Source organism: Erpetoichthys calabaricus, chromosome 15, assembly GCF_900747795.2.
Source record: "Erpetoichthys calabaricus chromosome 15, fErpCal1.3, whole genome shotgun sequence".
Lineage (NCBI taxonomy): Eukaryota > Metazoa > Chordata > Cladistia > Polypteriformes > Polypteridae > Erpetoichthys > Erpetoichthys calabaricus.
The window spans coordinates 4,009,143-4,081,231 of record NC_041408.2 but is presented as its reverse complement, the minus strand read 5'-3'; the positions used below and the strand labels follow the sequence as shown (position 1 = coordinate 4,081,231).

The window sequence follows — 72,089 nt, the reverse complement described above, 5'->3', positions numbered from 1 at the left end:
TCTCGCCTGCAGCAATGGAGTGGCAGCACACAAAGGAACATCATTTCTGCCGCTTGTCCTTGTAATCTCATTTTTTTTTTGATCATGACCAGAGTCGAAAACCTGGATGACGATCCACCAGTAAACTGAGAGCTTTGTCTTTAGGCTGTGTGGCCATTTTGCCACCATGCAGTACTGCAGATCACGTCCACTTTCTCCATCACTCGTGCACAAGATCTCGAGATACTCAAACTCCTCTACTAAGGGTAGTTGTCCCCATGTTAGCTGAAGAGAACAAATCACACTTTTCAAACAGTGCGATAGTTTAAAGGTCCTTAGTTTAATTAGACTGAGAAAACACACAGATAGATAAACATGAAAGGCACTATATAATATGAAGAGATACATGAAAGGCACTATATAAGAGGAAGACATAGTGGATAGACTGCAGTGAAATTCTTACTTGCATGTCCTCATCAACATAAAAGACGTTGGCACTCTATGGTGCCATGATTAGTGATTAGAACTAAATTTTTATTAATAACTGGGGTGCTGTGGCTCTACAGCCCTTACGTCTGCTGCTTAAAAGGATGAAAATTAGAAACACTAGAGAGCCATTACATTATTAAATGCGCAAACAGCTCATGTATGTAAGACACCTCAACTCCAGTGCATGAATCTGTCGAGCTGATGTTAATTTAATTATCTGAAAGGTGCCAGTGTGAGAGTGTGCCCAGAGATGGACTGACATCCATACGGGACTCCGTTCCTGCTTTGTGTCTAAAATGACGTCCGGGTTGGCTTCAGCTGCCTATGAACCCTAGAAGTGCCAGTCAGGTAATACAAGGACTTAAAAAAAAATTTTAAGAACAAAGTAATTTACAAAACATGTCTGTCTGTCAAAAGGATGTCCACAGATGGTTCCCTGTACACTGACCAAGGTGCCAGTGAATGAGAGAGTGCCCTGTGACTGAAGGGCATCCCACCTGGGCTTGGGTCTCCAAGGATCAGCTCTGGCTTATTATACCACAAGAAGTACCGGTAAGTGAATTTGGAAAATATGTATGGGCCATAATGGCAAATGTATCAGTTTAAAATTAAATGTATGGCATAATAAAGTGTGCAGTAATAGAAGGGTTCCGAATCATTTCTGAATTTAATGCATATAATCGGAAACGTTGCTAAAATGAAGGTATGAAAAAGCCGAATTTAAGAAAAGAGATTTTTAAGAGTTAAAAAAAAAAAAGTCCACAGTATATTAGTCTGGCTATTCAGATATACGGTGCATAACAGCAGCAGGCCACCTCGCCAGATCTTTTATTCTTAGATGTTGCAATATGTGAGATTGTGACTGGAATATAAGGGGACAGCCACTCCGCAATATAATATAATATAAAATATATATATATATATTTGTTTGGTTTTAATGTTTAGATTTTCTGATGTTTTAAGTTATTTATAATTGTGTCTTTATTTATTGTTCTCTGAAAGGCGCCTTGTATAAATAAAAGGTATTATTATAAGAAGGAGCAAAATGAATTCCGAGCTATGCTGGGTGTTAATTAGCTCATGTAAATGAGAATTTCGCTGCTCACTCTACATGTGGCAATACTGACCCTGTGAACCCTCCATGAACTTGTCAGGCGTGAGGTTAGAGTTGCGCAATTTTGCGGCTCAATTGGCCGGTTGCAGATTTAATGAACCGTTATAGGGCCTGTTCTTCTTCTGGTGTGAAGAATATGTGAAAGCAAAAGAGAAAAATCGCGACATTATTGGGATAATTAATAAACAGAGCTTAAACGGAACTGTCAAAAAGTGTGCGCTTTCTTTGAAGGGATCGGTCAGTTCAGCCCCGTTTCGCGTCACCTACGCTCTTTTCATTATGGGCTCTCTGACGAAGCTCGAGGAAGCGGACATAGAAGGAATTCAAAGTGCGGGGATGTTAAAAAAATATCAAGACACAACGAAATGTATTACAGTTTATAAAACGACCCTTTACAACATTGTACGTGTTGCACAAACGCGTTAACTGAACTGCTTGCGTAAATTCGGGCAGAACACATTCGGCTGTTCATTGATGGTCATAACCTGCTGACCGCAGCGCAAGTCAACGATGAGTCGGCCGCGCTTTATCACCGATTTCGTATCATGTATGTCACGCTTTGAAGAAATGCTGCTGCTCAACTTTTTTAATGTAGCGTGTCGTCCCCCATTTTTTGGGGGATCGAAGACATTTCATCAGAGCGGGTGGGGTCCCCCTTAGTGATTCGAATACGGGAAGGGGGTATCCCCTATCCTCCTGGGTGAATTGCTGGCAGCGAAAATGTATCGTGGGGGGTGATGCCGATCGCCTAGCCCACCCGACGCACTTCGCGAGCCACACAGTTCTTTAATGGTGGTTCTCTGTTGGGTTATGTGGTTCCTTAAGTACTGCTTAACCAAACCTCATTCTATTCTGGAAAGGGCTGTCTGCATATGAAGTTGTTTCTTTGTGCTTTGAAAAGCCTCCTGCAGAAAACTTGAAATCCTTAATGTATATTAGGGTACCAGGCAGGACATTAACAGATTCAGAAAACCTGAACTTAGCCTGCATTATTGTATACATGAAGGTGTCCTTATTATTATTTACTGCTGCGGTTCTCAAACTGTGGGGCGCGCCCCCCTAACAAAAATAGGGCGCGAATGTTGCCATATGTGGCGTAATTTCGCCATTCGTAGGGAAACTTTAAACTTGTAGCGGTGTATCGGCAGCACAAAATATCCATTCATCCATCCATTATCCAACCCGCTATATCCTAACTACAAGGTCACGAGGGTCTGCTGGAGCCAATCCCAGCCAACACAGGGCGCAAGGCAGGAAACAGACCCCTGACAGGGCGCCAGCCCACCGCAGGCAAAAAATATAGGAATACATTTTATTAGGGTTTCCAAAAAAACGGTAGGGGAGCGCGATTAAAACTGTTATGAAAACTCGGGTGGCAAATACTTAAAAGGTTGAGAAACACTGAATTACTGTGTGGATGCTGTTACCGATCTAAATAAATACAAGTTACTTCTGGAACCTTCATGTTGATGGAGCTCTACGGCATCGCTCTGCAGAGACGCCTCCATTTCTAAGAGCGCTACCAGTATAAAGAATAGGAACTCGCGATCCACTGGCGGCAGACCCAAGAATGGATCGTGAGCAAGTGCTTGAGAAACAGTCATTTAAAGTATGCATTGTTCCTCCGGGCGCTCCGGTTTCCTCCCACAGTCCAAAGTCATGCAGGTTAGGTGGATTGGCGATTCTAAATTGGCCCTAATGTGTGCTTGGTGTGTGGGTGTGTTTGTGTGTGTCCTGTGGTGGATTGGCACCCTGCCCGGGATTGGTTCCTGCCTTGTGCCCTGTGTTGGCTGGGATTGGCTCCAGCAGACCCCCGTGACCCTGTGTTCGGATTCAGCGGGTTGGAAAATGGATGGTTGGATGGATTGTTCTCCCGCTCATTTTCTGTAAGTAAAGTTAGCAGTTTCCATTAAATGATCAAATTATGTCTACATAATTGAAACTCCGGAGCTGCCACACCGGGACAGGTTAGTAGTTCATTCCAGTCTCGCAGCCATTCGTGTCTAAAATAAGATGATGGTGTTTCCCCAACCTCGAGAAGAGTCCCGCTGGCGAGTACTGTTTGCCCCTAGCGGTTCATTTCCACTTTCTTCAATCCCAGCTCATCTGGACTCCTTCGCCCAGTCCAAACAACTTCCTTCCTCCGCGGGCGCTGCTGAGCCGCAGCTCTTCTATAAAGCTCGGGTCACTCGGACTCGCGAGCGCTCAGCGACAGCAGCTCCTCTTAAGTGGCTCGACCTTCTCCTTTCTCTCCTTCTCGTTTGTTCTTCTGTCATCAAAGATGCGCAGAGCCTTACTGGCGCTGTTTGTCGCTTTAACGGGTTTCTCCTCACAAGCCGCCGCGCAGCCTCCCAAAGCGGGCTTGTGTAATCTCGACGAGTGCTACGCGATCCACCGGGGCGCTGCAGACTTTGAAACGGCGAGCGACGTGTGCAGAAGTCGAGGGGGCCACCTGATGACAGTCCGATCGACGGTACACAGCGACATCATTTCCATCCTAAAAGAGAACCTGCAGGGTCGCTTGTGGATTGGACTTGAGCTGCCCGCTGGACGCTGCAGCGACCCTTCAAAAGCACTACGTGGATACCGATGGGTAACCGGAGAAGAAGCTACGGACTTCACGCAGTGGAGCGCGCAGGACTCAAGTGAATGTGGTCGGCGGTGTGTTTCTATTTCTATCGGTCAGCTGTGGGAAGAAAGTTCCTGTCTGGAGGCGGCTGATGGGTTTCTCTGCGAATATAACTTTAACGAAACCTGCCAAGCCCCCGAGCTCAAGGGGATCTCGCTTACCTACCGCACACCTTTTGGTTTTCAAACGACAGAAACAACTCGCCTGCCACCTGGGACCATAGCAACTGTCTCGTCCTCGGGTGTCAAACGCTACTGCGGCATTGATGGTACGTGGGCACTCGGACCCTGGGATTGCCAATCTGAAAACGGAGGGTGCAGCCACAAGTGCGAAATGGAGCGAACTAAAGCGAAGTGCTTCTGTCCTGAAGGGTTACAGCTAGAGGAGAACCAAGTGACATGTGAGACCCCAGATCCATGCAGGGACCACCCCTGTGAGCACCTGTGTCTACCCCAGATGGACCGTTACCTCTGCACGTGTCGAGAGGGCTACAGACTGGGCGATGATGGCTCCACATGCCTGGACGTGGATGAGTGCCAACTGGCCCGAGTCTGCGAAGCCGGCCAGGTCTGCGCCAACACGCCGGGCAGCTTTCAGTGCGCCTGCCCAGCGGGGTACCGAATGGTCAGCGGGAGGTGCGAAGGCTACACGCCGAGTCTCAAAGTGGTAAAGAGAGCGGGGTGCCCACCGGGCTTCGAAATGGTGAACGGGATGTGTGAAGACCGAGACGAGTGCGAGGCGGCCCCTTGCGAACACGAGTGCGCCAACACGCCGGGGAGTTTCGACTGCTACTGTCTCGAGGGGTTTCGCCAAAATAAGTTTGAACCCACCAAATGTGACGAGGTCTGTCAGAGCGAAATGTGCACGGCGACATGCGACCCGAACAACGAGGACACGTGTGACTGTCCAGAGGGGTACGTGCTCGACAACGAGGGGACCAATCAAGTCTGCGTGGACATCGACGAGTGCGACAGCGGCACGTTTTGTGAGCAGCTGTGTGACAATTCGTTTGGAAGTTACACCTGCCACTGTAAAGGCGGATACGAGCTTCAAGACGACGGCTATTCGTGCACACCGTTCAACGTGACGAGCGTCACTCCTGTAGAACCTGTCACCCCGACTGCCAACGTCACTGTCATCGAGCCGTCGGCGATGTTACCCGGGGTGCTCCTTGGGGTCCTCATCTGCGTCCTCGCCATCGTCATCTTAGTGTGCTGTGTGTACCGAGCGTTCAGACAGCGGGCAAAGTGGCAGGCGGCCGCGGCGACAGAGTCCAAGACCACCGATCTGGACCGGGACGGTGGGCTTCAGCAAGTCACCACTGACAAATGCGTCAAGAAATATTCACTTGTGAGCAAAGATTTAAAGGCGCACACGTGACACGCTCTTATTGATGCGGTACTAACTTTATCGATTGTTTTCTTTGAAAACGATGGCAGTTACAGGTAGACACAAGAAAATGGACACCTTTATATATCTGTGCAAATGTAGGCATAATACTGGGCGGTGAAACGCATCCTTAAATATTTATAACGCGACACTTGTGCCTTTTGAGAAATACAATTTATGACACTTTACCGAGTCATAACTCGCTTAATCCACACTAGGGTCTCGGCTTGGGCCTGGGGTGCTGCAGCCAATCTCAGATAGCATCGGTCGCAAGGCAGGAACATATCACCCAGGACGGGGCGGCAGTCCATCGCAGGACGAAACGCACACCCTGGGGCGCCAGTCCACCTGACCTGCATGTCTTTGGACTGTGGGAGGAAACCGGAGCACCGGGAGGGAGCCCTGGACCTAAAGAGCATGCAAACTCCACACAGGGCGGCCCCGGGACGAGGCGGCAGAGATATCGCTGCGCCACCGTGCCGCCCAGTCCTAAACGTGATAAGCTTTAACGGGAAAGTTTAGTGAAAGAGAAAATGTGAAAGTGTTACTCATCAGCACGGATACATTGTCACGGACCTTTTATGTTTGCAACATTAGAAATCATTATTTCACAATAAATAAAAAATAATAACTTGAATTTCCACAGCTCTGTGCAGGTGTTCAATTCTTCAAGCCCGGAGATTCCGTCCTTGAAGCTGACAAATCGGTTTGATGCTTTTTGATTTATTATGTGAAATGGTTTTGTAAACTGTGTATTGTAAACTTCACTTTAACGATCGACGTTTTATTATATTTTATTTTTTATGCCATTGCCCCAACCTTTTGTTGCAAGAAACGGACTCCTGGTTGTGTCTTAGGTGCGCTGTTCACATAAACGGGTCTTTAACGGCATTTTACGTCATTGCTTCTTCAGTTCGATGTAAGCTACTCTTATCAACACTAATAATAATAATTCAAATATTGGAATTACTCAATTATTTTGCATTATTTGTTTATATACTTGTTGTGTTCTACATATATGTCTGCACTGAAGGAGCTGCTTTTAATCTCATTGTACATGTGTATAGTGACAATAAAAGGCATTCTATTCTATTCTATTCTATTCTAAATAGCATAATTAATTTGTAAGCAGCAGTTTATTGCAGTTTTAGACACACACGTCAGTTTCTGTTGTTGTGCAGCTACAACGTGATTTGATTTACTCAAACCTGTAAGAATTATTTTGTAATAACTGAATATGTTCATACTAACTATTTAAACGGATCCGTTAAAAACAGGACACGTGCATTTGATTTAGATACAACTTTATTGGTTCTCAGCGGGAAATGTTGGCTTTTTGTAGAAGCTCTTTAAATAAATAAAGAGAAAACAAGTTCACCAATACAAAGAATAAAGCATCTGTAAGTTTAAATTAAACAGTCCAATGGTTCTCGCATTAATGCGCGAGGTTACCACGATTTAAATGCTTGGTTTTCTTTGTAATTCTACGTGTTGTACTCAGAAAGAAGAAAAGTTTGTCATAAAGGCTGCGCAAAGTTACACAGTAAACGTTAACATTATTCAAAGTTATTGTTTGTCTGTATACCTGTATTGTTATCACTCTTTAATATTTTCTTTATCAGTATGCTGCTGCTGGAGTATGTGAATTTCCCCTTAGATAGATACTTTATTAGTCCTATCTATCTATCTATCTATCTATCTATCTATCTATCTATCTATCTATCTATCTATCTATCTATCTATCTATCTAATGATTTTTTTTTATAGATAGATAGATAATGAACTTCCATAAGCATAGAAAATCCTCGCCGTGCAGTTAAAAATCCGTTTATTAAAAGCTTCTGTCCAGCTGTGCAAAGACAGTGGGCCGCCGAAGGGGCGTGTCTTTATGCAAACGATCTTTCAATATGCAAATGTCGGACAATCGTGTAAACAGAACTTGTTTATTTGCCGCACTTGATGTAACTGTGTGCAGTGAACGTGGACATGCCGAGCTTTCAGTAAAAAAAAGTGTTAACAAGAATGACATAAAACAAGCGAGCAAAGGCAGCAGTCCCTGAGACGGATTATTCCTCTGATTAAAAGAAAGAGAGAAACAAAATGCAGCAAGCAGAACTCATTGTTTTAAACACTAAGATAATTGAATTCACACATTTTAAAGAAAGATACACAAATAAGGATAATAACATGTGAGTGCAAATAAATCGAACCGCAAAGTTTTATAAAAATTGGGCAATAAACATAAAACAAATCTAAAGTTTTGTTTCGGAGTCAATTGCGTTAATGTGACACTTAGGAGATCTGTATCAATGTAACGACAACTACGTAGCACCAGAAAATAACATCATTTGATGTTAACATTAACTAAAATACATCACGTACACATCCATATTTGTTCTTTTTTTCAAGTGAATAGTTTCTACTTGGCAGGGTGACCCTGCTTCAGTGCCTCGTATCTTTAAAAATAATTTAATTACATCCTGCAAATCCCTCCGCCATGAGACCCCTCTTAAAACCGGCGGCTATGTCACGGCGCTCCCGTCACTTGGGCTCTTCACGTTATTTAAGTGACAGCACATCAAATAATCACGTCTGTTGATTTTATGTAGCTTTGTCTAGTTATGCTGACTTTATTCTATAGACGTCACCATGACCCATTATGCATTATACTGAGAAAAAGTCAATGAATTATTTTCTTTTAACTAAAGTGTAACCAGCCTCGGGGATTTTTGTTTTTATTCACCAGTTTTACGTTGGTTTTACTCAAAATTAACACATTTTAAATAATCCAAACACGGGATGTCTATTTTCACCAAACACAGCTGAATTACGTTGGTTGCGCTTAAATTAAAGCCGTTTTATGCACGTGGCTCTTCAATATTTGCATAAAGAGACGCTCCTTTTGTTGCGTTGTGGTCCAAGGGAACCCCTCACACCTTTTTTCTTTTCCGAAGACCGTGGGATTTGTGTGGTCGTGGATTTCTGACTTACGATGCTACAGATTTGTGGCCCACCCGACATCTTTTCTTTGCCTCCAATATTACTGAGGAGTAACTTGAGATCGCAATCATCCAAAACAGACGCAAAATGGACTTGTCTTCCAGACTTTTTAATCTAGAATAATAATTATATAAATATTATTGATTGTATGAAAATGTGGGGTATGATTGATATTAGCTAAGTGCTTTAAGCATGGGAAAGGTGGTATATAAAAATTGAAATGTGTTAAATTTTACACTGTTCATTAAATGTTTCGAGTCTAATAAATCTTTTCTTCAACATTTTAAGAATTTCAGTTGTAAAAATTAGAATAACAAAACAATACATTTTAAAATTTCACGATGCATTTTAATGTCAATTTGTCATACAATTGAATGTAAATCTTACAAAATGGACCCCCACGTATTGTTTAAATGCAGGGATAGCAATAAATGGGAACCTTTTAAAGTTAATGAAAACAAATCGCAATAAATACATCCTGATTTTACTCGGGTGTTTTGCTTCATATGACCATTTTTGTTAAACTTTTGCATCTAAATCTCTTCAATTCTATGAATCTAAGAAAAAATAAAAAGTTATTTTAAGGTTATATGATTTCAGTTTCATGGGAATTTGTCATACAAGAGAAATGTGTAAATCCTAAAAATTGGACCCAAATATCTTTTTTCAGTGTAAAGTCCAATATGTGTGGATTAATTCACTTATTCAAGTTCAAATCAATTAAATAAGAGGTACAACAACAACATTTATTTATATAGCACATTTTCATACAAAAAGCTCAAAGTGCTTTACATAATGAAGAAAAGAAAAATAAAGGACAAAATAAGAAATTAAAATAAGACATTAGTTAACATAGAAAAAGAGTAAGGTCCGATGGCCAGGGTGGACAGAAAAAAAAAAAAAAAAAAAACTCCAGAAAGTTGGAGAAAAAAATAAAATCTGTAGGGGTTCCAGGCCACGAGACCACCAAGTCCCCTCTGTGCATTCTACCTAACATAAATGAAATAGTCCTCTTTGTAGTTAGGGTTCTCACGGAGTCACTTGATGCTGATGGTCATACAAACTTCTGGCTTTTAATCCATCCATCCATCCTTTTAGTCAGCTTTTCACGCCAGAGAGACAAGACGTTCCATGCACCCACCTGGATGAGCCCCCTCACATTGGGACCTGAGTGCTGCTGTGGGGTGGGTGACGTCTCCGCACCACACCAGTTCTGATCCCCAAAACAGGCCTGACCCCACATGGTTTTGAGACGTGGACGCTCTCCAGTGACCTGAGATGAAGACTGGACTCCTTTGGTATCTCTTCAGAGAATCCTTGGGTGCCTCTGGTTTGACTTTCTGCTGCTCACGGAGTCCCAAATGAGGCACATGACCTGTGTCAGTTACGGCCATGTAACGCGATTACCCAAGGGTGATCCGGCTCACAGGACCCTCATTGCTGAGGACCAGGCTGAGGGGACACTCACATAACACCTGGCTGTGGCAGACAGAGGGTCATTTCCGGGAGGTGGGACTGGACCACGTGTTTCCTTTCCTACCAGAACCCTGAGCTGTTTTCGTCGTGCACTAAAAATAAAGTATAACATTGATGTTGTTCATTCAACGTAAATTTTCTCTTTCAATCAACTTAAGATTATTCATTTAGTGTTGTAGCTTGAAATATTTGGTTTCATATCTCAATCAAAGTAAAAAAAAATTGTTTGTACCAAAATTATGGTGGAGGGAATAAACATGCAAATCCTATTTCAGTTGACCTAATACTTTAGGTTGTTCATGTGCTGTGTGTGAGGGCCGTTTGTATTTTCTTCTGGTCAAACTTTCCAGTGTGCTGACTTTCCAACTGCCAAAGAAGAAGACTTTCCCGAGTGGAGTGGACGTGGCTATACAGGTCTGGTCATTTTCAGCAGCAGCCTTTTATAACGGAGGATTTCTGGTAAGTAACCCTGTTTCTCAACTGTTAATTTTAAGTATAAGACCTCGTAATAAAACATACTTTCAAGAAGGCTGTAGAAACGGTTAACAATTTTTCGTTGTATATTTAAGATTTACGCTGCACAATGCTTGTGTATTTGCACTAGATTTTTAAATAAATCTAAAAAGTACAGCACTGGAATGTGTTATGTTCATAACATTTCTAATAGCATAAAAACAGGTTACGACCAATAAACATTTTAAATTGTAACAACTTAAAAAACAGATTTACTTCAGTGTAAAACAAGTGAATTACATCCAATCACTCGAAATGATTTGCCTCAACTTAAAAATTGTGGGTTCAATAAGATAAAAAGAATTATATTGGTTCCAATTGAAAATATGAAGTGTGAACCATTACCTTAATTATTTTAAGTTGAATGTGTGGTGGGTGGGCTGCTCCCCAACCTGACCTGACCTGAAGTCGGCTTTAATCAATAAGAGCCGCAAAGCTGAGTGGAGTCGTTGGAACTCAGTTTCTGCTGACGTTTCTGGAGGTTTGATACGGTCAGAGTCTAACATGGGAAAGGCGCTATATAAATAAAATGTATTATTATGATTCATTTCAGTTTGTGTTGATATTGTGGTACAGGGCACAAATATAAAATGAATGCCTGGTTTCGTCTTAAAATAATGAAGAAAACGCATCAGGCAGAATTTACAATTTGTAACATCAAGTCCAGTTTATTCGCCACTTGGTGTTCTGCCCCAGCTGATTGAATGCCAGTGTGTGTCACAACTGGTAGAAGTTCAAGCAAAGTGAGGACCCCTGCCTCTTAAGAGCCGTTTCATTCTGTGAAGGGTCCACTGCATCTTCATTTGATTCTTTGGGCTTTGATAAAGATTTCCAATTTGTGGACAAAGCCAACAACTTAAACGTTTAGTAGGTGACCAGCAGGATGCAACAGATGAAGGCAACCTGAGCTGAGCGCGCGTGACCACATACAGCGAGGGTCTGTTTCAAACGATGAACCCTTTGGGATTTTACAAATCTTTTTGGCCACTATTCATGGCTATTTATGGAAGCTGGTATAGGGCTCCAAATAAATAAAGTGCCTTTCTGGAACCTTCTCTTGGATGGTTCTCTTGGGATCTTAAAATGGCTCCCCTATGGCATCTCTTTGAAGAAGCACAATGGTGGATGTGATCATTAAGAGGGACCGGCAGGACTCAGACTCCTTTCCCTGTCTGAATGTTTTGCAGCTGCACTCTGATTCTCAAACGCAGGATGTCTGGAGGTCTCACAATGACCCACTTTGACCCCAGACTGGATGATGACCCTGATTGATTTTCTATGCAGTATGAACGCTTAAGTTGAAGACCCTCTTTTTCTGTGAATTTCTCTCTGAATGGTGATGTCTTTCTTTGGAGGGTCTGCAGGTTTGAAGATGGATGGATGGTTCTTTCTGTAGCTAAGTCTCATCTTGTGGTGTTCTGTTTGGGTCTAAGCTCTCCACTTGTCGTGATCACTTTTGTCCACTTGTCCTGTCACACTTGTTCCCAAAAACTCCCCATGACTGACGCTGATGCTATGGATGAAAGTGTCTGCTAAGTTATTAAATGCACATCAGGCCTAATGTGAATATATATTGATGTGTTTTTATTCATTCGACTTCCTTCTAACTGTCACTGCACAGGGGACACGTCTGGTGCTGCAATCAGGAGAACGTTCTTCAAGAGACTCGTTTCACAGGTGTGTGCACAAGGGTGGCCGTGAGCGAGGGGGGCCCTGGTGTCCCATCCAGGGATGGTCCCGAATGTTGTGCCCAAAACTGTGGTCCAAGGCCCTTGACCTCTTCTACTATAAGGCTTTGCTGTGACACTGAACTGATGAGTGTGTTTGAGAACAATAGCTTAGGCCAAAGTTAATCTCTTTAAATGTACGGAATTACAGGCCCGTGGTGATGCTGCAAGTGATGGTATCCTTCCAAACGCCTGCTTGTAAATGTTATTGCTACAAATGGAAAGTTAGCAAAAGTTTCAGAAATAAAATTGTCCATAAAGTACTGAAACTCAGCAAAGCAAATAGATGATAGGCACTAGGCAAGATATCTAAATATAAAAGGCGCTATATTAGACCTAGATAGATTAGAATGGCACTATACAAGGTACATCATTATAAAGACACTATTTTAGATATACAGAGAGATCTGAAAGGCACTATACACAATAAATTATATACAAGGCATTATATTAAATAGAAGAATAGATAGAAAATGGGCTACATATATATGAAAGGCACTATACTAGATAAGTAAATAGATGGAGGGGTTCATTTCTTGGGTTCGCTTCCCGGGTCCTCCCTGCGTGGAGTTTGCATGTTCTCTCCGTGTCTGCGTGGGTTTCCTCCCACAGTCCAAAGACATGCAGGTTAGGTGCATTGGCGATCCTAAATTGTCCTTAGTTTGTGTGTGCTTGGTGTGTGTGCGCGCCCTGTGGTGGGCTGGCGCCCTGCCCGGCGTTTGTTTCCTGCCTTGCACCCTGTGTTGGCTGGGATTGGCTCTAGTAGACCTCCGTGACCCTGTAGTTAGGATATAGTGGGCTGAATAATGGATGGATGGATGGTTCATGTCTCGTGTGGTTGTCGAGTCTCCCTCTTCTGGCCGCTAGTGGAATAACAGCAGATTTCTTAGCCACTTTCGCCACAAATTCGGGTGTACAGCGCAAGTGCTGATCTTGACACGGACTGCGCTTTCATTCTGCCTTGAACTCGCACGTTATAAAGTCGATTCCCGGCATTAAACTGTAATCTTGTGCTCTTTTCTTTGGTTTCAAACTCTCTGCTTGTGAAGATTAATGTTTGTCACGCTTGTTTTTCCCTAACTGTCCCCCAGACTGATGTTTATTCGATTATGTTGACCTCCTTTGTAAGTCGCTTTGGATAAAATGGTCCGTCAAATGAGTAAATGTACATTTGAGCAACGAAGTATGAAACTGAGTGAATGTATTTAAAAATGCTTTTTTTATTTGTCACACATTTTACAGGGAATTTATTTATTCTCTGTATATAAAATCCTAAGTCTAAAAGTACAACGATTTTATGTCACGTTTTTTGTCATCCTTTAAATCAGGTTTATTTTAAAACCTACATATATATGTTTGGTATCATTCTTTTTAGAATTTATCAAACTTTAATGTGATGTTGTTAGATTTTCAGATTTGTATTCCATATTTAAATTATGAATTAAAAAATATCAAGAACTCAAGTCCTGCGAGACAAGGCTTTGTGCCAACAGATTTAACCAGGCCCGGAGCTGGAAATAAAAGAGAAAGAGTAGGACAGCTGATGTACAGGCTTTTAAATGCAAAGTGCCATACGAGATGAAGATCACATGGCACAGCAGCAGCAGCAGCTGATCGAGCAAAGAGGAGGTAAAAAATAAAACAAACCGTATTTGTTTTCCATTATATCACCGTTTAAGAGGGGGTTTCGGAGGAGCGACCGGGTCTCCATGGGGTTCATTCAGCCCTGCTCTTCACAACGCGACCGGCACAGACACGAAGTGGCTGGCACGTAACACATGCCAGGGGGGTTGGTGAGCGATGGCGCATGGGGGGAAGCCCCCTAGTTTCTTTAATAAAATTAGTAATTCTAAACTGACTTTGTTTTCAGTTATTTTAGCAGTGTTTGATAAAAGCAATGAGGGCGGCTCAGTGGATACATACAGTAAGTCAAAGGGTAAATAGCTGGAAACTGCGCTGTGGAAAGAATTCTCAAAATCTGTAAATATTAAAGCGCTATATTAGATACAAAGACAGATGTGAAAGGCACTGTATTATAAATAGATAGGTAAGACCTTATACAAAGACACCAATATAAAAACACTGTAATATTTATATAGTAATAAAAGGTGCTATAGACCGTGTATATAATATAAAAGGCACTATAACAGCTAAAATAGATCAAGGGGTTCATCTCCTGTCGTTGTTATCTGATCGCCCTCTGCTGGCCACAAGTGGTATAAAAGCAAACTTCAGCCACTTTCGTCACAAATTCGGGTTTACAGCACAACTGCAGATCCTGAAACAGACTGCGCTTTATTTCTGCCTCGCCACACAATGAGACATACACGAGATTAAATTACAAGACTCATGTTATAAGAATAAGAATATCTTTGTTGTAAGCGAAATACGGAAATTTACTTGCAAAAATATTTTAATTATAGTATTGAGATTTATAAATAATAATAATAATACATTTAATTTATATAGCGCATTTCTCATTCTCAAAGCGCTTTCGTTTTTCCCGGTGAGCTCTTCAATTTGTGGAAAGCCAAAAATGGGAAATGCGTGCTGTTTAGTTCAATAGAAACAGATCATCTAAAGCCAAGGGGCTCAATTCTGGCGCCGAAATGACAAGTCGCCCTCTGCTGGCCGTTTGTTGGATAGAAAAACAGATTGTTCAGCTACTTTACCCACTGAAAATCGACTTTTCGGGGTTTTGATCATAAGCGCCGAATTTGAAACAGATTTGTATTTACTTTCGACCCACGGTTCTTAAATTTAATTATTAATCGTACTTTAAACCAGAGCCTAATTATATCATCTTGCGATGTGTCATAGAGATCGTTTTTCACATTTATTAATACACAGTACCTGTTCTAGAAGAGAGCGAATAAAAACTCTTTGCTCTGCAAGAAATAAAGAAGGGGCTCGCAAAAGAATTGTGTCTAATAAATTCTTCGATTTGTGGAACACAAAGAATAATACTTACATTGGAATTAATTGGAAATATTAGACAGATTCTTTATCTCCATCTATTCGAATAAAAAGCAGTAATTAAACGTTGTTGCTCCATCATCTATACACTACTTGTCCCAAAGTGTCCTTAAAAGAGCGAGTGTGCCTGCTCTCTGACGGACTTGAGCCCCCCAAGTGGTGGTCCCCGCCTATGTCCTGTGTTGCTTCCATGGTTACAGTGTGGTGGTGTCGGTGGACTGTGACCTGCTCCGTCTTATGCCACTTTACTTATACCGGCAAACTCGGGTTCCCCTCGCAGCACATTTCCACTGGGTTCCCAGAACTCAAACACTGACTGCCAGAGTCCATTCCACCTGAGTCAAATGCGGTAATGCTGATAAATTAGCCATGTCAGATCCTAATATTGTTAGATGACTTTATTATTGCAGTCCGTGGGTGGGGGGTAGCAGACTGGGGGTCCCCCTAAGAGTTTTTACCGTACATTATAACGACATCTTTCTGTTCACCTTGCAGTGGTCGAGGAGGACTGCGTGTTTTACCAACTAGACCAGGGGTCGGCAACGTCGGTCCTGGTGAGCCGCAGTGGCTACAGGTTTTCATTCAACCCAATTGCTTAATTAGAAACCAATCATTGCCAATCTCAGACCTTATTTAATTTCATGGCTTGTTAGTCTGTGCAATGTAAGGCTTTTATATCGTAGATTTTTTTCCTTTCCAAGGATATCATCCAAATAATATGAAGCCTAAAACAGATCATTTTCAGTCTGTCACATTTTTCTATTAAGTGTTTTATTAAATCAAACAGTGCATGATGAACACACACAGATGTAATTGGAAAAAAGCTAGCTGGAGAACTGCTAGCTGCTTTGTCTTTTACATCTTATTGCTAATAAGGAGCAATTAAAACACTGAATGCAGCAGTTTAAGATTGAAATAAGCAATTAAGGTTGGAGAACCTTAACAAGCGAGACCACTAAAATGAAGCATTAAAATGTCACTTAAGCAATATGTGCTTCATCAGCAATAATTGAGTTCTCGTTAAGGAACTGGGTTGGAACAAAAACCTGCACATACTGTGGCTCACCAGGACTGACTTGCCTACACCTGAACTAGACTGTTGAAGTTAAAAGGCACAAACACTTGCAGTACTCAGAGACGCCTGTAGAGGTCAGTGGTGCATTACAAATAACTTGAAAGAGTCCGTGCGGTCTTAATGAGGAGAAGCAAAGCTGGAGACGAGCGCGCATTTGGCAGTTCAAAAAAGAAGGAAAAAAATCTGTTTCCAGTGACGCTCAGAGATAAACGTTCATTCTCTGTTTATTTATTTGTAATCTTGTTTTAAACGTGTCCTAAGCAGTTCTTCATTGTCTGGCGCGGCCATCTCGTGTTTAGCTTGACTTATGTCGGTTTAGAGACCACTCGGACCCCCGAAACGGCCAGCGACGACCGTGGGAGAGTCGGGGCGCGCGTGACGACGGTGATCGCCTTTAGGGGGCGCTAAGCAGCACGAGGGCCATTGCGTGTATGGGGACAGACTACTTACGGCAAATGGCAGACAAACGCTCGCTTTCTTTCTTTCTTTCTTTCTTTCTTTCTTTCTTTCTTTAAACACACATTTACAGTGTTTGAACACTCCTCAGTTTCTTTATTATACTATTCATCTGCGGTGGGCTGGCGTCCTGCCCAGGATTTGTTCCCTGCCTTGTGCCCTCTGTTGACTGGGATTGGCTCCAGCAGACCCCCGTGACCCTGTACTGTAGTTAGGATATAGTGGGTTGGAAAATGGATGGATACTATTTATGTAGTGCCATACATGATGCTCGTTTGCAAAGTGCTCGAAAACGTTTATACTTCTAATGTGCATATTATAATGTAGACACTAATTTGAATATCTGAACTCTGTCTAATTTCTCTGTTTTAATAGTTATGTTTATAGGGTGTTTTTCATAACGTACTTCATTATAAAGTGCTGGAATACCATTCACAATCTCTTTCTTTCTTTCTTTCTTTCTTTCTTTCTTTCTTTCTTTGTATTTTTATTGTGTTTTATTTTATTAAACAAACAGCATTCCAAGCAATCAAGCGAAACTTAAATATTTTATATAGTGCATTTCATGATTATATATTACTAAATGATTGCTTAGTTTTTTTCTTTTTATATATGTTTAAGTGCCTTTAAAATACCACTGAATCTTTTTAGTGTAAGATTACATTTTTATAGTACCATACAAAATGTATACTATTTTAAAGCGCTTGAGAAGTCTTTCTTTCTTTCTTTCTTTCTTTCTTGTAAAACTGGCTAAATGCTTGGACACTGCTCTTTTTATGTACTTTTATATAGTCCCTCCCATAATTTAAACTATTACTAAGTGCTTGAACTCTCTTTCTTTCTTTCTTTCTTTCTTTCTTTCTTTCTTTCTTTCTTTCTTTCTTCTCTTTCTTTCTTTCTTTCTTTCTTTCTTCTTTCTTTCTTCTTCTTTCTTTCTTTCACTATGTACACAAACATGTGCCTTTACCAACACACACTTTTACCTGCAGCTTGAACATTATTGAGACGTTTTAGTGTACAATTGACATTTTATAGGACCTTACAAAATATACACTATTTCAAAGTGTTTGGATGGTTTTCTTTCTTTCTTTCATAATGTAAAACTGGCTCATTAACTGACAGAAAAGTCTGGCTGATGTAATGGGATTCCACAAAGACCCCCTTTCGACCCCAAACCCACCCCATAAGTAACTGAATCGAAATTCCTGATTTTTAACAGGACCCTCACTTTATGTGACCATCGAGGCTTCATAGTAACCGACCGTAAAAGTGCTGCCAATGTCACTCTAACAATCTGACTGTTCTGCCTGCGTACTTAATAAATCTTACCAGACTTAACTGACAGATTAGAAAATGCCGTTTCTATGTAGTCTTCTGCCTGAAGGTGACATGAAAAAGTTTTCTTGACGAGACTTCTCCGAGTACCATGAGAGTTCTGCAGTTTACACTTCCACTCGAAGCAGCTAAGCTGTGCCTTACGCATCCCGATGCCTGCACAACACCTCAGACAATCGTTTCCTTCAGCTCTAAATGTCTGTTTTCCTCCCATTGTTGTCAACTTTCCAAAGCTTATCCAACCAAAACTTAGTAGACACGATCATCATGAAGTGCCTTAGCAGTTTAGAACAGCGAGAAAACGCAAATTCACAGGTGGGAATGAAAGGCACGATATGATCTCTAGGTAGATGTAAAAACAAACTTTATAAAGATACAAAGACAGGCAAGGCACTATATGAGAGAGAGAGAACCATGTCAGAGACAGATATGGAGGGCACAGTGAAATAAATGGATAGACAGATGTGGAAGGTACTGTATAATATCAAGCTTGATAGATTGATACGTGTGAAAGACAGATTACTATATGCGTAATAATAAAGGTGTAATACTAGTATGAATAATAATAATATAGATTGCTATTTGTATAATAATAAAGCTATAATAATATTATGAATAATAATAATTGCTGTATGTGAAAGACACTATGTAATATTTACCTCAATAGACAGACACAAGTGAAAGGGGCTATATAACATAAGTAGTATTTTTTTTTTTTTTTGCTTAAATAAATTATAATATTGAGTAATTTTCCCCATTCAATAAGAAAACCAAAATGACATTTAACAGTTGGCAACTGCAGTAAATACAAGTAGCTGCTCCTTTTGACAGAAGTTGCTGTGAGGGATGTGCATTGACGCTAACGACAGATAACGAGGCGCACATTTCAGTAGCGATGTACTTCGAGTGGCCGCTAGGTGGCGCCGTTCATCATAGAGCGCCCTGAAGGCGCCGTCACAAAACGCTTTTACATCAGAGGTTGCCAGACTCCGATCCTGTGGCCACAGGTTTTCATTCTAACCCTTTGCTTAATTAGTGACCAGTTTTTGCTCCGATTTAATTTCATTTGATTGATTTTTCTTTTTAAAACTCGGACCCTTTAAAACAGGGAGGAAAAATGGTGGTCCTTGAGGGGCATAATGGCTACAGGGTTTTGCTCCAGTTAACCCAGTTGCTTCATAAGTCATTTATTGCTGGCGAAGCGCTTATTGCTCAAGTGTGCTTTTTTGTGGTCACACTTGTTAAGATTTCGAACCCTTAAATGCTTATTTTAGTCATGAATTGCCTCATTGCCTGATTTTAATGGCTCCCTAAAAGCAATAAGACGTAAATGACAAAGGAGCCAAGAGTTCTTCATCCAGATTGTTTCCTTTTACACCCGCGAGGATTTATCGTGCATTATTTGGTTTAATAAAATAATTATGAGGACTTTGAAGAGAAAAAAAATGAAAGGCTGAAAAGTACTCATCCTCTTTAGGCTTCAATCATTTCGACAACATCATTAGAACCTACGATTTAAGAATAACCTGACACTGCAGAGTTAACAAGGCATGATATTAAATCAGACTTATTATCGGTCAAAAATGTGATCAAAACTCTGCAGCCACTGCTGTCCCCCAGCAACGACTCTGGTCACCCCTGCATTAAATAAATCCAAAGTGTAAAGTTGCCAGCCTCCCGCACGTGTTCTGCAAGTGAACAGATTCCGTCTAACACAGCGGTTCTCAGACTTTCGTATTTCGAACAAACCCCCCCCCCCCCCCCCCCCCCCCCGATTTTTCTAACCTAGAATAATTCTACACCCCGGGCATAATATACTGTAAAATAGATGAGAATAACCCATGAGACAACTAACAAAGGTATGATACTCGTGCGGTGTCCTATCATTTTTACTTCCATAAGATTTGCATGTTCGGCTAACTTCGATGAAATATTTGCAATTTATTTTTTTTAAGTGCTTTAATAACTGTTAAAATGCCTTGTGTGGTTTTTGGTAGTAATTCTAATCCCAAAAACAAAGAATAAACTATTTATTCTTATTAAATTGTTTTTTTATTTAAAGAAATGAATAGATATGTTTTAATTTTTAAAAATCTCGTAAACGAGGACACCGATGAAGTCAATCTGCGCGAGACGAACGTATTTTCGTCCGACAAATATTATACCGCTGTTAGTTGTATCATGAAAATCACCCAATACGCAGTAAATTATTTAACTCAATGTGGCAATATTGGCTACGCTGCCAATGTGGTGCAGTCGTGCCGCATTATCACCTGATCTGCTGTTACCCGAATGTTCGCGACAGATACCGATACATCTCGAACTTTCTGGATTGAAAATACGCGACTATAAAAGCTGCCGCTAGTCAGTTAGTAATCATTAGATCTATGCCTTAGAAATGTTTTATTTTAATTTTAGTTATAATGCATTCGTTGTGATTATATGCTTGTAACTTTCAATTTGAAATATCCATCCATCCATCCATCCATTTTCCAACCCACTGAATCCGAACACAGGGTCACGGGGGTCTGCTGGAGCCAATCCCAGCCAACACAGGGCACAAGGCAGGAACCTATCCCGGGCAGGGTGCCAACCCACCGCAGTAAATTTGAAATAAAAATGTAACAAATTAATTTTGATGTCTTGTTCATTTGTTCAACGCCCCCCTTGTACTGCTGGGGGGTGGGGGGGGGGGGCACAGTTTGAGAACCGCTGGTCTAATACACCGATCAGTGGTCGACAGGCATCAATTCCCAGCCTCGCTGGTATTCCGGGTGCTGTCGGCAGGCACCTTTCAAGACGGCAGCCCCGATGAATTTCTTATGTAATTCGAATCCCAACCGTGAGCCCCGTGGGAATTGAAGCACTCAGGTAGGCGGATTCCAAATCCCTTGGCGCTCGATGCCCCGCCCACGCACTCGATTGGTTGCTTCCTGCCCCCCCGGGACGCGCGTTCTGATTTCTTATTCCTGGCAGCTGACCAAACAAATCTGGCGTCCTTCGCCCAGCCCCGCTCGAAACTTCCTTCCTTCCTCTGCAGGCGCTGATGGGACGGGGCTTTGGTGAGTCACAATCACGTAAGGAATGCGGCTTTACCTTTTGCAAAAGTAGTGAGATCTGCTGGGAGGTTCGACGATCTCCTTGTTCTTCTCCTCTTCTTCAGTAACACGCGCTGTCACCAAAGATGCTCAGAGCCTTACTGGCGCTGTTTGTCGCTTTCCCAGTTTTCTCGTTACAAGCCGACAGCGAGTCGCCCAGAGATGGCTTTTGTATTCTCAGTGACTGCTACACGATACACCAGGGGGCTGCAGACTTTGACACGGCGAGCGGCGTGTGCGGGACTAAAGGGGGCCACCTGATGACAGTCCGATCGACGGAGCAGAGCGGCATCATTTCAATCTTTATGGGTGCTCTGCAGGGTCACTTCTGGATTGGACTTGAGCTGCCCGCTGGTCGCTGTGGTGACCCTTCAAAAGCATTACGTGGGTACCGGTGGGTAACCGGAGAGGAAACTACGAACACCACGTCGTGGAAAACGCAGGACTCGACCGAGTGTGGCCAGAGGTGTGTCTCCATCTCCAAAGATCAGCTGTGGGAAGAAAGTTCATGTCTGGAGGCGGCTGATGGGTTTCTCTGTGAATTCAGGTTTAATAAAACCTGTGAGCCAGCTGAGCTGGACGGATTCTCGCTTACCTACTACACACCTTTAGGTTTTCAGACGACATACAGCCAAACTACTTTGCCACCTGGAACAGTAGCAATCATGTCACCCACTGGGTACAAACTGTACTGTGACATCAATGATTGGAAACCAGGTCCCTGGGACTGCCAACATGAAAACGGCGGTTGCAGCCACACGTGTACAATGGAGGGGGGTAATGCGAAGTGCATCTGCCCTGAAGGACTACAGTTAGAGGAGAACCAAGTGACCTGTGAGGCGCCCGATCCATGCAGGAGCCACCACTGTGCACACGTGTGTGTCCCTCAAAAGGACAGTTACAGCTGCCTGTGCCGAGGGGGCTACAAACTGGACCAGGATGGCACGAAATGCGTGGACGTGGATGAATGCAAAGAGGCGCGAGCCTGCAAAGCCGACCAGCTCTGCGTCAACACGCCGGGTAGCTTTCAATGCACTTGCCCACTGGGGTTCGAAATGGTCAGGGGCAAATGTGAAGATTACGCCCCCAGCTCGGATATGGTAAGGGCCAGGGGCTCATCGTGCCCACCGGGCTTGAAAATGGTGAGTGGCACGTGTGAAGACCGAGACGAGTGCGAATCCGCTCCATGTGAACAGGAGTGCACCAACACGCATGGGAGTTTCAGGTGTTCCTGTTCCGAAGGATTTCTTCTTAATAGAAAAGACCCCACGAAATGTGACAAACACTGTCAGTCGGAAAAGTGCCCGGCGATGTGCGATCCGAACGAGGGCAATTTGTGCGAGTGTCCCGATGGGTACATAATAGAGGATGAGGACACCGGCGTGTGTATTGACATCGACGAATGTGACGGCCAGTCGCTCTGTGACCACACCTGCACCAATACATTTGGGAGTTACGTATGTCTCTGCGAACATGGATTCAGGCTGGAAGACGACGGCTTTTCGTGCACAGCGTTACCCTCCACTAGCGTCACTCCTGTCACCGTCCACCAAGTGACCCCGACCACGGACATCCCCGTCAAAGAGCAACCGGTGATCTCACCCGTTGCGCTCCTGGTGACTGTCATCAGTGTCCTCATCCTGGTGGTCTTAATCTTCTGTACGCACCGAGCGTTAAGGCAGAGGGCGAAGTGGGACACCGCGACAGAGTACAAGAGCGCCGAACTGGACCGGGATGGTGGGCTTCAGCAAGTCACCACCGAGAAATACATCAGGAAATATTCGTTCGTCACAAGTGATTTAAAGGCGCATACGTGACGCTCTGGACTACTTCTAACATCTAGGACTCTAATGGCTCGGGCACAGACTGTCGGAAATGATGCCCCCTTGCAACGAGAGGATTATAACGCGTATCATACCTGTATATGTGACCTAAAAAGGCACAAACTCGGGTTTGGAAGCAATTCTGACTAAACTTTACAACATGTGATATCGGAAGTATTTGTATTCTGCTCGGGTTACCGGCACGTTTGGATTGGGGTGCAGTCACCTGGCTCTACGGTTTCACGGGGAAGCCATTGATAGAAAACAAACATCGGGAATATGAATGACAGCAATTTAAAAGTTTCCTCCGAACAGCCCTTTAGAGTTTTAATTCTGAAACCGTTGTGGAGCAAAAAAATAATAATTTCAGGATTTGTGGGACCTGAAAACAGCTTGTGGGGCAAAATCAGGAATCGGCGATGGGCATTGTGCCAGCCTATTGAACACCTGCTTCACTTTGGGGGGGTAGTTTAAAAAAAAGGGAGGGGGGAAGGATGTGTTAAATACTTTAAATCACCTTAAGTAGGACTGGGGGTCTTAAATGCACTCGGGGAGTTGTCCAAACACATGTCTTTATCTTCAGACAATTGTATGAAGCTGCGGTAAAAGCAAATGAATTATAAAAGCTTTAATGACTTTGTTAATGTTTAACATTGTATTATATTGTGTTTATTATCGAGCAAAAATATTATTTATACCGCAATTAACATTTAATAAAGTGAAAGTGAGTGAGCTAAAGAATCCGAGTTTCTAAGTAAATGCAATAAAGCAGTAAATCAACATCTGCATTTAGTGGCCCTACTGAGCAGGAAGACTGCAGTTGAAGCCCACACGGGTCACACAGCCCTCGGTGAGTCCCCTGGCTTTGTGACGCTTTACTCCACATTCCTCCCTGTAAATTACAAAATTATAAACTGATGACTCAAAATTGGTTAAGCATGGATAAGTCTGGGCATGAGAATGCGGGAGTCTTCATCTGCAATAGACTGGCATCCTGTCTAAGGTTGGTTTCTGTCCAAGGTCTTATGGCACCAGGACGGGACTTGGATTGGAATAACACTGTAGGGACGTGTGTGAGGTGCATGTGGGGAGTCTTACCAAACTAACATCTGTCCTTTCATTATCTATCTATCTATCTATCTATCTATCTATCTATCTATCTATCTATCTATCTATCTATCTATCTATCTATCTATCTATCTATCTATCTATCTATCTATCCTTTTGTTTAGTGCTTATACTTATTTGCCTTTTATATGGTGCCTTTCATAGCTTCATATTTAAATTATCCTTTTGAATATTGTCTTTAATACTTATTTATCTATCTGGGTTTCATATAGTTCTTTTCATATGGGTGTCTGTACGTGTAAGTGCAGGACTGTAAGCCGAGTTGAAGCACGGGTAAAACGCCCACCGAAAGAAATCTGTCAATCCAAAAGTTCGTTTTAAAATATTTGGTGAAAATTCAAAGCAAACAATCCACACAAGAATAAAGAAAAAGGTTGTTACACACGTAGAATTAAAGACAAAAAATTAGAAACATTATCTTCTCTAAACTTTTCTTGTCAAACTTTAGTTATTTCTATATTTAAAGATGCTTTACTTCTTCTGTACGCTTTAAACGTACGGCGCTGATACATTCAATAAAGTGCGTTGTCTTTCATGTTACTTGGCACACAAGGCACGTTAGCACAGTTTAAAACCATGTGCCCTCTTCGCCTTACACCTGGCAAGGCAGGTCACGAACTGAATAGACTTTGTAGTCAGAGAGGCTAGAAAGAGTTAGAATATACCAATTCAATTCAACTTATTTATGGGGGTTGTAGGAACCTCCCATAGGCTATGCACTAATATTTAGGCAAACATTTATATAACTTAAATAACTAGCAAATGGCTCTTACAGTACTTGTGTGTGTTTGTGTCCATTATTTAGGTTTATAGGGTTATTACTATCAAGTGTACAGAGTCCAGTGAAATTCATACGTGCATTTGCTAATCACAGTAAATGTTATTTAATTTGATAGCCTATTGTAGCAACCCTGGGTCAAGGCCTGATAGGGTCCTACTCTTCGAGAAGCCACTGACCATCAGGGGACATGGGAATACCCCAGAAAGTGGGCTAAATAAACAGCTACGTGAAAAGCGTAAGTGGGGCTGCAGATATTGTACCCTCATAGAGAGCGGAGAGCGGAGTGAGGCGGATCTGGCTGGTTGGTTGGGGGGATGAAGCTGCTCAGAAGCTGTAGAAATCCTGGTGGAGACGTCACTGAAGAAGCCAATAGTCTTTTTTTTTTTTTAGGGCCACAGCAGCGGTCTGGCATAAGTTGGGTGAATCCGTTCTTCCGTCTCTCGTATCCGACAGGTCATTATAATAATGAAATAAAGTAGCAATATTTGTTTTCTTCTAAAATGCCCCAAAAACACTCCGCTGCAATTCTATCTTTTATAGGCGCCCTTCTGTGTGCGTATTTACGAGTAAAGTGGAGTTGAGCTTTGCCTGAAAAATTCTGCAATTGACGTGCAGTACCACTGGCGACCTGTAGATGTCAGTCGTGTCTCGTCAACCTTTTCAATTGCCGTTTGCCGAAAAAAGTCGAAGCAGTTTTATTATGGAAAGGCGATGACAGCTGAACTGAAAGCTTCTTTCTTTCTTTCTTTCTTTCTTTCTTTCTTTCTTTCTTTCTTTCTTTCTTTCTTTCTATAATAAGGTAGACATTTTTGAAAAAGATTCTTAGAAAGAATTTGCACACTATGAAAGATATTACAGTATCTTTCATAATGTGCAAATTTTCTTTCTTTCTCAAAAATTCAAAAATATCTACCTTATTATGGTATCTTTCATAGTGTGCACATTTTCTTTCTTTCGTTCATTCGTTCGTTCGTTCTTTCTTTCAGTGTGTGAGCTCCCAAACCAAGGAGAAGGCTGGATATTAAAATTTCCTTCCTGAATAGGCAAACGTCGTCTGAGAGGGCATAAATTAAGAGTGTCGTGGCTTCTGAACAATAAAGGTGCAGGAAGGCCATTAAAATATTTCCATCCAGCATTTTCAAGGCACGTAAAAGGAAGCTTAATCATTATACTGAATGATGGCGGCCACCACACTCCAGGCTGCTGGGACTCCCTAGGACATTATATACATAAGGAAGTTGATAGAAATTGGCAATAATATGTTTTAGAAGTTTAGCAGTTTTCATGCAGTAAGCATTTGTCAGTTTGGGGGGGGGGGGGGGGGCATGTCAGAGAGAGAGAGAAAGCGAGCGATTTAGTCCTACAGACACATACTATAACATACATAGACAGGTATGTCAAAAGGTACTTTACAATGGGAAATAATTTGAATCCATGAAAAGACAGACACGTGAAAGGCACTATATAACATAGATAAGAAGATCCTATAAAATACACCTTTTTTAATTTAAAAGTCTGATCTTTCTTCTGAGGCCTAGTCAGGCCTTACACCTCCTCTTTTTCCTGGGGTCAGGCTTGCCTTGAGGTGGGATTTGTTTTTTGGGTAGTTTTGTCGGCCTCACCCCTATTGGTTATTTTGTGCCGCTAGAGCAGTCGCGACATTTGAGAAGTAGGCAAATGAGTGAGCCACGTGGCCCAAGAATGATTGATGATAATAATTTATGGAGGTACACGCGGTGTCTTGGCTTGTTGGGTTCTTACAGACTTTGTTCATCATCTCCTTTTTATTTATCTCTCCAACTTCAGCTTGTCGCAGTCCTGTTTACATTTTTCTGCCTGTGAGGAGCCGCTGTCTGAGAAGGAAATTCCGGGAAAAAGAGAGGAATGTCGTGGAATGAAAGGCAAACCTCCAGCAGCTGCCTTGAGTCATTTAGTGTCGCTTTTGTGAGATACCATCAAGGTCGACATGGCCAGTTAGAGATCAAGGAGGGTTACTTTGGGGGGGGGGTTCGCTGTAGGTTTGCAATTAGTGGCTGCCTAAAACTTAAAACTTAACCCAGGCCGGGTGGCACTGTGATTTTATCCCACGGGCAGACAGATGCCAGGTGAGTGAATGGAAATAAAGCAAAAGTGCATGCCATCTGACAAAGGGTTGATTGTTACACACCCAAATCTCCGCTATGGCAAAGATTCATTTTACATGCAAGGATACCAACACTTTCATTTTACAGTACGTAAATGGCACAATCACATAACATACAAGACTTGTTTGGAATATTATTCCACCTCTGTCAGATCGATATCTATCTTTTAACAGCGTTTCCAAAACATTCCGCTGTTCTGTTGATGCTTGCTGATCTCTGCCTGAGCGCCATCATCTGGCAGCTCTTAGGGAGTGAAGACGGCTCATGAACTCTCCTAGACCCTGCTGAGGTCGGCAGTAGTCTCCTAAATTAGGAAGAAGCTCATCAAATTCTGTTACCCATTTGAAGAGTAGGACAGCATTTGTGTCACTCTGAGATTTTTGAGCCAGTGCTCCATTTAATGAGTGTCACAAAATCCCACCTTTACAGGACCACCATGATGTTATATTAGAAAGAAGAAAAGAGAATTGTATGTTGTGTTGCAAACAAGAAAGAGCCCTCTTTGGGAGAACTTCGTTAAATTAATACACGTCTTTGAACTGGGACTTGTATCTTTCTTTCTTTCTTTCTTTCTTTCTTTCTTTCTTTCTTTCTTTCTTTCTTTCTTTCTTTCTTTCTTTCTTTCTTTCTTTCTTTCTTTCTTTCTTTCTTTCTTTCTTTCTTTCTTTCTACTATGTAAATGTTTAACTCCAAAGTTAGCTGCCTACATTTTTATAACAAACAAATTCAAGGTGGAGTCATTTTCAAAGTTCAGATTGAGGCCAAGCTAGAAGGGAAGTCAGATACACGAGTCCTTGTCAGATTTCATAAATACTGAGAGTCTCAAGTCAACGTTGTTGTTTATTTCTACACAGGATTTATCAGAGTTTCAATCCCTTCTTTATCTTTTTTGCGATGACCTTACTCCATAATTTTGTAGTCCTGGCAGAGCAAACGGATTGGGCGACAATTCTGAATTTTATTCAAATTCTTTTTTCAACTCTGCGGGTTGTCTTTCCATTCCACTACTTCTTGGAGGATTTCCAGTAATCCATATTTAATTGTATCCCAGAATGTGATGTAAAATTCGGTCGGCAATCCATCGAGTCCTGGGGTTTTACTTTTCTGGCGCTCTGTCAGGGCTTCTTCAATTTCCTGTACAGTTTTTGATTGTCCCATTTCTCTTTGGTTTCATTGTCCAATTCTCTCTCGAAATTGCAAAGTATTGGGTCATTGATGTGCATTGATGTCTCCTTCGGGCGTAAAAAGTCCCTGGAAGTATTGCGTTATGACCGTCTTCTTCCTCTTCCTCCGTGTTTTGCAGAATGTCGTCTTGATCGATGAGTTCTTTTATATGTTCTTTCCTTCCCCTCTCTTTAGTATTTTTGGAAGAAGAATGTTGTGCATTTTTTCCCCCTTCGTCTTCTTTTTCTTGGACCCGGCTTTGGAATTTGATCTTCTCTTCTTTTGCCTGGTATATGTTTCCTATCTCTGTGTTTGTCTGTTGTATTTCTTCCTCCATTATAATGCCTTTGCTCTCGAGACCATAGATGATGAAGAGTTTTGTTTTCTTTTCATTTCTATGCCTATCCTTTAGAAGAAGGTTCTTGTCTTCTCTCCTTGATGAGGTCCCACCATTCACTGGTTTGTTTATAAAAATCCTTTAACGTTACCCATTATTTATACTTGTTTTCATATTCTGCCCTGATTTTATTGTCCTCCAGCAGTTTCATGTTTAGCTTCCAAAAACTTTTATTTCTATTCTATTTATTTCTAGACTCCTTTCCGCCATTTCCCCTGTGCTCCTCATGGTTTAATACGCTGAATTGAAGGTGTCATTGGAGTTGAATACATCTGCAATCTCCCATCATGGCAGCATAACGATACCATAGATTTTTTAAGTGAAGTTAACACAACATACTTGGTGCAGTCATTTAGCTTTAGAAGTCCCATCATTAGTTCAGTGGAGGTCATCTGTCTGGGGTTTCACTTTGATTGCATCTGAAAGGTCCAACTTGAGCTGTGTTCAGTCAGTATGGTGGTCTAACCTACACAGTGAAGACACAAGAACACTCCAAGCAACTCCATGAAAACCACAAGTTAGGAGATGGGGAGAAGAAAATCACCAAGTCGATGAATATCCACTTACATCAATCATGGAGAAATGGAAAGACTGCCGCATGGCTGGAAATCTCCTAGAAAAGGCTGTCCAGAAGAAGAGTGAGGGAGGCCACCTAGAAACCTTTGAGAACTCTAAAGAAGTCACAAGCTACAATGGATAAGACTGGAGAAACTGTGTAGACAACTATTGTGTCATCAGTGACAGCTTTATAGGAGAATGGCAAAGAGGAACAACCACACAGGACATCTCAGCAGGAGGCACATAGGAGACTCTGAAGTCAGTTCTGTGGTCTGATGCTAAGCACATTATCAAAAACGAGCTGGATCTAATCATCCGAGATGAATGCGCGCATTTGCACTGACTGAAAAGCCCATATATATTGAGTCTAGAAAACATGATCAGCAAGTCTTTAATAGGCTGTAACAAAATGACAAAAGAACGGGCGCATTTTTTTTTCCACACAAGCGGCGCAAGACCTTTCATTCAAAGGACATGCAAAATTTCAAGATTTAATATGCACAAGGGGTAACACTGCAATAGCAGCCCAAACCAGAAAAGACGGCTGGCAAAAAGTGGCCGACAAATTAAACGCTAAGTAGTGTGCATTGTACTTACTGAATTCAGCGTTTCATTTCCTATGTGTCAGATTAATTATTATTTAATATGTCATAATTCCAGATCAAACATGAGCACAAGGAGAACATGGGAACAGGTTAAAGTGAAGTACAAGAACATACTTCAAACTGGTAAATATTGGTATATATAACTATTTAAAGAATTGTTGACATAAATAATCATATATAATATAAAAAACACTAATTTTTAAAGCTAATAAGAAGGCAGACAAGCAAAAAACAGGTGGAGGTCCACACGGTCCAGACGTAACCCCTGCAGAAGAGTTGGCTCTCCAGCAAAATGCCCATCGCCCTGTTTCTGAGGGTATTCCAGGGGGAAGCTCCTCCTCAGAACCAGTGGCAGAATGCAGTGGTCACTTCATTTCAAGTAAAGGATGGTCATTGGATATATTTGTCCTCCATGTGTGCCATAGGTATATTCCATATAGCCCTCTTTTTTTTTTTTTGAGTCAGTTGCAGGGAATGTCATATCCCTTGAACCTGTGTCTGACCAACGAGATATTGACAAAGGTCAAATATTTGATGAAGACACTGTGTCTGATTATTCATCAGGAGGTGAGGTACATTTTCCAAATAAAGTTTGATCAAACTCCACTCTGATCAGTCCCATGTGCCCGAATCACATTTGGATATCCTGGGTAATGAGAATGTTAGGCTGATTGTGAGATTCTTCATGGAACTGTGGGTGTTTTAGCCTGTGTATTACCTACCTGCAATGGCATGAAACGCCTCTTTTATTGTCTGCACATGCAGGTGTCCAGGAAACACTATGAAAACCCGAAGGAAATATTTCAGAACCAGACTTTACGAATTGTCTGACAAACTGCACTTTTAGATAAATGTTCTGCATCGCCTACAGTATATAAAAAAGTGTCGCTTGCAAAAAACCTCAAAGCAATGCTTACTGTCTGTGTGGTTGTGAGAGCCCGACTTCACTGAGTTTGACTTCGAATATAAGGTGCTAGTAAATCTTTGAAGTACAATATTCCTCCTCGGCTAAAGCGGTATCTTTCGAAAAGAATTTCCTCCCGGAGCAATAAAGGATCTTTCCAATCGCGCAAAACCCTCTCTATATGAAATTCTCTTCTTATAATTTGCGCACCGATATCAATTGGTCGCTCATTCATGAACGGCAAAGCCATGACTGAGCGAATTCCACGCATGGACACTGATTAAGTGTGTGAGCTAATCCTTGTTTACATCGAACAAACCTGCTCCGAGCAGCTTTGAGGATTTGGATGTGTTGCTATGACAACACATCCAGCAAGAGTTTCGAAAAGCCAACAGATCCAGGATCAGGCCAAATCATCAACAATTACATCCGGCTAAACGAGTAATCCACGTACGAAAAATACCCCCCAGAACACAACTAATCCTCAACACAGCATAAAAATGAAAATATTACAAGTACGGAGCAGAATTTAACAGAAGATGATATCACATTCTGGTTTCCTCCCACAGTCCAAAGACATGCAGGTTAGGTGCATTGGTGATCCTAAATTGTCCCTAGTGTGTGCTTGGTGTGTGGGTGTGTGTGTGTGCCCTGCGATGAGTTGGCGCCCTGCCCGGGGTTTGTTCCCTGCCTTGCACCCTGTGTTGGCTGGGATTGGCTCCAGCAGACCCCCGTGACCTTGTAGTCAGGATATAGCGGGTTGGATAATGGATGGATGGATGATATTCCATAATATGATTAGGATTTGTTTAGACTCCTGGAGACCTCAGCCATCAAGCTGCCTCCCCCAATTGGCCATCCCACAGCTAAGACAGTTCTGGGCCAGCCAATCCAATAAAAGGACCCCTCCACCCGAAGATTCCTGCGATCCTCCATCAGGGATGACTTTACCTTAGGCAGGCAAAACAACTTGGCAATTGGGCCATGGCACCAAGTGGCACATTTGAGTACCGAGAAGATAAATGGAATAGGTGAGGGTTAGTATCCAATTCTAACTATCATGTTACTTATGTTTTAGTGCTAATGACTAACAACAGAGATGCAGTCTGTACAGTTAATCAGCAGCTCTAGTCAGGGTGTGCTAAACTGAGGTAGTGAGTCTTCAGCCAGGACTTAAAAGCTGAGACCGAAGGGGCATCTCTTATAGTAGCAGGCAGACCACTCCACAGTTTAGGGGCCCTGTAACTAAAAGCTCGACCTCCCAATGTTATTTTATTAATTCTTGGAATCATAAGCAGACCGGCATCTTGAGACGTTAATGTGCGCTCAGGTTTGTAAGTCATGATAAGATCAGACAAGTAAGCCGGATCTCCGCCATTTAAGGCTTTCTATGTTAAAAGGAGGATTTTGAAATCTGCCCTAAACTTAACCGGGAGCCAATGTAAGGATTTAAGAACTGGAGTTATGTGTTCATATTGTCTTGCTCTTGTAATAATTCTTACAGCCGCATTTTGGATTAACTGGAGGCTGTATAGAGAACAGTTTGAACATCCAGTGAACACCACATTGCAGTAGTCAATCCTACTAGAGATAAATGCAGGAATTATTTTCTCAGACTCCTGTTTATTAAGAAAGTGCCTTAATTTCCCAACATTTTTAAGATGGAAGAAACAAGATTTGGACAACTTTGTAATGTGTGCTTTAAATGACATGCTACAGCCTAAGATAACTCCTAGATTGAGAGCTGATTCAGTAAAATTAACAGGGATTCCAACTGAGTTAAATGATGACCAAATATTGTTGTGATCAGTGTCATTCCCTCCAACAATTAACATCTGTTTTATCTGTATTTAAAGACAAGTAGTTCTCATCCATCCACTCCTTTAATTCACTAACTAATTAAAGACAACATTGGAGAAACTTCATTTGATCTAAAAGAAAAGGTATAACTGGGTGTCATCTGCATACGAGTGAAAATTAACATTATGTTTCCTAATGAGAGATCCCAGTGGAAGCATGTAAAGTGAAAACAGTAAAGGTCCCAGTACTGAGCCCTGCGGGACACCATATTGAACTTCTGTGTATAATGATGGAGTCCTGTCAGCACATTTTGGTACCTATTGGAATTGATTTGATAAATAAGAACTAAACCAAGTGAGCACGGTGCCTGTAAGCCCAACATCATTTTCTAGCCTGTGCAGTAAAATAGAACAGTCAATGGTGTCAAATGTGCACTTAAGTCTAACAACATAATTACAGTTAAGTTTCCTTCAACAGAGGATATCAGAATGTCATTTACAACCCACGTTAGTGCCGTTTCTGTTCTATGACCAGTGCAGAAACCAGACTGGAATTTCTCAAATAAACTGTAATGCGTAAGCTGTGACTGAAGCGGATTGGCGACTACTTTTTCTAGTATTTTAGAGAGAAAGATTACATTTGAAATGGGTCTATAATTATTAAGTATGTGTGGGTCTAGGTCTGACTTTTTAAGTAATGGTTTAATGACTGACACTTAGTGCATCAGATACTGTGCCATGCAATAATAAACTATTGATAATGTTTAGAATAGGAGCTGATGATATGCAGACTTTTCACACGTCCATCAAAGACAAATGGCGCTTCTTCTTTTTTCGGCTGCTCCCGTTAGGGGTTGCCACAGCGGATCATCTTTTTCCATATCTTCCTGTCCTCGTCATCTCGCTCTGTTACACCCATCACCTGCATGTCTTCTCTCACCACATCCAAAACCTTCTCTTAGACCTTCCTCTTCTCCTTTTCCCTGGCAGCTCTATCCTTAGCACCCTTCTCCCAATATACCCCTCATCTCTCCTCTGCACATGTCCAAACCAACGCAATCTCGCCTCTCTGACTTTGTCTCCCAACCGTCCCACCTGAGCTGACCCTCTAATGTCCTCATTTCTAATCCTGTCCATCCTCATCACACCCAATGCAAATCTTAGCATCTTTAACTCTGTCACCTCCAGCTCTGTCTCCTGTGCCACTGTTTCCAGCCCATAAAACATAGCTGGTCTCAGTACCGTCCTGTTGACCTTCACTGTCACTCTTGCTGATGCCCGTCTGTCACAAATCACTCCTGACACTCTTCTCCACCCACTCCACCCTGCCTGCACTCTCTTCTTCACCTCTCCTCCACAATCCCCGTTACTCTGTACTGTTGATCCCAAGTATTTCAACTCATCCACCTTCACCAACTCTACTGCTTGCATCCTCACCATTCCACTGACCTCCCTCTCATTCACACACATGTATTCTGTCCTGGTGGTCCTACTGACCGTCATTCCTCTCCTCTCTAGAACATATCTCCACCTCTCCAGGGTCTCTATATACAGATAATCAAAAGGATATTCCTATTAGGTCCTGCGGTGGGTTGGCACCCTGCCCGGGATTGGTTCCTGCCTGGTGCCCTGTGTTGTCTGGGATTGGCTCCAGCAGACCCCCGTGACCCTGTGTTCGGATTCAGCGGGTTGGAAAATGGATGGATGGCTGGATATTCCTATTAGAGTGTCTGGTGAGTGCCTGTGGAATGAATTCGTTCGGACAGCTTTTCCAGGCTATGCAGAACATTGAAAGATCATTAAAAAGAAAAATATTAACGGGACTCCCTTTCTAATCGGCAGCATCCAGACATTCGGGTTTGGTGATCGGCCCGCAGCTTTTCAACAAGGTGCCCTCACTTGCACTTTCTTTGTGTGACTTACTGGCCTCCAATTTAAAACAGAGCCACAAAAGGCTTACTTTGCGTGTGTGAAAGAAAAAAAAGATTAACTGCTTGCCAGTTACTAAGGGATAAGAAAACTAACAAGGCTGTTTTGCCGTAATGGCAGGCTATTCATACAGGCGTCTCTCATAAGGCAGGGTGCAGTAAGCTGACCAAGGACAATTTCTTTTTATGGAACTCCTCCGTTAGACACAGGAAAGATGATTTTTCCTTCTTTACAGTCCCATCTGCAATATACACAAAATAGAAACGGTTAGCCGATTCACGCAATGTAAGATGAATTGCTTAGATAAACATAATGTGCTTCTTGATAAGGAAGGGGAAGGGGAGGGAGGAAAGATATTAAAAGCCATTTAAAACGGGGAACTTTGCTCTTCTGCCTTGCAATGCATGAATCCTGTGTACTCACCGGTGCCTGAATAAAGACTGATTGATTGAACTATTCCTGTCTTCCTCAGAGATCTCCTTCCACATGCATCATGGATTTTAGAAGAGTCCTGTTCTTGTTGCTTTCCTTTCAAGTTTCAGGAGTTGACAGCGAGTCGTCCACAGCAGGCTTGTGTATCCTCAGTGACTGCTACACGATACGCCAGGGGGCGGCAGACTTCGACACGGCGAGCGGCGTGTGCGGCGCTAAAGGGGGCCACCTGATGACAGTCCGATCGACGGTGCAGAGAGACATCATTTCAATCCTAAAGGACAACCTGCAGGGTCGCTTCTGGATTGGACTTGAGCTGCCCGCTGGACGCTGTAGCGACCCCTCAAAAGAACTACATGGGTACCGGTGGGTAACCGGAGAGGAAACTACGGACTTCACGGAATGGAGAGCGCAGAACTCGTCAGAATGTGGTCGGCGGTGTGTCTCCGTCTCCAAAGATCAGCTATGGGAAGAAAGTTCATGTCTGGAGGCGGCTGATGGGTTTCTCTGTGAGTACAACTTTAATGAAACCTGCCAGGCCCCTGAGATGGAGGGATTCTCGTTTACCTACCACACACCTTTAGGTTTTCAGGCGACCGACACAGCTCACGTGCCACCTGGAACAGTAGCAATCATGTCACCAGCTGGATACAAATTGTACTGTGACATTAATGAGTGGAAGCCTGGTCCCTGGGACTGCCAACATGAAAACGGCGGATGCAGCCACACGTGTGACATGGAGGGGGGTAATGGGAAGTGCATCTGCCCTGAAGGACTACAGTTAGAGGAGAACCAAGTGACATGTGAGGCGTCCGATCCATGCAGGAGCCACAACTGTGCGCACGTGTGTGTCCCTCAAAAGGACAGTTACAGCTGCCTGTGCCGAGGGGGCTACGACTTGGACCAGGATGGCTCGACATGCGTGGACGTGGATGAATGCAAACAGGAGCGAGCCTGCAAAGCCGACCAGCTCTGCGTCAACACGCCGGGTAGCTTCACCTGTGTCTGCCCATCTGGGTTTGAAATGGTCGACGGTGAGTGTGAAGACACAGACGAGTGCGAGTCCGCCCCGTGTGAACACCACTGCACGAATACGCATGGGGGGTTTGAGTGTTCCTTCTCTGAAGGGTTTCGTCTAAATGAATATGATAAAACGACATGTTACAGCGTCTGTGAAGAAGAGACGTGTGAAGTGATGTGTGATCCGAAAAACAGGGACGTATGTGAATGTCCAGAAGGATACATACTCCATATGGAGGAGGACACTAACGTCTGCATTGACATTGATGAATGCGACCTTGGAATGTTTTGTCAGCAGCTGTGTAAGAATTCATTTGGAAGTTACACCTGTTACTGTGAAGATGGATACAAACTAGAAGCTGACAACTATACATGCACAGAAGTACCAGACACAGAAGATGGCTCCGGATTAACAAGCATCACTCCGTTCACCGAAGACTCGGTGACTCCGACTACTAACATCACCGTCACTGAGGAGTCGGTGATATCAGCCGGGGCACTCCTTGGGATCGTCATTGGTGTCCTCGTCACTGTCATCTTGGGGTTCTGCGTTGTGCACCGGGAGTTCAGATAGCGGGCTAAGTGCGACATGGCAACGGATTGTAAGATCGCCGGTTTGGACAGGGACTACGGGCTTCAGCAAGTCACCACCGAGAAATACGTCAGGAAATACTCGTTTATTACAAACGACTTAAAGGCATATACGTGACACGCCAGGGGAATGCGTCTGCGGGCGCCAGCGGGCTCCAGTGTTTTCTTTGAAAACGATGCCACTTTGAAACGTACGTTTCTGACGGAGAATCTGCTCCTATGTTTCTAGAGATTTGATTTATTTATATTTATATGCGAGTGGCGCAGAGGTAGCACTGCTGCCTCGCAGTTAGGAGACCCGGGTTCACTTCCCAGGTCCTCCCTGCGTGGAGTTTGCATGTTCTCCCCGTGTCTGCGTGGGTTTCCTCCGGGCGCTCCGGTTTCCTTCCAAAGTCATGCAGGTTAGGTGGATTGGTGATTCCAAATTGGCCCTAGTGTGTGCTTGGTGTGTGGGCGTGTTTGTGTGTGTCCTGCGGTGGGTTGGCACCCTGCCCGGGACTGGTTCCTGCCTTGTGCCCTGTGTCTCCAGCAGACCCCCGTGAACCTGTTTTCAGATTCAGCGGGTTGGAAAATGGATGGATGGATATACACACACACACACACATACACACACACACATATGGGTATGTATGTAGATGTATGTGTGTATATATAGATCTTTCTTTCTTTCTTTCTTTCTTTCTACTATGTAAATGTTTAACTCCAAAGTTAGCTGCCTACATTTTAATAACAAAACAATTCAAGGTGGAGTCATTTTCAAAGATCAAATTGAGGCTAGAAGGGAAGTCAGATGCACGAGTCCTTGTCAGATTTCTTAAATACTGAGAATCTCAAGTCAATGTTGTTGTTTATTTCTAGACAGGATTTATCAGAGTTTCAATCCCTTCTTTTATCTTATTTGCGATGACCCCACACCATAATATTGTAGTCTTGGCAGAGCAAAGGGATTGGGTGCCAATTCTGAATTTTATTCAAATTCTTTTTTGGGGGATGAGTGTGATGAGCCCATCTTTTCAAGTCTGTGGGGTGTCTTTCCCTTCCACTACTTCTTGGAGGATTTCCAGTAATCCATACTTAATTGTATCCCAGAATGTGATGTAAAATTCGGTTGGCAATCCATCGAGTCCTGGGGTTTTATTTTTCTGTCACTTTTTCAGGGCTTCTTCGATTTCCTGTAGACTTATTGATTGTCCCATTTCTCTTTGGTTTCCTTGTCCAATTCTCTCTCGAAATTGCAAATTATTGGGTCACTTTTGTGCATTGATGTTTCCTTTGGGCGTAAAAAGTCCCTGGAAGTATTGCGTTATGACCTACGAAACACGGAGGAAGAGGAAGAAGAAGAATGTCGTCTTGATTGAGTTCTTTTATATGTTCTTTCCTTCCCCTCTCTTTAATTTTTTGGAAGAAGAATTTTCTAAATTTTTTTTCCCCTTCTTCTTTTTCTTGGACCCGGCTTTGGAATTTGATCTTCTCTTCCTTTGCCTGGTATATGTTCCCTATCTCTCCTCAGCACTTGGGGACAGTTTCTCTGCAGAAAGCCCTGGAAGGTTTGTGGGGGAAACATGAAGGCAGCAAGATGTGGAGAAATCCTGGAGGAAAACCTTGATGGAGTCTGCAAGAAAGTTCAAAGAAAATTGGATTTCCAGCAAGACAACAAGACAACAAACCTAAGACTACTGCACCTTTCTAAATGCAAAATAAAAGTAAAAAAGGTCAGTAACTGAAACAGTGGATTTAAAATGTTTCACTGATCTATACTAATAACAGGCAAAGCCCTCACTGACTGACTCATTCACTCACTCATCACTAACTCTCCATCTTCCCGTGTAGGTAAAAGGCTGACATTTGGCAGGCTCATTCCTTACAGCTTACTTACAAAAGTTAGGCAGGTTTGATTTCGAAATTCTACATGTAACGGTCATAACTGGAACCTCTTTTTTGTCCATATACTGTAATGGAATGGAGCTCGCTGGCCGTGGGAGGTGGAGTTGCGTATCGCGTCATCACGCCTCCTACATAATCACGTGAACTGACTGTGAATGCAGTACGTACAAAACAAGGAAGAGCCACAAAGAGCGCTGAAGAAAACATTCATTACACAATTGAGAAGGCAGCGAAATAATAAGAAGCGAGCGAGTGACGCATACAAGCATATTCATAAGTGCAGCTACTGCAGAAACAAAACATGGTGTAAACCGTAAGTTTAAATTAAATTTATAGAAATGCTCCCGCTGCTGTTTGCAATACCATATTCGCGACATACAAGTTTAATGAGAAGACACGAGGTATAAACGAGACTTAGAGCGCCTTATATGAGCAGGCAGTCAGCTAAAGAAGGGAATCAATAAATAACTATATTCGTAATAAACGAACAAAAAATAGCAGAGAATCCGCGGACTACATAAAGGAAATGGGTACCTGAACAGAAAAGTGAGTCTCAAATAGCTACACAATAACTATAACAATCATAATAAACGAACAATAAAAGAATACAGAACCGCTAAGCAAGGAGAAAGGACGGCCTTGTATGGCGTTCGTTTATAAAACAGCGGAGAGTCTGTGTAAAGGCAGCTTCACAAAAAAACAGATCCTTAACAAATTGCTATTGGTATATTTTCCCTCAATTTAAAAAGGTTTCCTTTTCTTCTTAATAAAAATTTAAAAGCAGTACTTCGCCGCTGCGAAGCGCAGGGATTTGTCTCTCTCTCTCATATATAATATATATATATATATATATATATATAATATAATATGTGTAGATATGTACAGTATGTATATATATATGTATGTATGTATATATGTAGATATGTAAATATGTATATGTATATATATGTGTCTGCATGTGTGTGTATATATATATATATATATATATATATATATACAGTATATAAAATATATATGTGTGTGTGTATGTATGTGTGTATATGTATGTGTATATATATATATATATATATATATATATATATATATATATATATGTTGATATGTGTATATGTAGATATGTATATATATGTATATGTATATTTATGTTTACATAACCTCTTTAACACACTACTTCTCCGCTGTGAAGCGCGGGTATTTTGCTAGTTGTAAATAAGCTGGTCTTAGAAAAATCAGTCCCGGTGTGTTGGGGGGTGTTGGACATAGCACATGAGGACCACCGATCCAGTGTACTGACCGATTATAAAAGATCACATCGTGCAGATTCTGCTCCGTCCAGATAACTCTACCTGACTCTCCAGGTCTTATTGGTGGCTACTCTGCATACAAGTTAGGTGGCGCACTGCCCCTCATCTCCCAGTAGATGGCACTGATGTGCAAAAATTAATAGTAGCAAACCTCCATGACTGCGAGAATGAAATGTCCCACTCCTCTCAAAAATTGTATTTTTTTTTAAATAGATTTTAATATGCTGAATCCATGTCTGGTAACAAATATACTCTCTCACATCCAGCTTTGAGGAAAATTAAGGATAGAAAATGGAAAAAAAACACTATTTAAGAGGGAAAAAAATAGCGTAATATGTAATTTTTAAAATTAATTATCATTTGCCCTGGCGTATGCTAGTGTGTGAGAGTGTCCACCCTGTGATGGACTGGCGCCCTGACCAGCCACTGTTCCTGCCTTGTGCTGCAAACCCTGCACAGCATAGGCAGGATTGAACATGGATCAAGGAGTCTGAAAAATGTATAAATTAAACACATAATAAATGTATGTAATTATAAATGAAACACCAAATTCTTAGTTACAAAAAGCAGTCACTTGGTAGATTTCTGCACCTCATGATCCTCTCTAGGTGTTTCACAGTGAAATGGCCAACAGATGTCTGCTGACATCGACTCTCGCTCCACGTTCCACAACGGCGATGTCCTGGTGCAGCCTCTCTCCATGCCCATGAGGGGCCGCTCCCATGTTCTCAGGGGGAACGAGAGTCAGGAAAATGGAGATCTACAGACGTATTGGGCCCAAGTACTATGTAGGAAGAGAGAAGTTCCTCAATTTGTTCCTCGTAGTTTTCCACATTTGTATTCCCTTTGTATTTCCACCTTTGTAATTTATGGAAATTTTATGATTTATTTATTTTTTCCTTTAAGAAAGGAAGGCTGTGTATTCTTTTCCCATTTTCTTACCTGTGTGGAAAGGCAAAGCACGGACTGAGTCCAAAAAGAAATGTTGGGGCACCCTGGATTGTCTTTTTAGCAGCTCCATTGAGGGGCGCACTCTTGGAGGGGAGCTCTGTCCTGCAGACAAATACGACGCCTCCTTCCCAGGGGGGATGCCCGGGCATTATAGCACTCTGACCAGAAGGGGAGGGGTCACGTGGGCATCCTCGCTGGGCGTCTTCTCAGTATTGTTAGCCTCAGCGCCCCCTCTTGTCTCGGGGTGGTACTGCTTACCTCTGATGAGCTCTCATCCACTGACGCGTGTGCTTGAGGCCAGTCACCTGGTCATGACAATGGATAAATCAATCACGCCTTGAATATTTTTGCAAAAAACATTTGAACAATGAAAAAAGCGTCTTTCTAACCTTCTAAATCACAGGTGTCGAACTCCAGTCCTGGTGGGCCGCAGTGACTACAGGTTTTCATTTTAACCATCTTCTTCATTGGTGACCAGTTTTTGCTGCTAATTTGCCTTATTTTTAATTAACTTGTCTCAGACCCCCTTAGTTGTTTCTTTTTCTTTATTTAGCAGTCAAACAATAATGAGACACAAAACAAGCCGCCACATGACCAGTTCACCTTCACCCATTACACAATATTTGAAAATAAAGAAAGGTGAAGGTCTTGGTAAAGTTTTTGTTAGAAGAAAACGAAAGATCAACAGTTTTGTAAACGCCTGCTGTGGCAGAATGAGAGCAGCAACAAGCCATGGAATTAAATAACGAGTTTAATTAACACAAAGAATTGGCTTCTCATTAAGAAACTGGTTGGAGTGAAGTTGGTTGGAGTTTGAAATCCCAGTTTAGCTGGTCATCTGTCGGCTCGTTTCACATCTCATTTCTGTTTGGCTGCCATTTAATGAAGAAACGAATCAATTCAGAGAACCGAATCTTTAAAAACAGGGCTATTAAAATGAAGGGAAAAGGAGTTAATTAGCACTGAAAACCGGTCACTGATTAGGAAGAGGGTGAGAATGAAAACCTGCAGCCACTGCGGCCCTCCAGGCCCGGAGTTCGACGCCCCTGTTCTAAATATACATTTCTGCCAATTTTGAAGGAATGAGAATAGAGAAAAAAATACTTAATGAAAGCAAAATTTTTTAGCAGAGGCTTGATTTTGGGCTGTTTCCATCTACACTAACTTTAAGAATGAGGAGTTTTCAGCTTTTATATTCTTCAGATAATATTCTGAGCATGAGCGATACTTGCGCAATAAAACAACCATCACTTATTTTATTTAAATTAACAGTGGTTTCCAAAAAGTCTTTTTTTTACAGAATCTGATATCTTGTAAAAACAGTTTGTGTTAGAGAAATTCCACTTTCACAAATGGATTTGATGCAACTAAATCTTTAAAGTTCACCGAATTGTTTGTGTCGGGTTAATTTAACGTGTTGTTAAAATGTTTAAAGCAAACTCAAGGATAATCACATTTTTTCCTGTTTTCCGTGATTTTCTCAATGTGATTTTTTTTTCCTATCTAGAAATATTTATTTTTGAAGTTTATGAAATTTTGTAGCCCATTTCCATGTTATCGGCGTAGGCCTTTAAACCCTGCAGGTTTCTCTCTGCACTTTTGCTCCTGTGCAGTCTCAGCTTTTCAGTTCCACCATGGAGTTTCAAGGCTGAGCCCTTTAAGGGACCCACATTTTCATTTTGGACTCCATTTAAGGGCGCATCCAGCTCTTGTTATTTTGGGGTAGTCATCATCATTGTCACGAGTCATCATGTCCATTACTTACATTCAAAGCAATCTAGCACTTTCTCCATGGATTAAAATGACAAGTATTAATAATCATGTGCAGAGCTGCATTCGGTGTTTTTTTGTTATTTGATATTGATGCTGAGATATTTTTTAATTGTGTCCTTTGATACATATGATATATGACCATATCTTAATAGATCTTCATTGTATGCAAGTTTTTTTTCTTTTTCACTTTCATAAAGGGCAGGCAGAAAACAAAAAGCCCTGGGAGACTCTGCTTATAAACCTGTGATGAGGATTGCAATTGTGTATTACCAGGAGCCACCACCAGGGGGAGCTCTGATACACACCAATGCTGGAACATAACGGCACACACATTCCGACGAAAAGACCTAAAACAAACTGCGCAAATGACCTGTGACACTCATCAAAGGCAGCTGTCTGAGGGGACTGGCTGTTAGCTCTCTTTACACACGGGAAGATTTATATGAACGGTAGTCACATGATGCCTGACGCGAGGTCATTGCTCTCATGTTTAAAAATATAAACATCAACAAATAAATGAAGAGACAGATGGTCAGTATAAAGTGCACTCCACATCTGTACTCTCAGTAATGTGAGAAAATCAGTCTTTATCATTTATACAGTACATTGCCTATCTATCTATCTATCTATCTATCTATCTATCTATCTATCTATCTATCTATCTATCTATCTATCTATCTATCTATCTATCTATCTATCTATCTATCTATCTATCTATCTATCTATCTATCTATCATATAGTGCCTTTCATATCTAGCTATATCTGTCATTGCCATGGTGCTGGAGACTTGTAACATGTTGCATTTTAATAAGCCCATGTAAGTGAGACTTGCTCTTTCCTGTGTATGTGACATTTATGACCCTATAATGGCCGTATGATGACCCTATTCCCCTTCACAAAGATCACAGATTCACTTTCTCTTTTGTCTCAAACTGTGTGTCAGTGAAGGCATTCATGTCTCCAATCCTTTTACTACATTACACCACATTTCGATTTAGAAAGTCCTATTGGCATCCACTTACTAAACCAGGGACTGCTGACGCCGCCTAGTCTGCTTTAATGGAAGGCGCGTCTGCAGCTGAAGCATCAGGTCTTTTATAGGCATTAACATTTGGGCCAGAAGAAAGGCAATCTTTGAAGTGAGTCTGCATTTCATTTCTTGTCAGATGCCTTGGCAAAGAGTCCTGATCTAAATTCCTTAAAGGCAGAGAGCATGGAGCAGAATCTGTCAGCTGGGTTAAACTTGACAAAAAGGAACACTCAGGACAGCCAGTCCATTGATCTACGCAGGTCCTAAAATCAGACCCTCACCCCTGATGTCATGAGAACCCTTAGTTGTCATTTGATAAATTTGTTGGAATTTGTGCTTCTTGTGTGATAACTTTTCATTAAAAATGCAGCTGGGGGTGGGGGCAGCTTTTGTACTTGAAAGGGACCCATAAACAAAGCATTACTTCTATCTATCTATCTATCTATCTATCTATCTATCTATCTATCTATCTATCTATCTATCTATCTATCTATCTATCTATCTATCTATCTATCTATCTATCTATCTATCTATCTATCTATCTATCTATCTATCTATCTATCTATCTATCTATCTAATCCTGCCAACTACGCTATCTATCTATCTAATCTAATCCTGCCAACTACGCTATCTATCTATCTAATCTAATCCTGCCAACTACGCTATCTATCTATGATGGAGAGATCATAAAGTGTGTGACAGAACCCCCCTCAAAGTGAACAGTGCCAATACTTCTGACGGTGGCTTGACATCTTCTCCTGCAGATGGTAGTACGTGACACTTCAGTGTGCGTATGATCACATTTAGCAGGGTCGCATTTCAAAGTTGGTGGCTGAAAAGAAGCCCCTGCCAGTAACCCTCCAAACCCAACTTTTGAAGATCTTTGTCCAACATCACTTCTGTTCAGACTTCACTTTGATTGAAATCTGAAAATTGTATGGCAAGTGTTCTTGAAATGAATTCCTTAAGTGAGCTTTTCCATGTTAATTCCTAAAGTCAAATGCAGTAATAGAAGTTGTGTGGTGACTCCCTTGCTAATCTGCAGCACACAGTCCTCTGGGTGTGGTGTTCAGCCGGCCACGTTTCAGGGGAGATGACTTCATTAGTTCTCACTCTCCCTCTCTTGATGTGCCAGCAGACGTATTTGACTTTGAACAAAGTGACCAAAGGCTTTGTTTACATGTCATGGATTGTGACAATATGAGGTATGCAACCAGAATTGTCTTTGTTTTCTTCTTTTCTTCTTCCATTTCTCAAGATGATGATCAGTGGCCCGAAGTGGTCTTGTGTTCTCGTAATACATGCTATATGATACACCAGGGAGCTGCTGATTTTCACACAGCAAATACCACTTGCAGCCATCGAGGGGGCCACCTGATGACAGTGCAATCGACTGTGCATAGCGACATCATTTCAATCCTAATGGAGAACCTGCAGGGTCGCTTCTGGATTGGACTTGAGCTGCCCGCTGGATGCTGTGGTGACCCTTCCAAAGCACTACGTGGATACCAGTGGGTAACTGGAGAAGAAGCTACGGACTTCTCGCAGTGGAGAACACAGGACTCAAGTGAATGTGGTCACCAATGTGTCTCTATCTCCAAAGATCAGCTATGGGAAGAAAGTTCATGTCTGGAGGTGGCTGATGGGTTTCTCTGTGAGTACAACTTTAATGAAACCTGCCGAGCCCCTGAAATGGAGGGATTCTCTCTTACCTGCCACACACTTTTAGGTTTTCAGATGATGGACACGGCTCAACTGCCACCTGGGACGATAGCAATCATGTCACCCACCGGATACAAATTGTACTGTGACACCAATGGATGGAAAACAAGTCCCTGCGACAGCCAACATGAAAACGACGGATGCAGCCACATTTGTGAAATGGAGGGAAGTGAAGCGAAGTGCATGTGCCCTGAAGGACTACAGTTAGAGGGGAGCCAAGTGACTTGTGAGACACCTGATCCATGCAGGAACCATCCTTGTGAGCACCTGTGTGTCTCCCGGCTGCAGAGCTACACCTGCTTGTGCAGAGAAGGTTATCTTCTAGATGAAGATGGATTGGGGTGTAGAGACCAGGATGAGTGCCTGGTGCAATCGATCTGCACACCTGGTCAGGTGTGTGTCAACACGCCGGGCAGTTTCCGATGCACATGCCCGCCGGGATATGTGATGGTCAACGGCGAGTGTGAAGACCCAAGTCGAGTGCAAGTCTCCTCCTTGTGAGCACCAGTGCCCTAATTTAATAAGGTGTGACAAACTGCTTCTGCTCTGAAAGGTTCGAGGAAAGTCGTCCAGAGTCTCATTAACGTGTGCAACTCCCAGAAACGCCTTGCGGATCTCGATCCACACACTCTGGACTTGTGCACCTGCCCAGATGGATTTATAATTGAAACCGAGAGAGAGAGCATGTCTTCATATCAACCTTCTGCAGGCTATGGTCTTACAACACCAATGGAGGTCTCACAGGCGGCTGTTGTGATGATGGCTACAGCCTCAGCTCCGAAGGCTTTTCCTGTACACCATCTAATCATGAAAATGGTGATGGATTACTTCCTACTACCGCACATCCAAGTGTTAGAAATGTCATGGCCACTCAGGAGATGTCTCTGTCAGCGAGCTCCCTGCTGGAAATGCTGCGTAGTTCGGTTCCTTGGATTGGTGCCCCTTGTCAAAAAAATGACCAAAAGATGGGGATGGAAGACCAGCCATTTTTCAAGGATGGGAACAAACCACTGCATTGGATGTTGGGAATGATGGATCAACTGTCTGAACAAATTTCATTTCCAGGCAGGACTGCATATCACATTATGTGTGTCAGGCTGCAGTTAATGTGGTTGGATGGCATCACCTCAAGGTTTGTGCTGTTGTGGTCTATCAAGATGGCTGGCAGTAGAAACCAGCAGGTTTGTCTCCAGTTTTCCATTCTAGTTTACACGTTATAGTTTTTGTAAGATGGTAGGGTTTGAACACTAAACCAGAGCGTCCTCTATTGGTAAAAGTCTGAATTAGCATGAGCTGCCCTGATTCGGGACACTCTTGAGACAAGTAAGGATTTACTTCATGAGGGATGAGTACAAGCAAGAACTGTTGTGTCATGTATTTGAAATATTCAAATAAAGGAAAGAAGCAGCTCTCTTTGAGTAAGACGTAGTGATTTCCTTCCCTTCGAGCTTTAGGAGTGCCAGTGCTGCTTTTCAAGTGGGGTCTGGGGCAGGAAAGGGGGATTCTATAAGCCCCCCACCTAAAGGAACTGGCTAGACTGGATGGCAGGTGTGAGAAGGTGTGTTCCAATTGGTCGGAAGTATGGCTGTTTATGATTGGTCCGTTTGGTACTACGCCGCCCCATTGGTTCAGAATTTGTGATAAGAACGGTAAAGCTGGTCTTTTTTCTTCTCTCTCTCCATCTCTCTTGCAATTTCTCCACAATGAAAACAGCTCTCTCTCTGGGCAGCCATTTTGAGACAGTCATGCAGCCGGATTCAATACTCCATTCAAAGACAGGACTTGAGACGGAAGGCTGCCTGTGGATGGCAGATGCACTTGGGCTCTATTTGTGTTTTTGTCTCACTCAATTACGTTGTACATAATTTGGGCACATTCTCTATTGTCATGGACTAGAAGTCCCAAAGAATTCCAAAAGCACTTCCAAAAATGCCCACTCATGGGGGGAAATCCTGTCAAAAACCCTGACTAGACACAAAAAGGACCTCATCGAATCTTTATAAAAGAAAAAGGTTTATTCTTAGAGAAAAAATATGTTCTCCAATAACAAAGGCGCTCCATGGAGCACAAAGACAAAATGGAACTGCCTTCAACAGAAAGGCGATCCAAATCCAGCAAGTCTCAATACAAATTCCAATAGCAAGATCAAAATACAGAGCAGAAGGTTGGAAAACAAAAATCCACAGCAAAAGACCCAGAAACTCACCAACTGCAGAGAGCATTCACTATGAACCACCAGGGACTGCGGGAGACCCTCTGGATTTATAGGAGAGCAGTTAGGACATTAGAAAGATTTAGAGGATAACAGACCATTCAGCCCAACAAAGCCCACCAGTCCAATCCAAGATAACATCAAGTCGTGTTTTGAAGATCCCTAAACTCCTACTGGCCACCACACTACTTGGTCACTTATTCCACGTGTCTGGGGTGCTTTTCAAAGTCACAGTCTCCATCCAATGGACTGATACTCTTCATAATTCTGAAGCTCACATCATTAGTTGAACTCCATCTATTCACCACATCACTCCGGTCTTGCAGCAGCTTCATTGGCTCCCGATTAAGTTTTGAATTAATTTTAAAATTCTGCTATTAACATTTAAGGCCATTCATAACTTCACCCCTCCATATCTGTCTGACCTTCTTCATGTTGCCATTCCCTCCCGTAACCTTAGATCCTCTTCCTCCATCCACCTGACCGTCCCTCTCGCCCGTCTAACCTCCATGGGGAGCGGAACGTTCAGCTCTTCTGCTCCCAAGCTCTGGAATTCATACCTACTGAGATTAGAAATAGCAAACCTTCAAATGTAAACTTAAAACGCATCTGTTTAAAATGTCTCTTTCTTTTTGATTACAGTGGCTTTGTTTGGTTTTAATTTTTATATCTTCTGCTTTTCCTGATGTTTTAAGTTGTTTATAATTATTTTTCTTTTTATTTATTGTTTGTTTGGTGTCCTTGAGTTCTCAGAAAGGCACCTTGTATAAATAAAATGTATTATTATTATTATTATTTTAAACACTTCAGCCAGGTGTCCTCTTTATCTTCTGTAAAGGCTCAGCTCTTTTCATCTTTCCTCATAACTCACCCCCTGTAGCCCTGGACTCAGCCTGGTTGCTCTTCTCTGGACCTTTTCTAGTGCTGCTATGTCTGGTTGGGCCCAAAACTGCACCCATTACTCCAGATGAGGCTTCACCAGTGCGTTATAAAACAAGCAGAACCTCCTTGGACTTGTACTCCACACATCAGGGCGCTATATAACTTAACATTCTGTTTGTCATCTAAAGGTCTTCTGAACTCTGTACCCCAGATGGGTTCCTCTATCTATTTCTTATTTAACGAGCTGCTGTAAAACCCAAATTCCAGACCCCCTCCCAAGGGTACAAATGAAGTTCTATCTATCTAATGTTTGCTTGTTTTAAAATACTAAAAACGTCCGTGGTCTCCATGGGGTGTACTTACTTTTTCACGTGACTGAATATGCTGTTTGAGAACTTCCCGGCTCATCAGAGCTATGTAGTACCACACTGGGACAGGAGGGGGCGCTGTCTCTAACAGTGATGTCAGTATTTTCTCAACCACAGCCCAGAGAAGATGCCCAATAAGCGCAAGTGTCCTCCTTAGGGCCGGATTTTCCTATAGGCTAACTAGGCTTCAGCCTAGGGCCTCAAGATCAAGAGGGGCCTACATTCAAATTGTTAGCAAAATTTTATTATCTCTCATGTAATTTACAAACTTAAAAATGGAAGGTGAAAGGGCCTCATAAGTGGAATAGCCTAGGACCTCTTTTCATATAAATCCGGCCCTGATCCTCGTCCCTCCCGGTCGGGGTCCCCTAAACCCCTGGCATTCCCGGATGGTAGCGTCTTTTTTTAGACCTGATTTCAAGACTGACCCGCTCGATCGCGCTCAGCTATTTAGAGAAGCCGACCCACGCAAAGCTGTCAAGTTGTTGATGTTATGTGTGCACCTTGAGTATTTACGTTGCCAAATTAAATGGAGTGAGCCGATTGGCACCCCAGCAATTCTTTGGACTCCGCCAGCGCCTTCGCTCGTCCATAATGTCTAAGAGTTAACCGCACTTGTGCCGAACAGAGGACACGCCAGAAGGGACACGCCAGCTGATCTACCGCAAGCGGGCATCTGGGGACCGAGCACGGCGTGCGGCGCTTCAAGGGACATTCAAGGGGGCGCGGGGCCATCTTCCTCCTCCCTTCCTCCTCCTCCTCCCTCTCCTCCTTTGTGTCCCAGCAGCTGGCAATGGCGTATCCTGCTTAGAAGTCACATTTGCTCTTAATGCTCAGTGACATGTTGTGGATTTTGGCCTCCAGCAGTCCATACCAAGAATGTAAGTTTAGTGTCATTTGTTTCTCATCTTCTCCATGACGAAGAGCATTTGTTAAAATCAGCCTCACGCAAAGGGGGATTCAGAGGTCGTCATTGACAAATGGGGTATGTGGTAAGTTTAGGGAGGGAGGCGCTGGTTCAAGTCCAGTGAAATGCTATGAGTCTTCAGGGACAGCGAGGACTCGACTTGAACTGTGGGCTCACTGGCCGAGGCGCCGGACTGTAAACGGGCAAAGGCGTTGCTTCAGGCCACAGAAAAATACACAAAATGGAGCTCTGCACTAGTTAAGGGTTTTGTGAATGTTTTAAACTGTTAAAAAATTAAAGCAGAAAATTATCTTTGATGGCTAAATGTTTTCTGTAACGCATTATGTTATACAGAAAAAGAAAATCTTCCGCGGTCCAACTGCACAGAGAACGTCTTGTAAAGTTTTTACTATGAAAGGCCATTTCAGTCGAATCTCACTCTGTGCCACCCTGGAGGATTCACTTACCAGGATAAAATATGACTATGTATGTGTTCAGCAGCATTGTTTTCATTATGAAAGGCGCTATATTAAATTACAAGTCACTTCCATGACTGTGTGACCCTGAAGAAATCGCTTAGCCTGTCAACTCCTCAATGAAGGTGCGCGTGTGTGTAACCAAAATGGCTTTGTCTCAATAAAGGGGAAAGGCTTTGGATTGGGTCTCACCATGAAAGGCACTATATATAACTGCCAGTTCAATCCCCTCTTTCGCTGCATGACCGTGAACAAATCACTTAAACTGTAAAATAGGAACACATAAAAATAAAGAGACTTGAACCTTTTTTTAAACTATGAAAGGCACTATATAAAATTACAAGGTTGTTAGTTTGGTGCCATTCGGATTCATTCTGTGACCCTAAACAAGTTAACAACCATGCCATTGATCTCTTTATGAAACAGAATTATACGTAATTGTACTTTATAGTTATGAATTAATGAAGTGTATGGTAACTTCTTCATTATGAAAGGCACTATATCAAAGGACAATATTATTATTGTGCTTTTTGATTCACTCTGTGGCCCTGAGCAAATTATCTATCCACCCGATTATTTATTTATGGAAAATGCTTGTATACAAATGTACATTATAGCAAGGAATTAATACATGTTTTGCCAAGCTTCTTCATTACGCAAGGCACTATATAAAATTACAAGGCTGTTAATTCAGTGTCTTTTCTGATTAACTCTGTGACCACAAACGCATTACCTACCATGCCATTGATCTCTTTATTAAAAAAAAAATATGTACTGTATAACACTTAGGGTGGCATGGTGGCGCAGTGGTAGCGCTGCTGCCTCGCTGTTAGGAGACCTGGGTTCACTTCCTGGGTCCTCCCTGTGTGGAGTTTGCATGTTCTCCCCGTGTCTGCGTGGATTTCCTCTGGGTACTCCGGTGTCCTCCCACAGTCCAAAGACGTGCAGATTAGGTGGATTGGCGATTCCAAAATTGGCCCTAGTGTGTGCTTGGTGTGTGGGTGTGTGTGTCCTGTGGTGGGTTGGCGCCCTGCCCAGGATTGGTTCCTGCCTTGCGCCCTGTGTTGGCTGGGGTTGGCACCAGCAGACCCCCGTGACCCTGTGTTCGGATTCAGCGAGTTGGTAAATGGATGGATGGATGGATGGATATATAACACTTAACTTGCCATTTGCCATTTTCTTTATTATGAAAGGCACTATATAAAAGTATAAAATCAAAGGGTTTGATCCCCCGTTTCAGAGTGTGACCCCAAACAGATCATTTGACCTGTCACGTCTCCCATTTTAACAATGACATATTTCAGTAGAAGTGATGGTTTTCACTGTGAAAGGCGCTATAAAAATCACAAGATAGCCAATTCAGCCCTGTGTGTGGCACTGTATGAGTTTCTAAAGTTGTCACGTCTGCAGATGAATGAATACGCACAGGTAATCAACTCAGCTGTATCTCAGCAGAAGTAAAGGGCTTAAAATGGACCTCATTATGAAAGGCACTATATATTCACAAGTTTGTCAGTTCAGTTCTCTTTTTCATGGTATGAACCTGAACAAATCACTTAACTGGTCCTTTCAGGAAAAATTCTGAACACGTAGAAGTGCTTTGGAGTGTTTCCCACTATGAAAGGCGCTATATAAAATGACAAGGTTTTAGGTAAGTTCCTTCTCTGGTTCATTCTATAACCCTGAAAAAGTTACCTACCTGGCCACTCGTCTGTTTATGAAATTCATCCTCATTCAATTGTACCACAGAGCACTGAGAAAATGAAGTGTTTTGCCAAAACGTTCTTGATACATTTGTGAGTATTTGTACTGCTGAATGAGCTTAAACACTTTAGACCCCCGGGTCACGCGTTTCATTGTTGCGATGGACCATAACGGAAGACGTTGAAACGGGGGAGGATTACATCAGGCGAGCTCATTTATTTAAGTTCTGTTAAGTGACAGCAAATGAATACGCTCTTATGGGGACGCATTGCGTGTTACTTCAGCAGGCCACTCTGTGCTCGTGACGACACCTCCACGTCCGGCTCGGCGCCAGGCCTGAGTTTACCAGCCTGTGGGGCCCCCTAGTGGACAAACGGCAACGGCACGCGCTGCTCCTTCACTATGTGCGAGTCGCCTGCCCTGACCGAACTCCACTTCATTAGAAACGTTTTACACGAAGAGGAGGAAGCATCTGCGATTAGTTTGTGCTGCAAAGTCAGGAAGGAAATTCTAGAAGCAGCCTTTTATGCACAAAAAATCCTGCTGGGTTAATACAAAGAATAATAACAGCAGAAAAATCAAATACTAAAACAGAAAACCCCAAAGACCAAACCCAACCATCTCAGACCTTCACACAACGCGATGCATGTGAGCTAATAAGGCTGGGAACTAAGATGGCCATTACACCCGGAGTCAAACAAATATGAAGTGCTGTAAATTCAAAGAAATACAAAAACAAGAATAGTTTTCGAGTTTTCATAACAGTTTTTAATCGCCCCCCCCCAAGGTTTTTTTGAAAGGAGCCCACTAATACCAATTTGTTCTTTTTTAATTAATGATACATCATAGATGCATATTTTATTATACCTATTTAACTTTTATCAAAATTTATCTAACTCTATATTTATTTTTCTAGTATCAGAATGTAGTGTTAAATTAATTTGTTTTGGTTTCAATAGATGTATTTTTCATATTTTCGATTCTTGTTTTCTTTTTTTCACATCTTCGCTCCCCCCTTTTTGTTACTTCGCGCCCCCCTAGGGGGGCCCACCCCACAGTTTGAGAACCACTGATATAATACATAGATGTGGAAGGCATAATGTGACAGACACATACTGTAAATAAATGAATATGAAAGACATTATATAAGAGACAGATATGAAAAGCAAGGCAGGAGAGTTACTATAGGTCGATATACAGTACTGTATATATATGAAGTTCATTCTATAACAGGTAGATATTTATGAAAGACACTATGTAATAAATAAAGAGGCAGGTATGAAAGGCACTGTATAATGGATAGAGAGATTTGAAAGGCTATATCTAGCAGATAAACATATAGATGTAAAAGGCACTAGACAGATAGCGTAGTTGGCAGGATTAGATCGATAGACAGACAGATAGATAGATAGACAGCATAGCTGGCAGGACTAGATAGAAAGATACATAAATTGATAGCGTAGCTGGCAGGATTAGATAGATAATGTAGTTGGCAGGATTAGATAGAAAGATAGATAAATTGATAGCGTAGCTGGCAGGATTAGATAGATAGCGTAGTTGGCAGGATTAGATATATAGCATTGTTGTCAGCATTAGACAGATAGAATACACAAGCAAATATGAAAGGCAATTAATAAACACGTAAGATTCTAGATAGATTAAAGGTACTATCTAAAGATTAAGAAAGCTGGATATACAGTATGACAGGTGCTAAATAAGTCATAACATAGAGACTGTGGCCATTAGGTGGCATCTCAGAACCCCAGACCTCAGCCACGACTGTACCCACAGTCCTCCCACCTTCAGAAGACTGTTTTTTATTTTCGTCCTTCACTTCTCCCAGATGAGCTCTGTCCTTCTCCTCTCCTGACTCCAGTTCTCTGGGTGGGATGGAGCTTCTCCTTTTAGGCCTGACCCCGAGAGTACATGTGGGCGCACACATGGAAATCTCAATACAGAGATGCTACCATCTGGCATACAGGGGGAGCACACGTGGAGAGGCAGCCTCCATCTGTTCTTCCATTGCGGTAAATGGAAAGCCAGCTACCCCAGTCAAGATGCCTGTACACTGATGTTCTTCATCTATGGTAAGGGTCTCCTGGCCGGTTAAATACTGATGGGGGCTGGAGCCTGTCCCAGATAGCATAGGGCACAAGGCAGGAACAAACCCCAAACAGGGTGCCAGTCCATTGCAGAGCAAACACACACACACACCATACACACACTAGGGCTAATTGTAGCATCACCAACTCACCTAACCTACATATGGAGAACGTGCAAACTCCATGCAGGGAGGCACCAGAGCACAAACCCCAGTCTCCATTCTCCTAGGCAGCAGCACTACCACTGACTGTGCCACTATGCCACCCTGTATGTGGTACTAGAGAATCAATTGTCTCCATGAGTTCTCTGAATTCACTTTTCTATTTTTGGCCTCAAGCCCCCTGAGCCTTTCCCAACAGCATCAGGTGTCGGGGTGGACCATACCCAAGATGTGACTTCACTTCATTATAAATCATAATGAGTGAGGCAGAGACTTGAGGAAACCAAACCTGCATGTTAGAGGAGTGAGCAAACTGTCATATCTCGAGTAAACCCGCACAGGCGTGAGGTGATATTGCTCATGAAGAAAAGCTGATAAGCAAATTTGTGGAACAAATAATCATGGAGTAAATCAACCTAAGAAGCAGAATACAGGATCTGCAGACAAACGACAACGGTGAGCTTTCCTTTTCCCATCAGAGTTCTATTTGTTCCACTGAAGATCAGAATTAAATTCTTTAACTGAGAGCTTCCACACATTCTGAAATCCAACTCATTTCTTAAAATCCTGAAGTCCAAGTCAGAGATGCAAGACTTCAACCCTGAGGACAAATAAAGTGCCACCTAATCTAACCTAATCTAATCTAATCCAATCAAATGTAATCGATGATGTTAGAGCCGAGTGCAACAGTGTATGACAGACACAAAACCTGGAGGGAGACCAGCCGTTCCTGAACACATCACCTTCCATTTCAGAGTAATTCATTAAATGCTAAATCAGAGTCCCACATTCCTAATTATTCATGAATCGACTGTACGGTGACTAATAATTAAGTCAAGGTACAAAATGAAAATGTATCTGATTTGAGCAACGAAACAGGAAATATTGCATTAGCTGAGATGATGAGGACTGTGGAGATGTTCTTACTCAGCTTGCGTCTGCTCTCCAAGTTGTCGAATGATGCGCAAAGTGTGTCCAGAGTAGAAATGGTATTATTTTTTTTCCTTTTGTGGGTCGGGAACACCCTCACACTATAATGTGACAAACAAATTCTAAAATCCTTTTTGACAGGTTTGGAGTGCGTAAGGCCGTTCTTTGGAAGATATTAAAGAGTGAGTTAATGGAGTTTGGAAGGAAGATGAGACGTCTGCTGACACTTCATGATTCATCTAGGGGGGCAGTTGTGAAATTGAATGCACATAAACAGAGGACCAGATGCGTTTTTTGGATTCTGCTTTTTCCATTACAAGGTCATAGAGACCTGGGAGTTCACTCTGGGGGCATTGGGAGTGAAATGGGGGACTAAACCTGGGTGAGACACCAGACGATCACACAGGGTTCAAACACACACACACAACCTCTGGTGTGATATGGACATTGAGGTGCACTGTTTATGAAGGTTAGGGTTGAGATTAGTGCTCGGAAATCCTCACCACTCCCTTCTGTGGTATTGACACTGAGGGGTGCCATTTTGTTAACTCAAGGGGCACATGCTTTGGACACCGAGGGAGACCGGGGTCCTCAGAGTCTAATAAGACTGAATGTACTCTGTGGACACCAAATTACATGTTTTATGTCACTCAAATGGCACACATTCCAGAATCACTCACTGTCCCCCCATCCTCACTGCACTATTAACACTGAGGGGTGCCATTTTGTTAACTCAAGGGGCGCATGCTCTGGACACTGAGGGAGACCGGGGTCCTCAAAGTCTAATAAGACTGAATGTGCTCAATGGACACCAAATGACATGTTTTATGTCACTCAAATGGCACACATTCCAGAATCACCCACTACAAACCACCCCCATCCTCACTGCATGATTGACACCGAGGGGCACCATTTTGTTAACTCAAGGGGAACATGCTCTGGACACCAAGGGAGACCGGGTTCCTCAAAGTCTAATAAGACTGAATGTGCTCAATGAACACCAAATGGCATTCTTTATGGAATTCAAGCAGCACACATTCCAGAATCCCCCACTGCACTATGGACACCGAGGGGCTCTGTTTTGGTCACTCAAGGGGCACACGCTTGGGTCCTCAAAGTCTAATAAGACTGAATGTGCTCAATGGACACCAAATGGCATTCTTTATGGAACTCTAGCAGCACACATTCCAGAATCTCCCAGCACACTATGGACACCAAGGGGCACATGCTTGGGTCCTCAAAGTCTAATAATACTGAATGCACGCTATTTACAATAAGGGGTGTCGTTTATGTAAGTCAATCGATGTGCACACTCCGGACCTTTACGCCCTCTCCTCTGTGCATGCTATGGACTCCAGGGGGCGCCATTTATGTAATTGTTTATGCTGCAGAATCCCTCATCCTCAGTATGAGGTGTGTGTGTGTCTGAGCAGTGAGGGTTCCTGTGATGACCTAGTGTCCTGACCAGGCCTGTTGCTCAATCCTGCTGAGACAGACGTTGGCCACCTCAACCTTGAAATGGATTAAGAATGTTCTAGAATCTCCCTACTAAACTCAGTCCACTGAGGGCCATGGTGCCTGCACAGCTTTGAAATGCACCAGAGTGTGGCACCACGCATCCATTTTCTAACAGGTTTAATATTCTTTTCTTGAAGATGCACTTTCCAGAGCTGACTACCGGACATCACAGGTCAAAAGGAACACAGCAGGCCATGGGGAGTTGAAGGGGACTCCTATTAAATAAGAGAGATCAATGTACTGCAGAGGCATCAGGGTGGGTATAGATTGACAATGATTTTAGTAATTCGTTCAAAGCTACAGAAGAGTTTTGAAGGGCAGTTAAAAATGCAACTGATTGAGCAGAGGAGGACAGCGTCCCTGACATCTGAGGGCCATAGAGGTCATAGCTGCCTGACGTCACACACAATTGCTGGCAGCCGCGCCACTTTTGTGATTAAGTTCCTCTTTCTCTCCAAGTAGAGGTGAATGTTGAGGCTTTTGAAAATACCTTCTCACTTTAGGACTCTGATTAATGCATTTGGCAGCCCAAAGGAAAGAGAAAGCCAACACATCTTAGATTCATGAACTTAGGGGAATACAAAATGAGGTAACTGTGTGAACGTCTGTGGACAGAGGTGGATGACGCAAACACAATGAATTCCTACTTTGACATCTCATTAGTGGACTTTTCTTGCTATTATTTTTATTTTTACGCCTGAGGCTCGCTTAATTTTTCCATGAGCGCTTTAATACAACTCACTTAACGTTTTACAAGTAATGCGTGGGCACAACTCCGCTATCCGCTGCTTTTCTCCTCTTTCCAAAGTTGCGTACACCATGTTCCTAGAACTTCTCCGTGCTCTTGACAAACTCTCCTGGCTTTTTCTATTTCTCACAAACAGGACGCACAGCAATGCCGCATTTTGGCACACAACACACTTTATTAGCTCATACTTTCCAGGCTCAAATTCTGGAATCCCAGCCCAAATTATTAATAGCCCACACTTAAACTGGTCACTACATTCCAGTTCTTACATGTTACTTTGGGTCCAGTTTAGGGTTCATGTGGTTCCCATTTATGCACTTGGAAGGCCACTGTGGTCAGTCTCCATTTTTCCACCCTGCTTAGATTTTGGAGGAGCGGGACCCCAACTGTACAACACTTGTTAAAAGAGAACACCACCCTGGGCGTGGTGGGATTCTAACAGATGTCACACTTACTCATTCACAGTCACACTGACTGATTTGCTGGTAATTCAAAATCCTCAATCATCCTGATGTCCCTAATTTGGGATATGGGTGGGGTGGGGGGGGTAATGAAATTACAGTGGATTGAGAAAGTCTTGAGAGCCCTTCACTTTCTGTACACATTACGGTGTTGTAGATTTAATTTCAGATGGAGAAATTTGCCATTTTTGCCCATCAATCTATACTCAATAACCTGTAATGACAAAGTGAAGACAAGTCTTCAGAAAAGTTTGCAGATTTTTATGGCTTTTGTTTTTACTTAGCATAGATATTGTAAGCTGGGGGGCTGATCGCACCCCTAGAGAATACAGATGCTTCTGGGAAAACCCACTTCTGGTACCACTTGTCACACTTGGGTCACAGATTTGCACAAAAACACAGGAGGATGTAGAAAACAGGAACTTTATTCAAACACTGCAAACAAACATTTGTCTCTTTTTCAAAAGTTTAAACTGTGCTCCATGACAAGACAGAGATGAAAGTTCCGCCAGGAGCAGAGAATGTCAGAGAGAGAGAGAGAAAAGCAAACAATCAATTCCAAATCTGACAGGTGCCTGTACAGGCTTTTAAATAAGTGGAGTACCGCGCGAGAGGCTTATCACACGACAGAGCCGCCAGTAAGGTAAGGAGCAATGTGAAGGTAGTCTGTCAACGTTTTTCAGGGGTTTTCCCAGAAGCGTCTGTATTCTCTAGGGGTGTGATCAGCCCCCCAGCTCACAATATTAAAATTATTTTGTGAAAAATTGGTTATTTAATACATTATCAGTTGTGTTGATCATCGAATTTTCATTTTCGAATTTTTCATGTTTCACCGGTCATCTTGTTTGTCAAATATTTTCTTGAAAATTCACTTTCTTGCCAGCTTAGACAATTTTTTTATCCCAGAGCCCCATGATGCTTCATCACAGGACTGTAGTAGCCAATGCTGGATGTATGTAATGAGTACATAATTCTGATTCCAGTACTGGGCTAAAAATTAGCAGAAAATTTGTAGACATATCTAAACACCAAATGCACATGGAGAAGGAAACTGGAAATGTGTCGGTGTATTTGTATGGACTTGTATGTGACCTGAGTGAAATATGTGAGCTGACCCCTTTGATCGCATTACCCAGAATGCTGTGCTGTTGATGAAACCAGGAAGGAGTGAAGGGTCCACCTGCTTTTGCATTGTCAGTGAGTGAGAAAGCAAAAACGTTAGGGGGGGGGAAAAAAAGCACAGTGTACTGGTGAACACAATTGAATCCATGGGGGGCAAGCCTTAGAGAATTCATGCTTCCTGCCTGCCGCTTTCTGTAAGAAATGTTACTGTTCTGACATTCAATTGTATTAATTTTATCTCAGGGAGGCAGAGTGGCACAATGGTTAACATGGCTGGTAAACAGCTCAAGTCACATTTGTGGCCAAAATAATCTATCCAGCACAGTTGGCAGATGTTTCCCTAGACTTTGGGGACACTTAAAAGACAACTGCAGTATTTTAATCCACTCAATTTCTCATTCCTTGTTGACTTAATGATTTTTTTCTGAGTTTGGTGAAGTTCCACAAGAAACCCAACAGGGCAACCCTATGGAACCATGATTCCCATGCTGTCCTGTGAGCGTCCAAACAGGGGCTCTCCATAAGGGATGCTAAAACCCAGTGATGACCAGAGTCTAGGAGGTAATGTTTCACTGTCCCTTATTTCTTCTAGAGTCCCCAGTAGGAAAGGGATCACTAACCAACTCTGCCTGGATGCCTGTCTATCCTGGTCATCTTTCCACTATGTTGGCCTTCCAGTCAGATAAGAGTAGGCCATCTTCTATATTTGGGATAATAGTTCTAGTATACCAGGTGCCCCAGTGTCCCTAACATGTCCACCTCCTGATCAAGACAGGGAACTTCACAGATCCCATTCCTGTCCATTTGTTATCCTAGCCTCCCATCTAAGCTGGGCAGATAGTCCACCCATGAAAACAGCTAGAATCCTGTTAAGGATATATTTTTCACAAATGTTAACAAGTTTTTCCTGACACAGAGAACCACTCATACATGGAATAAGTTACCAAATAGTATGGTGGAGAGAAGGACTCAAGGGACCTTCAAGCTTTGACTTGACGTTATTTTGGAGAAATGATTCTGATTGGACTGGTGACCTTTCTCGTTGTGTCTGATGTTGTAATCATCGGTTCTCTATATTCTACAGGAGTGATACCTCCACTCTACACTGTCCTTTCATGCACAACATTTCTCTAGCTGGCATTTTCACAGTCACCAGATGTGACACATTTTCAAAATTAATTCAGCATACTCTTGGAGATGAACCAGAGGTTGGAGGACCAAACTGTTTCTGATAGAATGAATTTATTGAGCCAATATGGAAGTGGCCATGCTTAGTTCCAGTATGTATTTAATGGACCTTCCCTGTGAACGTTCCTAGTGACTGGGGTTATGAGGTGAGGGGTATAGAAAATAGAGAGAGGGGGCAGTCAGGGAACAAAATTATTTGAAACCCAATGACCTTCAAAGCTTGTGAAATGTCTCCAAAAACTAAACTAAAGCAGCCAAACATCTTTTTCCAATGGTAAAAACTAAAAATAGTGATGTGCCATGGTGTAACAGACCTTTACATATAGAATGATCTCAGAGGAACACACTCAGCTGTTGTTGTGCAATTTCACCTCCACAATTCTAGGGTGGAAGTATCGATAACTGACCATAAAGAGCATGGTCATCATGAGCTAATCTGATGGCTCATTCACAAGAATATAAAATTTCCAAAAATAAGAATCATTGGACCCTTGTGAAAAATGAACATGATGTATGTGAGCTGATCTTCTTGACAAATCAGATTTCCCAATATGTAGCTACTCTCCTTTTTCAGAAGGTTAACGACGGTCAGACATCTCATACTGGACATGAGACATGAGACGATGAAACCTTCATGACAAATAGCAAAATCGGAAATGAGATTCCTTCTTTAACTAGCCACGGGAAAAAATGCGGCTCTTACACCAGGTACTTCTGCCAAGTTCAGGGTTAACTACTTCCCAACTGATTTCCTCGGATGCTTTATGTTTGTTGGCTTTGCCATCTGATTTCAATCTTATCTTTAATGTGGGTGGGATAGTGGAGCAATCACTAGAACTGCTGCCAACATCTTCCTGGTCCTGGGCTCAAATCCCATCCTGGTCTTTCTCTGGAGTTTGCTTATTGATTTCTTAGAATTTCAATTTGAAGTGTGAACAGATGTTTTGTATATGTAAGCATGTCACCAGAGAGTGGAGATAGCACATTCACTTTATGGAGGACTGGCAGTAACCATCTGAATTCCTCCCTGCCACCGATTGGCAGCACATTTATGCCCTATAATGTCCATCGATCCTTCCATTTTCAGAGCCTATTTTTCCACTGAATGGTTATGAGAGTAGCCTCAGTCCATTAAAGGGGATACTCACTGTTACGGCCACTCAATAGTCATTGCCTGTCTTATGGCTGATCCACAGGGATCCCTTAAAATGGATAAGCAGGTTTGATTACGTTAATACCAGTGTCACGATAATCGAAAAGGATGACAAATTCAATGTGTGATGAGACAGAGTCGCTAGTCTTATTATGAGTGACGAAAGGATGAGAAGATGATAACGTGAACCGGATTCATAGTCAGTGCCAGGAAAGGTCAAAATCAAGAGATCAACAATATATCGAGCAACCAATGCACCAGAACAAACCAAAACTAACCTGGCAATTGGCCAACTTGGCATTGAAATTAACTAGCACCTGAGATTGTTGTTTATTTTTTATCCAACTGAAGGATATTCTCGACTCGTGTGATATTTATGCTAGAATTTCTGGTTGCATCATTTCTTCTTCTTCTTTCGGCTGCTCCCGTTAAGGGTTGCCACAGCGGGTCATCTTGTTGTCTACATATTGATTTGGCAAAATTTTACACCGGATGCCCTTCCTGGCGTAACCCTCCATCATTTATCCGGGCTTGGGACCGGCACGAAGAAACACACTGGTTTGTGCAGCTCCTGGTTGCATCACAAAAGCAACAATCACGATCATGTTGCACGTAATTCATGGTGGATAAATAATAAATGGGAAAAATAAACATGGACATGTTTCCAAATGAGCTCCTAACAATAAATTCTACAAAAAAATAATGTGAATTATGACATATCCCTCCCACTAAGGGGCACACTTATGATGGGACCATCAGATTTAAAATGAGACTGACAATGTTATTAGCAAGCAATTTTGAGTTGTGGATATTGTAGCTGGGACCCTTGAATGTTCTTCACTATAATCATGCCAGTCAACCAGATATTCATCTCAGGAATCACGCTTCCCGGAGTCTGACATCTTATGGACCTCATATTCTTGATGATCGCCAACAACAACATGAGTAGTGAGGTAGACAGGGGAGAAAATCTACAAGTGTGGACAAACTTAAGGTGGGATATATGTAAGGAAGAATGCATTCTCAGATGGAAAGGAAGGACCAGTTTATATATGACTGGAGTCACACACCAGAGAATGCTATGTGGTCCAATGAACCTTGGACCCAACTTTCGAGGCGGAAATTTTAGATGGATATTATGGCGTACAAGTCACACCTTCTGTCCTAGCTGTAATACGGGATGAAGATGCCTCCATGTGTCCACAAAGGATTTACAGACCGAATTAGCCTGCAATAACCCCATCCTTTAAGTGATGAGACAGAGTCTCTGAGTTTATTGCGAGTGGTGAAAGGACCAGGAGATGATAACATGAACTGGACTCATTGTCAGTGCCGAGCAAAGCCAAAACCAGGCAATGAAAAACATACCGAGCAACCAAAGGACTGGGGCAAAGTCAGAGGCAGACTATAGATCGAAACTGAAACGAACATACCACTTTGCCAGCTTAGAATTGAAACTAACTAATACTAAAGATTGTTTTGATTTTTTATCCAACTGAAGGATATTTTCGACATGCGCAATACCTTATGTACATCGGAACTTCCAGTTTTATCACGAGAATGACAATTATGGTCACGTTACCCATAATTTGTGCCATGTGTAGCAGTTACGGCGTTTGTCCACCTCTTGAACCCTCAGGTACCACTCTTCAGACCAGGTGAAAGTATAATAACTATTTATTTCATTATTATAATGTGCACAAAGCACTACACACACCACACTATTCATAAATCAATAACTATTTTCCAATAACCAATCCTCCTCGCCCAGACACGTCGCCACCCTACCTCCCAGCTCAGCTCAATGTTCTGGGCTTCCCACAATCCTTTTATAGCCCCTGACCCGGAAGTGGTTCCTGGCCAAACCCACAAGTCCGTTTTCCTTCCGGGTCAGGGCAAACAGTCCTTTTCATCCCGGGAGCACGTCGCTTCCTCCAGTCACGTGACTGTGACGCACTCCCGGGTTATAGGGCATGCAAGAGCCCACTAGCCCCCTTACAGTGACTCCCGGTGGCCCCCAAGGTATCCAGCAGGGCTGTGTGTACAAACTACAGAGTCCATGAGGCCCTGCTGGAAGTCGGGGCACCATCATGCTGTCCGGAGGGCTCCTCCTAGCGGCCTGGGGGTGGCGACCGGAGTCCATAGCCGGTCGTCCATCACACATGTAAATAATTAATGGGAAAAATTAAAATAAACGCTCAAACGAGTTCCAAACTGTGAAAAATAATATGTGTTATGACAGGAAGGCTGCAGTTGTTGATCTTGTCACCTGAGAATGTCCGATTGCATGACTAGAAATTGCAGAGGATGACAAATTACATGAATTCATGACTACTTTGGTTTCACCTTTCCAAAATATTCGGAGCCCACCCCTTATTCTTACAGCCAATAATGGGATGCCTGACAGAGCAGGAACTGTACAAATGCATTCCAGGTCTGGTGAGTTCAGTCTTGACCATTCTTTTCTTGTCTTTTCATTCTGCTGTGGTACATAAAACATGAGACATTTACACAGATGAGACTCTCTACTGGTTGCACTCCTTTGTTCCTGAATTATGTGTATTGTAATTCCAGGTGAGCACTTATTGGTTGTCACCTCTCACGTGTACACAGAGCCCGCCCCAATGACAAAATCAGACTTGGGGTGAGTTACAGACTTGTTGGACTGAGTCTGTGGGGATGTCAGACTCAATGGCCCCCTGATTTGCTAGGATTACGTAAATGAAATCTGCGACTCAAACTCACTGGAAAAATTGTGTGGTGTGATGGAGGATTGAGAGTTGCCAGCCCATATACCCTGGATAGCATCTTCTCTGTTGAGAAGTTGACCTATTTTCTTCTCTTAATTTGGTGGTAAGTTATTATAACAAATGTGCAGTGAGATGTTTCAGGTAAGGAAGATGGAGGTTTGGAGGTAACATAACTTTTGAAGGGTAGAACTTTTGAGGTCCAGTAGATCTACTCATTAATTACAGAGACGTGTCACATGTGGATTAGCATGTGAGTACGAATTTCACTGGACTCTGTATATGGGATAATAAAGAACCCTACAATGAATGATGTGTTCATTGCCTCGCCAGATTCTGTCAAAATCAAAGAAAGTCTGAGCATTTTTATATAGGAGGACGTGGAAAAATATGAAAATACTGACCTGTTCAAAGCCATCCATTGTCTACAAAATAACATAAACCTAGAAAGGTTGTGTAAGAAACGGAATTCTCTCCGAGAATGCACAGATGTTTTCAAGTGCTCATTGTATTAACACCAATCTTGACCAGAAACAAAAGGCAACACACCCCAAGTGGGCTACTCCACATCTCAGTGGAATAAACAGTGCAAAATGTACTGCTGTGTGTTAAAGAAATTAGCCATTAACAAGTACTTTATCAAAGGAAATGGACATTAGCAGACGCTTCCCCTCATTCAGCTCTTTCTAAGGTCATCTGTTCAAATGATTTGTTTTAGTGTTTATGTTCTTCTTTTAACAACATAGCAACTGCTTCTGACTTGTTTGAAAAATGTTGTGTTTGGGAATCTGAAGTCAGCCTAAGCAGCTTTGGGGATGTGGGAGTCAAGCCAACAGGGGGAGAACGGTAAAAACACCAGACCAGAGCAACCTGCTTAATCCACAGGACTTGTACAAGGTGACAGAACCTCTTCAAACTACACGGGGCACAAGACAGTAAACAGCCCTGGAGGGGACACCACGTCATGTCAAGGCCCGCCGACATTCAGTCCGACATTTGTACTTGCAAACTGCTAACTTCGATGCACAAGTCAGGTTAACCAACTTCAGGATGTGGGAGGAAACCCAAACAAGCATGAGGAGAATAGTCTACTCCATTGTATTCAATTAAACCATAATATATCAGAGCATTCTGAGGCCCATTGAATTCAGTTGAGGATACCAGTGTGGCAAAACTGGCTACAAGGGGCACAAGGCAATTCTGTTATATTCTGCCTTAGGCTCTTTGAGTAGGCCAGTGTTTCTCAACAATTAAGTATTTGCGACCTGAGCTTTCATAACAGTTTTAATCGCTACGCCCTAACGTTTTTTTTGAAACACTAATGAAATTTATTCCTATATTTTTTGCTGTCGATACACCTCTACAAGTTTAAAATTTCCCTACAAATAGCGAAAATTACTCCACATATGGCAACATTCGTGCCCTCTTTTTTGTTAGGGGGGCACGCCCCACAGTTTGAGAACCGCCGGAGTAGGGAGAATCATGATATATAAAAGAATTATGAATTAGTATTATTGTGTTATATTATATTACACCACTCAATAGCATACCATATCATCCATCCATCCATTTTCCAACCCGCTGAATCCGAATACAGGGTCACGGGGGTCTGCTGGAGCCAATCCCAGCCAACAGAGGGCACAAGGCAGTGAACCAATCCCGGGCAGGGTGCCAACCCACCGCAGGACACACACAAACACACCCACACACCAAGCACACACTAGGGCCAATTTAGAATCACCAGTCCACCTAACCGGCATGTCTTTGGACTGTGGGAGGAAACCGGAGCGCCCAGAGGAAACCCACGTAGACACGGGGAGAACATGCAAACTCCACGCAGGGAGGACCCGGGAAGCGAACCCAGGTCCCCTGGTCTCCCAACTGCGAGGAAGCAGCCCTACCCACTGCGCCACCGTGCCGCCCATACCATATCATAACATTCTCAAAGCCATTTAATATAAAATTGAGAGTTACAACATGGCAGAGCCTGTTTGAACTGCATGGGACACAAGGCAGGAAACAGTGCGGCAGAGGGAGTCAGGTCATTTCAAAACCCACCAACGCACAATACGATAGTCACATAAGTGCTAATTGGGGAGCTCAAGTCCACCAAACCAGCTTTGGGAGTGTCAAAGAAAAAAATGAGAGCATCCAGAAGAAAACCCACACGGACATAGGGAGAATATTCTGTTCTATACTATTGTACAACATTCTATTCTATTTTATTCTATTCTACAAGCTTGTATCCTACAGCATTCTATTCTAGAGAATTTTATTGCATTCTATTCTGCTCTACTCTATTCTATTCCATAATATCATATTGTATTCTTTCCTACTCTTTTCTACAGTATTTTGTTATTCAACATTCTATTCTATTCTATAGTATTATATTGCAATCTTTCTATTGTATTCTACAGTATTTTATTCTGCAACATTCTATTCTATTCCAAAGTTTTTTTTTATATTACACCATAGTATACCATAAAATATCGTAGCATTCTGGATCCCATTTAATTCAATTGAGGGTCACAGTGTGGCAGAGCCTGTTCTGGTTGCACTGGGCACAAGGCAGGAAAAGCTCAGGAAAGGGGGCCAGTTTATGTCAAAGCCCACAGTCACACTCAAACAGTGACTGCTTATTTGGAATCACAATGAACACACGAAGAATGCTCTATTCTATTCTATTCTATTCTATTCTATTCTATTCTATTCTATTCCATTCCATCTGAACTAGTGTAGTGCTGAGGTGTCACTCATTGCATGGCTGCACTTGGGTCCTAATCTGGGGATCCTAAATTGATCTTTCATTTGGTTGGTGCGGCAATGTGCTGTATCAGTGTGCGCTCCTAACCTCCTCCTGCTCCTATTCTATTCTATTTTACAACAGAATAGAATTCTGTTCTGTTAATTTAAATATTATAATCACGTCCTAATGTGCTCAATTCCATGTTACATTACGCCATACTATACCACAGCCTAACATCCAATTGCACATCATACCATTTTCTGACCTGTTTAATCCCTTTGAGTGTCTCAGAGTGTCAGAGCCTATTGTGTCTGCGCTGGGCACAAAGCGTGAAACTGGGCATCAGTCTTACACTGGGCCCAGTCAAGTAGTCAGTGCCAATCTATAACGACATACAAAACAGAAAAATGGAAAATGTCTGCATGCAGGAACTAAACCCAGAACACTGGATCTGTGAGGTAGCAGTGCTAACTATGGTGCCACCCAGGAATGGCACAATATAATATAAAATGTACTTTAAGAGAAAATATGTCTACCCTTTACAGCTGGGCTTCACCAATCTGCAGGCATTTAAAAAAAAAATAAGCCACCACACAGGACAGAAAACAAAAGGGCGCAGATTTTCCAGCTCCAGTACCGCTAGCTAACTGAGTGTGACAACATGGGTGGAGGGCTGCTGTTTGTTCAGCTGTGTGCTAATGTCTTGTGGTAACTCTGGACTTCTCTCGTGAAGCTTTTATCGCTGGAGACATATCTGATCTAATTATTCCAGTAATTGGACATATTAGTAACAGAATTCTGCTGAGCAGCACAACCCGAAATAGTAACAGTAAGCAAGCAACACACTGGAGGCCAGTCCAACAGTCCATTATGGTCACAGGAATGGAGATCATTACATAGCTGCGTGGGTGGACAGTCCAGTCCCCCTCATCTGTGGCACCTTGTCGTCGCAGTCCCCTTTTTCTGGTCACCAGCTACACCTCATTACATTTGTTGTGAATGTGAATCATACCTTGAGATTTTGATCTGAAGTTTCATGTCCAGCTTCACCAACCCTGCAGCTCTACCTCTGTTGCTCAGACAAGTCCACAGGTCGTCTTCACCATAACTTCTCCATTCACTTTTAAAAAAAGACCCTCAGCTCCATAGACGTCGGCACGGTGAGCGACCAAAGCACATTTATATTTAACGCGGCCCATTCGAGTGGCATATTGATGTTCTAATAGTCAATAAGTGGCAGTGTTTGGCCAGTGTCACCTCTCTGATAATGTCACTGCAGAGGCTGTGAGACTCTGCCGAAGGAAGAAGAGCTGTGCCTGTTACTACTAACATGAAGAGGAAGAAAAGGAGAAGATAGAGTGTCAGACCTGTTGACCAAAAGCAGTGAAGGAAGGGCGAGTGGGATATTTTCATGACTTGGGGGGCCTACATAAGCTGACGCATGCTTTTCCATGTCTTCCACATAGTTAGAAATCATTTCCTTGCATGGCGGTGTGTCTCCAATGCTAGCGCCATTTTCGCCGTGTGGTCCTCCGCATCAACTATAAACTAGGCTTCAGCTATGAGTAAGCAAATAAGCTGCTAACGGACTGAAAGGTCTCCTCTTGTTTCTAAAAGTTGGTACACGGGTACACTGTAGCAGAGGCGGCCTTAGGGGTGTGCGGGGGCCTAGGGCTGACCAACCCCACGCGGGGCCAGTTATGTCAAACGCTGTTACCGGTATGTGTGGACTATAAATTTGCGCGCAACTTTAATAAAAATAATGTTAACATACACCGGATTTTCTCATTACAGTATTCAGCAAAATTTTTGCAAGATAACACACAGACTTTATCAAAATATAACGATGCAATCTATTTAAAAAGTGCACCTAGATCTCTTCCACTCATGGTGTCGACAGCAATATGGCTAAACCAGTAATAAAACATTGCTGTGCGTTCCACGACCAAATACTTCCCGCACTGTTTCATCTCGGCCAACTGAAGTAAACTGAACCTAAGACTCGGCTAAGAAACAATGGTAGGCTCCCCGGACATGATGGAGTCATAAGCGACAAGCCATCAGTTTTTCCCAAGTCAAAACAGAAGCCAACACAGCGACTAATGGGCTGTAACTATTTTAGGAAGGGATTATACTGGTGACCCTTTTCGGGCCATGAAGGTGTACAGAATTTGACCGTGAACATTTTAAAAGGGTTCCTCGTAGAAACATCTCAGATATATATATATATACTGGAGAATATAATTTGACAAATCCACTCGAACGGGACACGCTGACTTCAAAATGCCGCTCTTGCACTGTAGTAATCCCACAGGGAATATTGTCTTTTTGCATTACCTTTGGTGGTCAGAGTGCACGGTCAGCCATTGTAAAACGCCCCTGGAGTAATTTTCATGTTAAGGGCCCAACAGAGTAGGTTCTTAAGTTTATGGGCCAAACACTATAATGCAGGGGTGTCCAACTCAGGCCCTGGTGGGCAGCAGTGGCTGCAGGTTTTCATTCTAACCAGCTCCTTAATTATTGAGTCGTTTTTTGCAGCTGATTCATTTGTTTTGCCTTCATTTTAATTGACGTGACGCAGACCCCTTAGTTGTTTCTTTTTCCTTAATGAGCAGCCAAACAATAATGAGGCACTAAACAAGCCAGCTCACCTGAAAATAAAGAAAGGTGAAGGTCTTGGTCATGTTGGTCTGCTCAGGTCACCAAAACATCTTGATGGTGGTCTTATAAAAAACAGAAAATCAACAGAACGAGAGCAGGAACAAATCATGATATTCAATAATGCCTTTAATTAACAGCAAGAATTAAAAAACTGGTTGGAGTTTGACGTTCAATTTAACTGGTTATCTGTTGGCTCGTCTCACATCTCATTTCTGTTTGGCTGCCATTTAATGAAGAAACAAATCAATTCAGAGGACTGAATCCTTAAAAACAGGGCTATTAAAAGAAAGGGGGAAGGAGTTAATTAGCAATGAAAACTGATCACTGATTAAGAAAAGTTTTAGAACGAAAACCTGCAGCCCATCAGGCCCCTGCTATAATGGAAATGCGGGTCCAGGAAATGGCTGGACGGGTGTAATTAAGACATCTGAACAAATGGGGATTGTTATGGTGTATAAAATATACAAATTATTCTCTATATTTTTATTATTATATTTTACTCAATCCCAACAAGATGAATTCAGAGGTAGGACACTTGTATAGACATTACAATAAAAAAGGCATATCCTCTTCCGTTACATCTCGCTTTTATAACAGTTGTTCACAGCATAGTGCTAAAATGGTTTTACAGCCTGGGAAAGGAAGACTGAGCCGATACCTCAGGATATTGATTACTAAATGGATGGACATCTGGGACAACAATTTGGTTTACAGTCTGGGAAAAGATAGATGAAAGAGTCTGAGCAAAATTCATCCATCGTATTGACAGCCAGCCAATCAAGTGCATGCAACAATTATGTGTTGTGAAACCACGGCATGAAACTTTATAATAAATATGCCTCATTTGAAAGCAACGTCAGAAGAGAAACAGCGACGATGGAAGAGCGACGTCAGAGAAGAAAACAAAGACACGTATGACCAGTTTTCATCTGATCATCAGCTAACAGCATTTTCATGAACTTTGTTTGCAAAATCAAACACTGCCCTGGGACATTCCATCTTGTCATCTCTACTTTTTTCATAAGCTTTTCTAAAGACTATATATATATTCAGACTTTTCTATCCTGCAGTGGGTTGGCACCCTGCCCGGGATTGGTTCCTGCCTTGTGCCCTGTGTTGGCTGGGATTGGCTCCAGCAGACCCCCGTGACCCTGTGTTCGGATTCAGCGGGTTGGAAAATGGATGGATGGATGGACTTTTCTATCAGTCTTATTTTCTATTATTCTTTGTTCCAGTGGTATTATTATTATTATTCCTGTAATAAATACCACGCTGCTTTTAACTTTCTATGCTTTATCTTAATATCTATAGAGTGATTGAAATAATAAGTTAGATTTCTTTAAGCACCTGGTGCAGCTGGACGTTTGCCATACGCTTTGTGCTGCGAGGTTTATTAAGGCTGAGGGTGAGAGCTCCACCCAATAGTAGGGAACAGGACGTCAAGTAAGGCGTTCTTGTCTGATAAATGGCCGATAGTCAAGAGTGCTGAGCCTTTGTATGTTTAAATGTATTCTTGGAGACCAAAAGTAATATTTAGGTCTGAGATATCTTTAAAACATCATATGTTGTTCGTGCTGATAATAAGTAAGTCTCTTGAAGTGCTGAGTGACAGGCTGTGTTATTCCTAAAGCACTTGTGTGGTTTAAAGTGCTAAAGGTTAATCAGTGTGTGTGTGTCATTCATGGGGCACTGTTGTGGTTAGGGTCTGTGTGTATGCGTATAGCTGTGTACAGTATGTGTGTTGTGGGCTGTGCCCAGCCGGGACGCCTGGAAGGACCGGGGAAGGCAGCCGCCCTGGTTTGTATGGGGGCCATGGGAACTGAGCATGGAAGCTCAACACTGTAGGGGCCCGTGGCCACCGTCAGGGGGCGCCTGGAGAATTGAGGAGTCCTGGATGTCAACACTACCGCCACACCCGGAAGTGCTGCCAAAAGGATTACCAGGGACACCTGGAGTGCCACAGGAAGATCGTCAGAGGGGACCTGAAGCACGTCCGTGTGGGTATAAAAGAGGCCGCCTTCCTCCAGTCATGAGCCGGAGTCGGGATGAAGAGGACAAAGCTCGGGAAGGAGGAATGGAGGTGGCGGATGGAAGGGAGACCCATTGGAAGGCCCGGACTTAAGGGTGATTAGTGCTGGGGCCCTGTGTGCTGTGCAGGACTGTTTTGTGGACTTTTATGTAAATAAACTTGTGTGTGTTGGACTTATCGGTGTCTGCCTGCCTGTGTCTGGGCTGAACTTCCACAATGTGTTCATCTTAAAGTGCAACAGTAGACCAACCCGATAACAAACTTGACGAGTACACTTACCCTTGAAGGAAAAACAGGTAAAGGGTTAGTAAAGGGAAATACTACGATAATACAGGGGTGGACAGGCCCTTCAGCCCCACAAGCTCACCCATCCACTTTTGTTCCCCAATATGATGAACGCCACATAAAGCTCTGCACAAAGCACTGAGTGTAACAGGACCATACATGGAAGTGCAATGAAAGGACTGCTTTATTAACCACCAGACGACAAAACAAAAAAGCAGGCCATTGTTATTTATCATTGTCCGCTCCGCCAGCCGGTGGGGGTCTGAGTGTTTTTGTAGCGCTGCCAGTTTTTCAGGTACTTTTGGCGCTCACTGCGGGCTATTCTAGACCAGCAATGGTGTTTAAATATAAACTCAGACGACACATGGAAGTAACGCAGTGGAGTCGGATTCCCAGTTGAACAGCAGATTCCCTTTTTTGCAGATGGGTCAGTGAGGGTCCCGTGCCGCGGCCGCGTGCTTCTCTTCCCTGATGCTGAGACTCATCACTTCCA

The 72,089-nt window shown here is 42.6% G+C and overlaps 5 protein-coding genes across 5 annotated transcripts in view; all 5 read left to right on the top strand.

The window, feature by feature from the left end:
- The first annotated feature begins 3,781 nt into the window (after positions 1 to 3,781).
- LOC114666118 (thrombomodulin-like) lies at positions 3,782 to 5,787 on the top strand. Its single transcript, XM_028820854.2, has one exon. The coding sequence runs from the start codon at positions 3,864 to 3,866 to the stop codon at positions 5,589 to 5,591; it is 1,728 nt and encodes a 575-aa protein (XP_028676687.1). The 5' UTR covers positions 3,782 to 3,863; the 3' UTR covers positions 5,592 to 5,787.
- A 15,371-nt stretch (positions 5,788 to 21,158) lies between these two features.
- Positions 21,159 to 23,872, top strand: LOC114665991 (thrombomodulin-like). The gene has a single exon (XM_028820682.2). It carries the CDS (start codon positions 21,343 to 21,345, stop codon positions 23,071 to 23,073), a length of 1,731 nt encoding a protein of 576 aa, XP_028676515.2. The 5' UTR covers positions 21,159 to 21,342; the 3' UTR covers positions 23,074 to 23,872.
- A 10,978-nt stretch (positions 23,873 to 34,850) lies between these two features.
- LOC114665689 (thrombomodulin-like) lies at positions 34,851 to 36,967 on the top strand. The gene has a single exon (XM_028820304.2). It carries the CDS (start codon positions 34,982 to 34,984, stop codon positions 36,512 to 36,514), a length of 1,533 nt encoding a protein of 510 aa, XP_028676137.1. The 5' UTR covers positions 34,851 to 34,981; the 3' UTR covers positions 36,515 to 36,967.
- Positions 36,968 to 43,145: 6,178 nt separating this feature from the next.
- LOC114666105 (thrombomodulin-like) lies at positions 43,146 to 48,067 on the top strand. Its single transcript, XM_028820841.2, has one exon. The coding sequence runs from the start codon at positions 44,660 to 44,662 to the stop codon at positions 45,695 to 45,697; it is 1,038 nt and encodes a 345-aa protein (XP_028676674.1). The 5' UTR covers positions 43,146 to 44,659; the 3' UTR covers positions 45,698 to 48,067.
- Positions 48,068 to 72,062: 23,995 nt separating this feature from the next.
- The window catches only part of LOC114665906 (thrombomodulin-like), a 2,324-nt gene continuing 2,297 nt past the window's right edge, over positions 72,063 to 72,089 (top strand). Inside the window, exon 1 of the mRNA XM_028820565.2 lies at positions 72,063 to 72,089. This exon is cut by the window's right edge and continues 2,297 nt beyond it. The gene's annotated coding sequence lies outside the window, so the exon portion shown is untranslated.

Coding starts and splice junctions, on each gene's coding strand:
- LOC114665689 (XM_028820304.2), top strand. CDS start 34,982: ATGGATTTTAGAAGAGTCCTGTTCTTGTTGCTTTCCTTTCAAGTTTCA.
- LOC114666118 (XM_028820854.2), top strand. CDS start 3,864: ATGCGCAGAGCCTTACTGGCGCTGTTTGTCGCTTTAACGGGTTTCTCC.
- LOC114665991 (XM_028820682.2), top strand. CDS start 21,343: ATGCTCAGAGCCTTACTGGCGCTGTTTGTCGCTTTCCCAGTTTTCTCG.
- LOC114666105 (XM_028820841.2), top strand. CDS start 44,660: ATGGATTGTGACAATATGAGGTATGCAACCAGAATTGTCTTTGTTTTC.